Consider the following 72,089-nt stretch of genomic DNA (forward strand, 5'->3'; position numbering starts at 1 on the left):
ATAATAACTATTAAATTATAGGTATTGGAATTTCCTTTCAAATTTGGCTATTAGTGAACATAACGAGTACGAATTTATCCAAAGTTACAAATTATCTGAAATAACGAATGCCGTAAATGAATGGAACATAACGATCTAATAATAATAAATAATACTAAAACCTTTTTATTATTAATATTTATTATTAATTTGTTCCATTCCATTTGTTTAAATGCGGCATTCGTTATTTCGGATAATTCGTAACTTCAGATAAATTTGTATTTGTTATGTTTACAAACAGCCAAATTTGAAAGGAAATTCCAATACCTATAATTTAATAGTTAGTTACTATTAGTTAGTTATTATTTTGAATTTTACTGATTTTCTTTCTTGTTTTCAGATTTTCGAATTTTTGGACTTTCAAAAATTCAGAAATTCTGAATTTGAAAATTTGGAAATTCTGAATTTGAAAATTCGGAAATTCTGAATTCGAAAATTCGAAATTCGGAAATTTGAAAATTCGAAAATTCAAAAATGTGAAAATTCAGAAATCCGAAAATTTGAAAATTCGGAATTCGGAAATTTGAAAACCCGAATTTTCAAATGCTTCACATATTTTCAATATCAATTATATCCTGAAGTGATTTATATTCATTGAAGGAATAAGAGTTGAATTAAGAATGATCTATTCCTTTTTTTAAGAGCTTTAATTGCACGGAGTTCTTTCTTTAGATATTGATAGGTTCAGCGCTGTGCACTCTCCTATTTAGAATACAGTATGTGTATTGCATGTTATACTGCCACCTGGTGGATGGTGAGCAGATTTCACATAGACAGAAGCGAAGGTACAAGACAATCAATTCTCAAACTTTGACATTTCAGTAGCTAAGAAGAAAATAAAATTAAATAAATCAGCAGAGATGCATATAGTATTAAACTGTAAAAACCTTTTAATACTAAGTGTCTGAATGCAATTTTGCAGGAGGAATACTATATACAAATCACTCATTTCTAAATATGTTACCAGTTTACAATGAAGTGTATAAAAGTGCATTTATTTAGATGGCATCTGTTCGCAGCGGATGATCTCAAACATGGACATTCATATCATTTAGTTAATTCTGAATACATTTAGGCAAAAGATTTTTGCTTTAAAGTAGAACCCCAACGAAAACTTTATTCTTACGTTTTGAGTAGAGTAGGAGGATGGTTAGGGGCCCTGTCAGGTTTTTATTGCTATTTATGATTACCATAGGAGAGATCTCCCCTTCGATCCTCAGTGGTCAGTGATTTGAGAGCACACATGCATACTACCCCAGCCAACCTGGCATAGGCAACACAGAAAACCGGCACTAAAAAGGTACACATGCATGGTATCAATGCCATTTGAAATTGTCCCAAAGCCGCTACCGTGCATGCTCAGTAGTGACACCATTTTCTTGGAGACCACCATCTAATTGTAGACCAGCAAAGCCCACTCACTAGACAGGCAAAAAGCCAATCATCTCTGGAAAATCACAGGTGGAAAGCTCCATTTCAGGCTTCAAACTGCGAGCCAACCTATCATTTGCTTCGCTCTCCAGGTCTGGAAATAAAATTGTCCGCAGAGAAAGATTTTATGGCTTATTCCTGGCTGGAGTACTGAGCAGCACTCATCTTCTGATGACAGAGAGATGCAATTTAGTTCAAATTTCACACCCCCCCCTCCCCCCCAAAAAAAAAACAATATGCATCATCAGATGATAAAGGACGCAATTTAAAAAAAAAATGGCTGACGGATGTCTTTTGTTACATTGTTTCGGAAGTAAGCTGTAAAAAAAAAATCAGACAAATTCAACCACCAGACAAATAAAATCTACATCCTCAGACCTCCAAATCATACATAGGAAGGCAAAAGATCTTCTAAAGAATAATTCAATTTGCTCTAAAAGGTTAAAAAAAAATCCTTCCTGATCCCCAAAGCCAGACAGAAACTTCCTGACTGTATTAATATTCTACATCCTTATAAAAATTAGTAGCCAGATATGTTGTGTATTTAGAAACTGATCCGGCTCTAAAGAGTTGGTTAGATTTAGCTCTTTTGAAAACCTTTTACACATATTCACAGCTCTTACTGTAAAGAAGCCTTTTCCTATGTGGAGGGTAAACCTCTCCCCCTCTGGGCGTAAAGTGTGCCCCCTTGTATCTTTTATGATTACCTTAAAGGGAACATTAGGGGGTTTCTTTATAAATAAATAAATAAATACACAGCTATCTATCCAATGAATCTGCATGTATGTTGTAAAGTGCTTCAGAGATTTTCAGGTGTGCAGCGACACCCCCTCATGTGTCCCCACTCACCGGATCAAGAACGACCCCCAGCTTTTCAGTCTAGGGGTCACTTCAGACTTAATAATGGTATCCAGAGATGGCGGATTCAATGTCAGGTCATCAAATCAAAAAGACTTCTTAAAGATGATTCTCAGCCGTAAACAGGTACCCAAAATGAAAAAGATGGACTGATAGTGAAGTACAACAAATAAAAAGTTTTATTGCGCATGGGAATGCATACTTACAAAAGGTAAGTTAAAAACAGGCATAAAATGAAGCTGGAAGTACAACAAATGCCGTCCCTGGCATTCGTTCCACAAGACCGGAAGTGACGTCAGTCATGCCGGAAATTGCGTCAACGCGTTTTGTCCTCCCACAGGGCGGCATCAAAGTGGTCCTTTTTATTTTTATTTGCTGTACTTCACTATCAGTACTATCAGTACTTCACTATCAGTCCATCTTTTTCATTTTGGGTACCTGTTTACGGCTGAGAATCATCATTAAGAAGTCTTTTTGATTTGATGACGCGACAATGAATCCGCCATCTCTGGATACCATTATTAAGTCTGAAGTGACCCCTAGACTGAAAAGCTGGGGGTCGTCTTGATCCGGTCAGTGGGGACACATGAGGGGGTGTCGCTGTACACCTGAAAATCTCTGAAGCACTTTGCACTTTCTTCACAGTGGATTTGAGCACTTTAGTAACTTTTCATGGACTTTATGTTTGCTATTTTTCCTTTTTTCTGTTTATATGATGTTTGTGAGTGATATATGATGTTTGTGAGCACTGTATTTATTTATTTATATTTTTCAAGTGTTTAGCACTTTGTGTTTAGCAGCTACATTTACTATCTTTTTTTATGTTTTTACAACATTAGCGCAAGTGTTTATATTTAGAATATATATATCTTCCTGCATGTACGTTGGTTCTGTGCAAATTGGACAAAAAAAATGAATGTTCTTTAGACTATTTTCTCCTCTGAACAAATGTTCTTTTATTATGGGCTGTAGTAAATAACACATTTAGGACACTAGATGGAGCCGAGGAGCATGAAAAATACAAACATCTTTTGTAAAGACAGACACAATGTAACAATTCTAGAGAATTATCAGAAAAATGTAACCAACAGTGCACATTCATCGGAAAGGCTCATTCTGAATAGCACTGGATTGACACATTATCCTACATTTACAGTAAGCTTCTTTTTTTTTTTAAATTAATTAATTTATTTTTTTTGCTCTGCTCACAGTAAAAAAAGCACATATTATATGTTATATATTACTGAAATCAATCCCAGAGTTTAAATGACACGATTTTTACCCAGAAAACCTTCACAAGTGCTGCAATTGCTATGGAGAAATGTAATGGAACATGCCTGGTTGGCAGCAGCATTTTTTGCATTGGATTTAAAAAGTCCAATTTCAAAAACAAAATTTATTCTAACCACAGTATTTAACTATGTAATTTCATATATTGGCATTTGAACCAGAACAAATATCCTCATTCCTCTCCCTTAACCTTTTCATTCAAAATCGAACTAATAGACTAATTAGAAAACACAAAAACATAAAACAATAATCAAACAGTCACCCACTGGTCTCCAAGCATTCTTGCTTTGCAAGTTCACCCCCCCAGCCAAAGTCTTTTATAAAAAGACTTGCCACATCACAATATGGACTAAACAAAATTTGTTGATTTTTTAAGCAAAATTTGTTCCCATAATACATTATATATGACTAAACTGAGATTTTACATTGAGGCAAATGTTCCTGCAAAAATGTTTTGCTTCGTGGAAGAATCTTCCTATACGATAAGGAAGACCAAGATGTTTACATGGAGGGGAGATTTCTCCAAAGAGCTTTACCTTTTCCAACTTAAATTTGTTTAAAGTGGTAGTAACCCCTAGTTATACCAGTTACAGGGATAGGTACTGTGAATATATCCAAAACCTGCACCGTTTAGGAGATATTTAGAGTGCATGTAGCCAATGACCTCACGGGCGCATTCACTGTGAAGGTTCAGCTTACAGTGCTGGACCTTCAGAGCCCGCGCCGGAAATGGCGGCTCCCGCGCGCACGAGCGTGAGTGACGTGATTACGGCCACTAACAGCCTTAAGAAACACCGGGGGGAAGATGTCGGCCATCACATTGGTGAGCGGGTGCCGCTGGAAGGGCTTCGTTCTAAGGTAAATATTTCATAATGTGCTTGTGTGCAATGCATACTAGCACATTATTATACCGTTGTGTTACAGGCTTTTTTAATTATTATTCTTCAGTGGTTTACAACCGCTTTAAAGCAAGGAAATTTGTCCATATGTTAACCACTTGCCTACCAGGCACTTTCCCCCCTTCCTGCCCAAGCCAATTTTCAGCTTTCAGTGCTGACGCACTTTGAATGACAATTGCGCGGTCTTTCTACACTGTACCCATACCCAACCAGCTTGAAATGATTTATAACAACATAAAAAATCTTCAGTAAAACAAGGCAAAGAAATTCCAAATAGACTTAAGCTTATCAGAGTCCCCCCTTACAACAGGGTCCCATCAGAACTCTCTTACATTGCAGTCCCCGCTTACATCAGAGTTCTCCTTTACATCAGAATTCCCATCAAAGTCCCCATTTACATCGAAGTGCCACCTAAAACCTTGAAGCGGGCCAAATTTGGTCAGCGGGTCAGGAGGTGCAGTTAGCTATTTGGTCACTAGGTGCTTCTGTACCAGAATAGTGTCTGGCTACAGCATATAGAGTCATCAGGTGCTAGGCCCCTTTTAGTTAGAGTTGTGATGTCATGGGGTGAGTCAGCAGCCACATATAAGCCAGGTAGGCAGGAGCACAGGCATACTTGGGGCATGGGAGCTAAACACTCCACACCTATATGGATGAAACCAGAGCATGTAGTCCCTGGGCATGGCAGGAGCCCGGGAAGAGTAAACTTGCACTCAGGAAGAACCGGCTGTAGTCTTTCTGTCCCTTATGTAGGTGGGAGCTAGGGTGGATTTGCAAAAGGCCTTAAGGCCAGGCCAAGAGTTCCCTGTGTGAGGCTGTTTCCCTGCAGGGCCCCTGGGAGATGTGTAGCTAGTGAGGAGGTGACTACAGAGAGCACAGTCCTATGAGTATTAATGAATGGAGGAGAGACTGTTAAAGGGAGATGACTGCTGAGGTGCTGCATATGCTTTCACATGTGACTACTGTTGATCGTCCACTAAATGTGATTGACTGTGTAATGTCAATTGACTCCGGAATGAAGGTTCTTCTGATGTGACTATTATGCCATTTCCTGAATTCAACCAGTAAAGTGCAGCAAAACTACTTCTTTTACGCTTTCCCCCAGAAGAAGACCTCTACTGTTAATGGTCGAAACGCATCAAGTTTTCCAGTATGACTATATATTCCTATATCATGACATATTTTTTATGTATACCCATGGCTGTATTATGATGTATTTGCATTAGCCTCATTCACAGAGCTCATGTTTTAACATAAATTAATGTCTTTATATGTTACTATTATTTCTAATAAATTTATATTTTTTCAATTCATTTTTGAATTTCTTGATGCAATACAAAACCCCACGGGGAAACCTTTCCAATTTATGTGCAGCAAAACTACTTTTATGTGTGGACATTCCTTCCTTTGGGAATATGAAGGTCAACAGTTGGGAATGTCATGTGGAGGCCTCTGGCATGGAGTGGGGCACAAGATGGCGGAGGGTTCGGCCTCAGCAGGAGTGATAATGTTCTAACAGGACAGGAGTGGGAGTAGGGACTTGTGCTGTTGGAGCCCAATACAGCCAACCATGAAGCCCCTCTTACACATAGGCTGCTGTTTGGAGACCCCTGGTCTAGACAAAGTGTCTAGCCAGGTTATCAGTGACTGGAAATAGACAGAGAGGGATTCAGTCTAGCAGGGCTGATGATATAAAGAAGTAACCAGGAGACTAAAACTTTCTTTTGTGTTTTTCTGGATGTATTCACTGCAATGGAAGGCTTCCTGTCATATTTTTGCTACAAGGTTTTGCCTTAATTATTCAAAATATACTCTATACAGCCAAATGTTTGTGGACACCTGACAAGCCAGCTCTTCTCATCCAACATTACTACCTGACCTTAGCCCTACTGAACATCTTTGGTATGAATCAGAACACTGTTTACAAACCAGGTCTTCTCATCCAAAATCGGTACCCAACCTCACTTTTGGCTGAACACTAATTCCCACAGACATGCTCCAAAATATTTTGGAAAGCTATAGAAGCAATTATTGTTGTAAATGGGGCACCAACTCCATATCATTTACCAAGATTTAGGAATGGGTTGTCTAACAGGTTCATATAGTTGCGAGGTTCAGGTTTCCTCAACTTTTGGGCATAAAGTATTTCTTCATACACACACATTATTGATAACAATGTTATTTCCTTCTAGACATCCTATATTGGGGGGTGTATCCTGCACTCTCATTTCAGTTTGTACCTTGGAGAGAAAAAAAGTCAGTACTCTTAAGTCTTTACTTATATGTTGTAGGCTTGTTCATGTGGCCTTTCAGATTGATGATCAATGTCGATGTTTGTTGCGCTAAGCTGTTTTGGTTGATTACATTTCATTGGTTCTATGGATATATCTGTCTGATACCTCATCGTCCTCTCACCTCACATCTCATTCTTCATCTTCCTTCAGTCAAAGATTATGTAGATGAGGAGCGCAGTGTAGAGGACACAGACCACACCATGTGACAAGAGGTGACCCCAGCTTGACCACACCGCAGTCGAATGTTCTGATAAATGGAGATACAAAGTTAAAAAAAAAATGGGGATATAATGTGCCAGTTATACAGAAGACCGATATGTAAAACACAGTCATATTATTTAGTAGGGCAGTTAGAAGTACAGTTATAATATTAACAGTTTGGAGATTCTGGTTATCTTGATAAGGTTGTTAAAGCTAGACTTCAAGGAAACAGCTACATACATAGAGGAAATACATATATGAGATCAAGTTCTCAAAGTTCTATGTTACTTAATCCAGTCCTGATATTTACACAGCTCTGCCCTACCTTGCAGACCTTATTTATTATTTCTGAAAGTGGACCTTTAACCTCTTCCACTACTTCCCTCCATTCCACCCCTCCTTCCATCCTCTGTTGGTATCACGCTGTTTTTTTTTGGGGGGGGGTTACCTTTTTTTAAGCAAAAATGTCCGTACCTGCCTCCCCATACACATCATTTGCCTTAGGAGAATAAAGTGCACACTGACCACTGTGTCTCCCGGGATATGCATGTCATATATCCCAGGAGGCATAGCCTTCCATTCAGAAATGGAGGCGGGGCGGGCCTATCCGCGCAGCATTGGGAGGCTCGTCGCTGAACCCAGAAGAGCCAGCGGGCCTCTCTATGATGTCAGAAAGAACATGGTGGTGAAGGACAGAGCTGTGGCTGAGCATGAGAGGATCTCAGCGTGACATCGTTGAAACCGCTGGGTGAGTGAGTTTCGGAAATGTGCAGATACCATCTTAAGGTAAGCGGAGGTGAAAAAGAAAAAATGGGACGGGGCGGGGGTAGATCCGCTGGAAGTTTCACTTTCATGTACAGGTCTCCTCTCAACCCTGTGACTGGACAGCGAATTGAGAAGCAGCACACTGTTGAGCTCATCTCTTTGCCAGTATGCTCTCTCCTCCTAATGGCATGCTCTTGCTTATGCACTGCAGCTTACCTAATTGTCTCCTAGTGACCCTCCTCTCTGTGAGCTTTGATGTTCAGACTGTAGGATACACTGCAAAAAGCTGATATGACAGTAATAAAGTCTGGGCATCCCAAAACAGTAAGAAAACGTAGTGACACCCTTATTTTGCTAAAGTTAACAGGGGTACTACAAACTGTCAGATTTAAGCATTGAAAAGGAGGACCCTACGATGCCAACATCCAATATTTGTATAGAAGGATTAAATGAATTTCTGAAAAAAAAGGTGGACTTTGTAGGCATGTCATGAGGCAGAGGTTTGTAAAAAAATATATTATCTTTATTTCAGAATGGTTAAAAACCATATAACAAACAACAACACCCTATCTGTCCCTGCCATATCACCGATATCTGGCTGCAAGGTCCATCAGCACCTACCCAATATGTCCTGAGGAAGCTATCAAATTGTGAAATGCGTTGATAAGAAAGCATGGAGGAGTCCATGGACCTAACTCTTTGATACATACACGCGCTGTCTCCTGTGCAGTTGTTATGGACACTATTACATATAAGGTTCCATACCTCCATGTCTATTCTATTGGGTATCTGTTGACCTTGTCAAGCTATATGGTTTTGTTGTTTGTTTTATGTTTTTTTTAACCATTTGTAATAAAGATTATATATTTTTTACAAATCGCCGGCTCATGACATGCCTACAAAGTCCGCCTTTTTTTGATGGAATTTTTTCAGAAATTCATTCAATCCTTCTATTCAGATTTAAACATTGTTACATACATAGTTACATAGTAGGTGAGGTTGAAAAAAGACACAAGACCATCAAGTCCAACCTATGTGTGTGATTATATGTCAGTATTACATTGTATATCCCTGTATGTTGTTGTATGTATGTTGTTCAGGTGCTTATCTAATAGTTTCTTGAAACTATCGATGTCCCCCCCGTTGAGACCACCACCTGTGGAAGGGAACTCCACATCCTTGCCACTCTTACAGTAAAGAACCCTCTACGTAGTTTAAGGTTAATCCTCTTTTCTTCTAATTTTAATGAGTGGCCACGTGTCTTGTTAAACTTCCTTTCCGCAAAAAAGTTTTATCCGTATTGTGTGGTCACCAGTACAGCATTTGTAAATTGAAATCATATGCCCTCTCAAGCGCCTCTTCCCCAGAGAGAATAAGTTCAGTGGTTGATTGTATCTTAGGGTTTAGACAAAGAACTGATACATTTTATAGACCACCCCCTACTCTCAAAGCTTGAGCAGCTTAGTTGAGTAAACCTTACTCAACTCAAGAGGGTCTGTCAACTTCCAAAGACTTCCATTAAGCCAAATAAATGACCAAAAACAAATCTATCATATACATTACTTAACAGACCACTGATAACCAGAGACCTTCCAGTGAGGCCTATCATACATTGCATTACAGTATGTTTATACAGGCCTCGGTTAAAAAAAAAAACTATTAAGCAGGTATTTCTGAAATAGCTGAAGTGAAATAAACACTTTTGGGCCTGGAATCTGCAAAGCCTTAAAGACTTCCAATTAGGTGTTCTAAAGCGGTCATGGCAAGGCTAACTTCCATTAGCAGAGCTGGCTTTTGGCAGTCATAAATACTTTAGCAGGCAGTTAAGGAAAACGACATTCTTGTCTGGGTATTTCTTATTGCAGAATCAAAATTTAAGTGTAAAGGCTCTTTGTATATCTCTAAAAATAATAAACACTGTATACTTACCTGCTCCAAACCTCCTATTCTGGTGTCCCCCCGCCGGCGCTCTAGGCAGTTGACCATATTGTCCAACAGACGGGGTCTAAAGTGGTATGTCAATGCATAAAGAGGCGTTTGAAACAGAAAAGTATAGTCATGGCTGTGTGTCTAGTTACATTCATGTGTAATATGGCTGCACACATCTTTCTATAGGTATTTGTACTGAGATTGTTGCTGTGGATCTGTTATAGACATGTGCAGTTCATTTCATTCTGAATCAAAATTCGGACAAACTTTCTGTTATTCAGGGATATGGATGTATCCAAATTTCCAAATTACAATAGTAAATAATTTAAATGAAACCGAAATAAAGAAACAAAAATTTTGGATGAAATTCGGATAGTTTTCAAAACGAATTCAAATAGTTTTCGGATAGTTTTCAAACTGGATTCGAATATGAATTTCATAAGAGCATAAAATAGAATAGAAAATAATAGAACAGAATAGAAAATAAAAGAATAGAATAGAATAGAGCAAAACAAAACCAAATCCAAAATAAAAGAATGGAAAAAAATAGAATAGAAAATAAAGGGATAGAATAAAAAATAAAGGAATAGAATAGAAAAGAAAAGAATAGAATAGAGTAGAAAAGAATAGAATTAAAAAATGAAATAATAGAAGAGAATAGAATAGAAAAACAATAAAATAGAATAAAATAGAAAGAATATAATCTTCTTTGGAAATTCAAATTTCAAATAGAATTAATTCAAATGTATATAGAACAGAAAAGAATAGATTAGAATAGAATAGAAAATAAAATAATAGAATAGAATGGAACATGAAATAATAGAAAAGAATAGACTAGAAAAAAACAATAGAATAGAACAGAATAAAATAGAAGGAATGTAACCTTCTTCCAAAATTCGGCTTTTAAATAGAATATATTTTGAATTTGAATAGAATAGAAAAGAATAAATTAGATTAATAAAGTAAAAGAATAAAAAAATAGAATTGAAAATCAAATAATAGAAGAGAATAGAATAGAAAAACAATAGAATAGAACAGAATAAAATAGAAAAAATTTAACCTTCTTCCAAAATTCTACTTAAATAGAATGGAATTTGAATAGAATAGAAAAGAATAAATTAGATTAATAAAATAAAAGAATAGAAAAGAATAGAATTGAAAATGAAATAGAAAAGAATAGACTAGAAAAAACTACTGAACAGAAGAGAAGAAAATAGAAAGTATATAACCTTCTTCAGAAATTCAAATTTTGAATAGAATAAATTCGATTTCGAATGGAATTCCAATTAGTTCAAATTTTTTGAATTTGGTCGAAATGAGTTTGAAAAAACGAAATGAATTCCAAAAACGAATTAAATACATTGAACAAATTTAACCAAATTAATTTATGTGAATAACCAATCAATTTGAACCCGAATAAATGAAACAAATTGCGAAAAAGAATTAAATGAACTAAATGAATTCATGTAAATAACGAATTGAAACTAAACGAAACAAATGTTTCCGTTCTGCACATGTCTAATTTAAAAACTTGTTTGACTAGTTTATCCCTTCAGGTGCGGCAGACAAGCTGACCTCCAGCCACGGGGATCTGACGAGTAAATAGGGATGAGGGAGGAACATTGCACTGGTACTTATAGAGTTATTAAACAGGACCCAGCAGGGGCAGAACACACGTCTGTTACCTGAACATGCGTAGAACATCTGAATGGTGGATCTCTCACTATTTTGGTTTTTCGCCATACAGTTGATGTTCCAGGAATCCCACAGTGACACAGAAGGCACAGTGACCCGGAATGTCCACCCTGAGTTGGTGACATTATATACATTTGACTCTTCACTCGTGGTCAGATAGACGGAGGGGTCAGTCCCATTCTCCACCCTGCAGGGGATCTCGGTGCTGCCATTCTGGGGGCACGTAACATCCAGGACTGGAGCTGACACTGGCACTGAGAGATACAGAGATGGAAGGAATATTATTATTATTTTTATTATACAGGATTTATATAGTGCCAACAGTTTGCACAGCACGTTACAATGTAGAGGGGGGACAGTACAATTACAATGCAGTTCAATACAGAAGGAATAGGAATATTAATTTAATTATCATGGTGTTGGTGTCCATTGTCACCAGGTGAGTATAAAGTCCATACAAGTTTATAAATTACTCTAAAGTTCCAAACAAGATTAACCACTTGCCGACCAGCCGCCGCCATTATACTGCGGCAGGTCGGCACGTTCACGCGAATCGCCATCATTGTACGTTGGCTCCTTTAAGAGCCATAGTAGGTGCACGCACACCGCCGGGAGACAAAATTCCAGTTGCCCGTGGGCCGCGATGTCCAATAGCCACGCGCCATCGCGGGCACGAGAGCCAGAACGGGGATGTGTGTGTGTGTAAACAAGGTTCTGTTCTCTGGTAGTTGTAATTGAATGCAGTCACTGTTCGGCTGACAATCTTTGTACCTATGTGATATAAATAAAGGTTTAGTGATAGTAAAAAAAAGCAAAAAAAAAAAAGTTACACCCAAACGAAAAAAAAAAATGTTGAGCCTGCCTTACCCCCACATGCACTCATAAACATACCTGGTCGGGGCACCTTGGTATGAAAACATCACTTGCGATACACATGTTACATATTACCACGCACACCAGAGTGAGAACAATAGTTCTAGGCCTGTTATTTACAGTTCTCCAAACTGATGACCTGTAGGGGCTTTTAAAGTGTCACCTATGGAAAATATAGGGTATCAAAGTTTGCTGTTATTTTGCAGGCATGGACAAATTTAAAACTTGACATATTGGGTATTTATTAACCCCTTGGTGCTGGCTGCCGCTGGCCCTTTAAGGGGTTTGCTATGCTGGGAGGCCGGCGAGGCTTATGGACATGTGACCATCATGAATGGCTGTGACGGCGGTCACATAAATGGAAAACTCCTGATTGTAAGGAGCGATTGGGAGTTTTCCTGTGAGCCACTGGGCGAGCACAGGGCGCGTGCTCTCAGCACAGCACTGTTGGCGCTACTGCATGAAAATATGCGACCATTAGTTGCCAAGGCCTGGTCACCGAGAAGCTGCATACTTGCGCGCTCGGCGCCAAGAGGTTAACTTGGCACAACCTCATCTATTAAATTTTCCCCAAAAAACTAGGTAATACAGTATATTGCCTTTTTTGTGCCCTAAAATAAACTTAATATAATGTGATATGAAAAATGAGAACTGCAGAATTATTTTCTCCAGGGTTTCTACTTTCAGAAATTATATAGTGTTTGGGGGGGTTTAACTAATCTTCAGGCCTAAAATTATTTTTGAAATGTGCAAAAATGGCCATGGCAGCTAAAATGTTCGGCACTTTCACACAGGCAGTACCCAAGCGTCGGCGCTTTACGGCGCTATTTTTAGCAGGGCTTTACTGTCATTTTTGCGGCGGCAAAGGGTATACCCCGCTCCTACAGCGCCTCAACGATGCTGCTTGCAGGACTTTTTTTGCCGCCCTGCCAGCGCACCGCTCCAGTGTGAGAGCACTCGGGCTTTCACACTGGAGTGAGAGGAGAGGCTCTTTACAGGCACTTTGCAGGCGCTATTTTTTAGCGCTATAGCGCCTGTAAGGTGCCGCAGTGTGAAAGCAGCCTTAAGCCCAAACCCACAATTCACTGCAATATGCTACGCATCATCCTATTTTCATGGTGCTATAAGTAATATGTCTTTATATCTTGAATCTATGCCTTTTTCCAAAAGTCCATTTTTTTCCAATGTGTGTTAAAAATGAAGGTGTTATTTTGTGGTTGTGGCTACACATGAGGGTGTGATTTTGTTGGCATGCTTGAAAGTGGCTGTGTAAGCCTAGTTAAATCTGGTAACCCTAATTTTATATAACTATAACATTAATTTATATTTCAGGTCACATTAGGTTGTGCTGTCACAGTCAGGCGTCAGACCCGGAGGCAAGTAGCTATCGCAGTAGAGAGGCTCCCACTGACCAGCTGGATAAGTGCAGCAGCAGGCAGGGGCGTACCTAGAGCATTTGGCACCCGGGGCAGATCCTATATCTGGGACCCCCCCAACTTTAAAATGTAAAAACACCCCACTGTGCCCTCTGCATCCCCCAATATCTCTCTATCACTACTTTGTACCCCCTCTCCACAACTGGACCCCTTTACATTACACAGTCTCCCCCTGCAGCTCTGGACCCCTGCACATTACACAACCCCCTGCACCTCTGGACCCCTTTACATTACACAACCCCCTGCACCTCTGGACCCCTTTACATCACACAGCACCCTGCACCTCTGGACCCCTTTACATTACACAGCACCCTGCACCTCTGGACCCTTTTACATCACACAGCACCCTGCACCTCTGGACCCCTTTATATCACACAGCACCCTGCACCTCTGGACCCCTTTACATTACACAACCCACCCCCTACCCCGCAGCTCTGGACCCCTGCACATTACATAACCCCCCCCAGCTTTGGACCCCCTGCATGTTACACAGCCATCCTCCCAGCTTTGGACCTCCGGCATGTTACACAGCTCTGCCTCTTCCTACCTTACTCACGCAGATGGGGAGACACAGCAGCGCTGAACAGAGGGTGGGAACTGCTGGAGTTAAATTTTCATATTAACAATGCTAATGAGTGGTTGCTAGGACCACCTAACAACCAATCACCTGCTAGCATTTACCGTCTTCTATTCAGAGCTGGCCCACTGTCTCTCTGTCCCTCCCCTGCTGTACAGGGGAGAGAGAGACAGTGTTTTCTATATCTCCTGCTCCTGCGTCAATCCGGCAGCATGTCACCCGGGTAGCGGTACAGTCCGCACCCAGCCCGGGCACCACTGCATACTGTCACAGTTTGCCACTCCCTGCGCTCACATCCATCGCCACTGCACTGCCTGAGCCCCCCCGCTGTCACTGCTTCACTTACGGGGGGTGCCAGCCGGGCACCCCTCCAGTGTGTGGCACCTGGGGCAGACCACCCCCCCCATAGACATGGGCTCACCCAAGAAGCAGTGTCTAAGCACTAGCTGGTGTTTGCCAGAGCTCCTGATGGTAGAGATGGGTTTGTGTGTGTGTTAACAGGGCCGGTGCTACCACTAGGCAAACTTGGCAGCCGCCTAGGGTGTACTGCTGCCTAGGGAGCTCAGCCACTGGTGTTCCTACTCTCTTTTCTCTGCAGCAAGCAACTAAGTCTCAGCATCAGCAGGCAGCCGCCGCTGCATTCGCATAGTGTGTCAGAGAGGACTGTGTCTGTGTCCCGACTCCCGAATGAATGGAAGCAAGCAAACATTCATTGATGGGCACTGGTAGGCTGCATTTGATGGGCACTGGTAGGCTGCATTTGATGGGCGCTGGTGAGGCTGCATTGATGGGTGCTGGTAGGCTGCATTGATGGGCGCTGGTAGGCTGGATTTGATGGGCGTTGGTGAGGCTGCATTGATGGGCGCTGGTAGGCTGCATTGATGGGCGCTGGTAGGCTGGATTTGATGGGCGTTGGTGAGGCTGCATTGATGGTCGCTGGTAGGCTGGATTTGATGGTCGCTGGTGAGGCTGCATTTGATGGGTGCTGGTGGGTTGCATTTGATGGGCACCCTATTAAAAAGGTAAAGGTATATATGGGCAGGGCAAAGGGAGTGGAGCCAAGGGGGGCATCAAAATGAGGTTTCGCCTAGGGCAGTGATGGCGAACCTTGGCACTCCAGATGTTTTTGAACTACATTTCCCATGATGCTCTTGCACTCTGTAGTGTAGTTGAGCATCATGGGAAATGTAGTTCCAAAACATCTGGAGTGCCAAGGTTCACCATCACTGGCCTAGGGTGTAAAAAATCCTTGCACCAGCCCTGTGTGTTAATACCAGGTTGTGGTCCTTAGGATCGCCCCGGGATGGTCTGATGGATCTGAGAAGCTCAGCAACTCAGATGGCTCAGAAAGAAGATACATCGCCAGACACAGCAGAGGTCACAGGTTCAGACCCGGGTCCTGTCATGCAAGATGAGTATTATTTTATGTGAATCTATACATCATGGCATAAGGCGCCTTTGTTCTAAACTACACCATAACCTGTATATTAAATCAGCTACATAAAAGGAGTTAAATGATGCTCACCTAATACTTGTAAAATGGTTGTCTTTATAAAGGTCCCTTCAGGAAATGACAATTCACAAGTGTAGCTCCCTTCATCAGATAATTGGGTGTTCTGGATGGTCAGTGATATATTGGTAAGCTTCATTCTCGGGCTGCAGTCATTATGTACATTAGGTCCTCTTTTGTTTGCGAAATATGAGATGTAACACTGAGAACTATTAATGTTGTGGACCTTCCATACAACGGCCACTAACTGGTCTCCAGGATCCTCTCCACATTTCAGAACTGTAGAACTCCCTCTTCTCCCCACCACATCAGCACCACCTGAAAAAAAAGTACATATCATTTCTTCCAATGTAGATATTGGGATTACATTTAAGTACTTCCATCAAGGTCTATAGATCAGTATCAACCGATGCCATACTCAAAGTCACAACAATGGTGGACTCCATATAAAATTCATTATCTGGCAGAACTCTCTCAATTTTTAAAGTCCAACAATTGGTTCAGTGCACCCTCCACACAGTGCACCTCCCTCTATATACACCCCAGGGTATATATATATTTTTTTTACTATTTACTTTTTTTCTGAACTATTCAGGTCGGTTTAAATGACACATTGCCTATTCTCCTGGTGGTCCACCTATCCAAGTTCAGCCATGAACTTTTCCTAAGATTTGGGTTTTTTTTTTCAGTTACAGCGGAACTTCACTCAAAAAGTGAAGTCTTGTTTGTTCTCTCCGCCCTCCCAGCCTGTAACTGAGTAACAGTTGTTTTTTTATTTTCGGGTGGGGGGGGGGCAGCGAGTACTTTTTTTATCCCTTGTCCCACCACCTTCCTTCCCACAGCCTCCTGGGACACAACACATGTCCCAGGAGGCTGCAGGACCATTTGCAAAGTGCTGCAGGAACCACAGCTAGCTCTCATGTCCAAGGTAGCAGTGCCGACAATCCACAGTGGTAGGAAGCCAAAGCTTTTTTTGGCTATACTTCTCCTATGGATTACACAAGTTCAGTTTGTTCTGCACTCCTTTGACCCATTTCAGCCAACAGTGGGCTAAAGCCTACTGTTGGCTGATGTCACAGAACCAGTCGAGGCTGTGAAAGGATCCCGGACCGACAGCTGGATAAGCCTCTCAGCGAACCGGTGGGAGACTGAGCCAGCCACATCAGCCCCCTCCACAGCCCAGCGCTCCAGTGAGGGGCAGAGCAGAGAGTTCTCTGTTCACTAAAGTCCAAGAGAGGAGCTATCAGCAGTGTTTGATCGCTCAGTTTTCCATCTTCGAGTCAGCAGGGGACAGATGCAGCATCAGATCGTTGCTGCATCCACTTAGGTGAGCATAATACTGTATATATATATATATATATATATATATATATATATATATATATATATATATATATATTTATGTTAGAAGGCCAGTGTGCTGGCCTGAATTTATGGGAGGAGCCCGGAGGGTATTTAAGCTGACCACTTCCCCTTCCTCTTTGTCAGTTTCAGTGAACGATACCCTCCCTCCCATTCCCCTTTTTACAGCACTTCTCAGCAAATTCTCCTCCACAATCATCCATTACTTATCTTGGGTATGGCCCCTTTTCTTGCCATATCTACCAGACGACCAAAAGCCACACCTCAGGTCTATTTATGTTGTGAGTCTTGTCGCGTGTTTATGTGATCCACATTTGTCTCGGTCTTAGGGCCACGACTATATATATATATATATTTTTTTTTTTTTTTTTTTTTTTTTTTTTTTTTTTTTACCTTTTCAACTACATTTTTGCGGAGAAAAATCTTTCATGAATTTTAATCAGGGTAGATAAAAATCAATGATTTAAAAAAGATAATTAAAAAAATCTGATTTTTTTTAATTTATATTGACATTTTTTTTTTTATTTTTATCAAATTTATATTAATAAGATGCTTTTTGAGTAAAAATCTATCTGAACATTTTCTATTTAAGATACATTAAAAAGGAAGTAAACCCTGATGGTTTTTACTTCCTCTTTGTTTCCCTGCAAAGGTAAAGCATAATGGGCTACTATGCATCACATAGTAGCCCATTATGTGTCACTTACCTGAAACCGAAGCCTGCGATGTCACCGCTGTCCCCACCAGCAGCGAGCGTCCACCTTCACCCCTCTTCCTTCCGGGGCCGCAAATTTCGGCTCTGTGACTGGCCGGAGTCGCGTGACGCCACTCCCGCGCATGTGCGCGGGAGTTGTCAGTGACAGCATGACCCCTTTAGAAATGGCATGATCTGCCCTTTCTAAAGAGCGCATGTGCCGTAGACCTTGGCGCACGGCTTTATTGTAAATATCTCCTAAACCGTGGAGGTTTAGGAGATATTTCCAGCACCTACAGGTAAGTATTAATATAGACATGCCTGTAGGTAAAAGTGGTTGTACAGGGTGTACAAACACTTTAATCATTTAATTTATTCAGCATGCAATTTAGTTTATTCAGCATGCAATGGAGCTTAGTTATATAGCATGACGCTTTATATTCTGCAATATTTAAATTTTTGGTAAACTCATTCAATGAATCCAAGCTCTGCAAGCTCAGATAACATGCACTGCATTGATGCATTCACACAATTTCACAGTAACCATGAGATAAAACAAAGTTCAGGAATATTCCTTTACCCCATTGCTTTGCAAATCTATGTACACTTCAAACTGTATGATCGAATCGGTTCTGATATCGCTGTTTTACTAACCTGACAGCTTATTATTCTAAATAGGAAACCTTCATTTTGTTTGCAAATATTAAAGACTCTAACTACCAGCAAGAATAAGTCCTTACATTTAAAGAGCACCTGTCATTTCAGATCCATCATGGCAGTGCCTGTTAGCAGGCATCTATTCACCTGCTGCCGCCACGTCCCTCACCTTGTTGTGTCACCGCCACATCACCAGCCGTCCCATTGAAGTGAATGAGACTGTCGGTGAGTCAACAGCGAGTCAGAGGAGGAGCCGCTGAGGGACAGAGATGGCAGTTGCTCTTTAAAAATTATGATTTCAATCAAGCCTTTTTACTAGTGAATTAAATCAAATCCACCCTGATTTTAGTGCATGAGAACACAATAAAATATCTACTTTTTTTGTAAAATATTAAAGATGATGTTACACCGAGTAAATAGATACCAAACATGTCATGCTTTAAAATTGCGCATGCCTCTGGAATGGCAAAAAACTACAGTACATTAGAGAGCACTGGTGGGGCAGAGCAGAGAGCTCCCTGTTCACTGAAGACCGAGAGCTGAGCAATCAGCAGTGCTTGATCGTTCAGTTCTCTGTCTCAGAGCTGACAGGGGAAAGATGCAGCATCGGATCGATGCTGCATCCACTTAAGTGAGCATAATATATATATATATATATATATATATATATATATATATATATATATATATATATATAATTTTTTTTTTTTTTTTTTTACTTAAACCCATACTTTTCTTTTAAAAATTAAGCTGAAATTCCCCTTTAACCGCTTCCCGCCCGCCGTACGCCAAATGACGTCCTCGGCTTTGAGCCTCTGTATTCAAAAAAACGGCGCCGCTTCGGCTGGGAAGCAGTGATCTCTTTTTTTTTTTTTTTTTTGATTTCAGGCTTCTAAGCCTGGAGGTGAGATGTGGAGTCTTATTGACCCCACATCTCACTGTAAAGAGCACCTGTCATGCTTATTCCTTATTGTATGCTTATACAAGGGATCTTTACATTCCTTGTAATAGAAACAAAAAATTTTGGGGGGAAAAAAAGTGTCAAGCTAAAATAAAAAAGTAATATTAACAATAAAAAAAAAATGTTTAAAGTGCCCCTGTCCCTGTGAGCTCGCAGGCAGAAGCGAACTCATACATAAGTCCCGCCCACATATGAAAACAGTGTTCAAACCACACATGTGAGCTATCGCCGTGAACATTAGAGCAATAATTTTGGCCCTAGACCTCCTCTGTAACTCAAAACATGTAACCAGTAAAAAATTTTAAAGCGTCGCCTAAGGGGATTTTTAAATAGCGAAGTTTGGCGCCATTCCACGAGCGTGTGCAATTTTGAAGCATGACATGTTGGGTATCTATTTACTTGGTGTAACTTCATCTTTTACATTATGCAAACACATTGGGCTAACTTTCTTGTTTTGTTTTTTTTTAAGCCCAAAACAGTTTTTTTTCCAAAAAAACGCATTTGAAAAATTGCTGCGCAAATACAGTGCTAGATAAAAAGTTGCAAGGACTGCCATTGTATTCTCTAGGGTCTTTGCTAAAAAAACATATATAATGTTTGGGGGTTGTATGTCATTTTCTAGCAAAAAAAAAATGATTTTTACATGTAGGAGAGAAATGTCAGAATTGGCCTGGTAGGGAAGTGGTTAAGGAACCTTGCAGCCTGGGTACAGACTTGTAACCGCAACTACTCAGCCTAATTCAGGCTACATCTCGCAAACATTATTCCTGCTCTGCCTCTTGCACAGCCAACGGGTACAGCCCTGAGTGGCTACCTTCTGGCACTCTTAAGCCTCATACACAAGGTACGATTGTTGGCAGGAGATTGTCTGTTGACAGACTGTTGTCCTAAAATCTTACCATTAGTACACGCCTTTTGACAATTGTCCAATTTCCCGCGAACAAATGTTGGATAACAGGCTAGTAAATTTTTGGCGGACAGCGGTTTTATTTTCGTATGGTCAGTACACAAATCCGTCACACAGAAGATTGAAAGTACAAACACGCATGCTCGGAATCAATGCTCACCAAACACCAAATTAGCAGAAGGGGCCCAAAGGGTGGCGCTCAAGAGCTGAAATTCCTCGTAGCACGTCACTACGTTCTTGCTTGTGGCACGAAATTTGTGTACCGTTAGTATGCAAGACAAGATCCTGGCACATGCCCTTGTGATAAAAATGAGACGCTCGGTTGGGCAACAATCGTACTGTGTGTATGAGGCTTTAGAGCAGGGATATTAGCGGACCTCCAGCTGTTGCAGAACTACAAGTCCCATGAGGCATAGCAAGACTCTGACAGCCACAAGCATGACACCCAGAGGCAGAGGCATGATGGGACTTGTAGTTTAGCAACAGCTGGAGGTCCGCTAATTACATATCCCTGATTTACAGCTGCAACTGCTACTGAATAAAGTTGTGCCCTTTTACCACCAAGAGGTGCAACTTTTCTCAGTAGCAGCAGCCCCAAGAAAGTAGCCAGAAGACAGCCATTGTGAATAGCATGTGGCAGCTATGAAGGAGTAACTGCAATAAAGTTTTTTTTTTACAAAAAGCAGACACCTGCAGATAATGGGAAATACAACATTACACATAGCAGTAGGGGTTGATCTACTAAAACTGGAGAGTGCAAAATCTGGTGCAGCTCTGCATCTAAACCAATCAGCTTTCAGGTTTTTTTTTTTTCAGGTTTTTTTGTCAAAGCTTGTTTGGACAAGCTGAAGTTAGAAGCTGATTGGCTACCATGCACAGCTGCACCAGATTCTGAATGCTCCACTTTTAGTAAATCAACCCCTATGTGTTTTTCTTGTATCTCCAAAAAATAATATAGTAAACGTTACGCAAGAACCCTAAAATAACAATCCTTGTAACATACAGCACAGGCATTTTCAACATTGTTTATCATTCTTGTCATGTACCTGTGTTGCTGTTTGGTCTGCATTTCTTTATTCACCTTAGTTTAAAAAAGTCTAACATTTTGCCCCCATAGGTGCCGAAAAAAGCTGAGTTGAAGTTGCCCATTTAGCTCTCCATATGAACCTGATCAGTTCCACAAATATACCCATATTTATGAGCATCTAAAAGAGGTGCAAACTGCAGGATGAAACCACAAACATCATCTTCCAAATCCTACCTCCTCACTTCACCCATCCCCTCCTCTTCCCCAATATAAAGCTCTCACCTGAGGATGCTGCACCCAGGTATAGAAGCATCAGGACAGCCAGAAAATACATTGTCTGCAGGTGAGATGTTCTGATGAGCAAGATGAGAAATAAACGGTCACAGCCAATGTCTCTATTTTTAAAGTGATACTTCCTGCGCTATGTGTTACTGCTTTCCTGCATGCCTTGTTGTTACTAATATTATTGTAATGTGGTGAATTATTGGTCACTAACATAGACCAGGTCTATCTGTGTGCTTTGCGTTCCCCAGTACTTGGGGGAAAAAAAAAAGAGACTCTATACATTAAATTAACCACTGGCCTACTGGGCCAATTCTGACATTTCTCGCCTACATGTAAAAATCAGCATTTCTTTTGCTAGGAAATGACTTAGCACCTCCAAATATTATATGTTTTTTTAAGCAGAGGCCCTAGAGATGAAAATGGTGGGTGTTGCAACCTTTTATGTCACACAGTATTTGCACAGTGGTTTTTTAAATGCACATTTTTTGGGGCTAAAACTTTCATAAATTTTAGTGCACACAAACACAATATAATACCCACTTTTTTGGTAAAATATAAAAAATTATGTTACGTTGAGTAAATAGATAACAAACATGTCAAGCTTTAAAATTGTGCACGCCCCTGGAATGGTGACAGACGACAGTACATTCAAGAAACAAAATAAGGTAGTACTAAGTATTACCAAAAGGGCAGACTTTTTAGGCTAAGAAACAATGGAGAAGAGACATACTATAAACAATCACATTTATTAAAGTTAACAATTACATAGAATAATCAAATTTGGATAAAAAATGTAACATATATGCATCTATGCTTTTGTGCAGTGAGCCCTTGTACGTCTACGCGTTTCGCCGCTAGGCTTTTTCAGGACATGGCCAAGGTTCAAAGGCGGAACAGATAAGAGAATATGTTTCTCTATCTTAGTTTGGGATTGTCGTATATAGCCATGATAGGATGAACGATGCATTTAAAAACTATGAATAGATCCAATACCGCTGAGTCTATAAGCAGGGGCATATTAAATTTTAATATTCCTAGTTTAAAAGAGGAAAAAAAGAGGGCCAGAAGGCGTCCAACATATAGGTCCTTAATTAGGTTTCAGCAGTGCTGACGGCTATGTAAAGCCTGACAGCATATTGCTGTATATCCAGGATTTTGGTCAAAGAGTATGCCCCTGGGAGACAGCAATCTACTGCACACAGTGGATTCGTGTGCAGTGGATTGCTGTCTCCCAGGGGCATGCTCTTTGGCGTATATTGTCGTGCCCTGGTCAGCAAGCAAGCATAGGCAAACCTATGTGAGATCAAGTACTGATGTTGGATGAGTGCTCACATTCAGCTTTCCAATTCATCCCCAAGGATTTCAGTAGGGTTTAGGCCCATTTTACATCCTTCTACCTCCGATCTGTCACATTTAAGTCCAAAATAATGGAAAAGGAAGCAGACTTCTGTTTTTTTTCTGGATCTAGACACACTCAAAGATAACCAAAAGTAACTTGAAACAAATACACAGTTCAGGGAAGTCAACTTAACCAGTTGTGGACACTGGACATACTACATACCAAAAATAACTCAATTGAATTACACAGGTATTGTAATTACACAGCGAGTATGTAGCACGTCCTGTCCCTCGCTCGTGCTTTAGTTTCCTCTGGCTCTGTGAACACAGCAGCTATTACAATCTCTGCTGACAAAAATAGACCTGGCAAAAATGGACTCTATGGAAAGGACACATATAAGTGCGAATAGAATATAGCCTTGTGTAGTACCACTACTAGCAGGAAAAAAGGAGACATGGCTTCATTGAACCCTTGTTGCTGCTGTAGTAGGTTTTGAGTAAATGGCCTCCAGCCAGTGACACATGTTGGTCCTCAAGACAGGACTGGAAGATAAACACTTTCTTGATTTCTTAAGGATAAATAAATGCTGACCTAAAGATTTTATTGATAACATTGGTATTAAATCACCTATAAGGATTAGGATTATGATAGAACCTCCACTGGATGCTTGGAGGCCACCTAAGAAGATCTCACACTTTTTATCGTTGTTGGTCCCTAGGGGTTGAAAAGTGGCCACACTATCCCCTTCTGAGAAATTGTGACAACGGAACACTGCAAAATTCGGTGTGCCTGCTCTTTAGTCTTCTTATTGCTTCTTATTATTATTTTGAGAATTCAGATTAAAAAAATCCTAACAAAATAGTACTGAATCCTTTGGAAATTCCATTAGATAAAACAAATGAAAAATCAGAAAAAGAGAATAAAAAAGCTGCTATTCTCAGTCAAATGCTATGTAATGCTACCATTTGACATCAGGTATTTCTACATTCCATATTAGATTCCGCTCCACACTGTGCTGTACATTGTACACTGAATACTCACACTGTGCGTACATCATATACTGAATCCCACTCCACACTGTGCTGTACATCATATACTGAATCCCACTCCACACTGTGCTGTACATTGTATACTGAATCCAACCACACACTGTGCTGTACATTGTATACTGAATCCAACCACACACTGTGCTGTACATTGTATACTGAATCCCACTACACACTGTGCTGTACATTGTATACTGAATCCAACCACACACTGTGCTGTACATTGTATACTGAATCCCACTACACACTGTGCTGTACATTGTATACTGAATCCCACTCCATACTGTGCTATACATTGTATACTGAATCCCACTCCGCATTGTGCTGTACATTGTTTTCTGAATCCCACTCCACACTGTGCTGTACATTGTATACTGAATACTCATACTGTGCTGTACATCATATACTGAATCCCACTAAGCACTGTGCTGTACATTCTATACTGAATCCCACTACACACTGTGCTGTACATTCTATACTGAATCCCACTCCACACTGTGCTGTACATTGTATACTGAATACTCATACTGTGCTGTACATCATATACTGAATCCCACTCCACACTGTGCTGTACATTGTATACTGAATGCTCACACTGTGCTGTACATTGTATACTGAATGCTCATACTGTGCTGTACATCATATACTGAATCCCACTCCACGCTGTGCTGTACATTGTACACTGAATACTCACACTGTGCTGTACATTGTATACTGAATCCCACTACACACTGTGCTGTACATTCTATACTGAATCCCACTACACACTGTGCTGTACATTATATACTGAATCCCACTCCACACTGTGCTGTACATCATATACTGAGTACTCCACACTGTGCTTTAGTTCAGTATCCAGATAATCCTTACTCCTCCTCTCCAGACTCCACTCCTTCTGATCCCAGCTTTCAGTAGATCAATAGGCTCATAACATGCTAAGAAAAACACTTCCAATAGTGTCATAAAATCTGAACTCTGTGTTTTATTCCATAGAAACATTGGGTCGCCAGACGAATTCTTGTAATCTAGTATATCACAAAAGGCCTAAAACTCATGAATACTGCATATAGAGTGAACCGTCCCACTTAAAAATCCGCCTGCATCTTACCACCACGCTCGGCTGCAAATCTGGCATCACTTCCGGTCACGGCACTTCCGCTTACCTCACTTCCTGTTTACGCCCATCCATATTCCGACAAGTTTCGTTTTTACCAACTTCTTCCGAGAGATTGAGCAAGTGACGTAAGCGGGATATTCCCCCGATTTTGTACAACATTTTTTTAAGGGCTAATGGCCCAGGCCAGTGAGGACATAGCCATTTTTGGTGGGAAGTGGATGTAGCACCCTCCCAGGTAGGTGCTAGGATAGTTAGAAAGCTGTTAGATTGTGCTTTTGATAGACAAATTTAGTAGCCACACTGTAGGCAACGTGGCTGCAATTATTTGGTAGGCCAAAGCATTCTGCTCAGTGTACCCAGTGAAACTGTAATCTGCTAGTTAGGTCTGCTCAGTGTGTTCAGCTGCTGCCAATCTGGTCTATAGCTTCCTCTGTATCCAGGAGGCTTGAGAAGTTTCTGGATAGTGGGTGGGAAGCTATGCAGATAGCAGCATAAATATTGATACAGCCCCGGCCTATCCCAGAGAGGCAGGCTCTGAAGGCTGGCTGGGAGTCTGTATTTATTCAGTGAGAACGCTAAGCTCTGGGTCTTGTCCTAGAGTAGAGGAGTCCAGCCTGAGGGAGGCACATTGCCCTCTCAGGCACAGGCTGCCATGTGGAAGCCTCAGGTGGGCGACTTGAGGGAGGAAAGCAGAGACCTAGGTGCTTAGAAGAAGCTGGCAGAGACCTAGGTGCTTAGAAGAAGCTGGCTGAAGAGAGCTGTCTACCACAGATCTGTCTGGTATCACTGGAGGACATCGCTTGGAAGATTGGAAGGAGGCATCCATCTGTCCTTGGGCCTTGTGAGTACAGACATTGGAAGGATCTTGTTGACCTTGTGCTCTAGCTACCCCTCCGGTGCCTAGTATAGTAATCTGTGGGTCTGTTAAAGGGGACAGGGGCTAATTTCCTGAAGAGCTCTGTCCAGATATTGTCCACTAAAGAGAAGGGACTTTGCTCAACTGGTTCTACTGCTACTTAAAGCAGAAGGGAAGATTGAGTCCTCACTTGTACATAGTTCCCATCTTGGCGTATCCCACCACTTCCCTCATCCTCCATCCAAGTTCTCCAAAAATAAAAACAGCAAAAACAACATCCCCTAGACTGGTTTTGGCAGAGTGAATGAGCCTGTTGTATGCCTGGCTGCGAGGCTGAAGTTGGGAAGACCTGGATAAGTAATTTCTGTGTCTCCTATGGAAATAACGCTACATACAGTAGGTAAAATAAGTATTGAACACGTCAGTATTTTTCTAGGTAAACATATTTCTAAAGGTGCTATTGACATGAAATTTTCACCACATGTCGGTAACAACTCATGCAATCCATACATGCAAAGAAACCAAAGCAAATAAGTTCAGAAATAAAGTTATGTGTAATAAAATGGAATGATACATGAAAAAGTATTGAACACATGAAGAAAGTGAGGTGCAAATGGAAAGCCAAAACAGCAGCTGAAATCTATCAGCAATTAGAAAGCAATTTTGCCCCCTGTCAGTGCAAATTAATATCAGCTGGTTCACTCTCAACTGATGGACTATAAAAAGGTGTCTCATTACCAAGGTGTCACGCAAGAAACATCTTATGATGGATAAAAAAAAAGAGCTGTTTCTTGCAACCTTATTGGTGCAAAACATATGGATGGCATTGGTTACAGAGGTATTTTTAAACTTCTGAATGTTCCAGTAAGCACTGTTGGGGCCATAATCCACACCATGCAAGACTCTGGTCAGATAAGACCAAAATTTAACTCTTTGGATGCCATAATACGCGCCATGTTTGGAGGTCAAATGGCACTGCACATCACCCCTAAAAAAGTTAGGAGGTTAGGAGGTGGGAACATCATGGTGTGGGGCTGTTTTCCAGCATACGGTACTGGCAAACTTCATATCATTGAAGAAAGGATGAATGGAAAAATGTATCAATACATTCTTGATAAAAATCTGTTGCAATCTACCAGGATGATGAAGATGAAACGAGGGCGGACATTTCAGGAAGACAACGATCCCAAACACAAAGCCAAGGAAACTCTCAATTAATTTCAAAGAAAGAAAATAAATCTGCTAGAATGGCCCAGCCAATCACCTAACTTGAATACAATAGAAAATCTATGGAAAGATCAGAGTTCATAGAAGAGGCCCACGGAACCTTCAAGATTTAAAGACTGTCTGTGTGGAAGAATGGGCCAAAATCACACCTGAGCAACACATGTGAATACTTTCTCCATACAGAAGGTGTCTTGAAGCTGTCATTATCAACAAAGGATTTTGTACGAAGTATTAATTGAATTTCAGTTACTTTTTCCCTGTGTCATTCCATTTTATTACACATAACCTAATTTATGAACATATTTGTTTTGGTGTCTTTGTATGTATGGATTGCATAGGTTGTTACCGACATGTGGTGAAAATTTCATGTCAATAGCACCTTTAGAAATACATTTACCTAGAAAAATGGTGACGTGTTCAATACTTATTTTACCCGCTGCATACTGAAGCCTGCTCCACACTGTGCTGGAACTTTGTGTATAGCATACTTTTGGAAGTATTAAAATGACACTCTGGTTTAAAAGAAAAAAGTTAAATTCAAGTATCTATTCATAACTCAGGAAAGTCCCTTCTATTGCTCTCAGCCTCCTCCAAATCTCAAAATTATTTTTATCTTTGCTGCTGTGATCTAACTTCCTGTTATATCAGGGATCTAAAACTTTTCAAACAAAGGGCCAGTTTATTGACCTTCAGACTTTACATACCTTCCAACATTTTGAGATGGGAATGAGGGACACCTACTAACAAACGTATGTAGGCAGAGGACACGCCCTTTGCCACACACCCTTAAAGCAGAATTAACCAAAAAAAAAGGTTAATTAAATCCACAAGAACTTTTTTTTACTAATACTATTCCTTTATATTGTCTTTTAAAATGTACAAATGCAGCAATTTAGAAATTGGATGAAAGGTTTAGTAGTGGTAAACAATTTTTGAAAGATAAAAAGTGCATTTTATATACAACTATATAGTTTAGACCAAAATGAGGAGGGAGGAGGAACAGAGGGACATTGCTACAAATCTGGGACAGTCCCTCAAAATCAGGGACAGTTGGGAGCTATGGACTTTAGGAGGTCCGTATTGTGGCCAGCAGGGGCAGGAAATGTCACGGGCTCAGCATGAGTGAGAATAAATATGGTCTTAGGGTTGGTGGTCAATAGGAGTAGAAGTAGTGTCCCTATTAGTAGAACAGTATCCCATCATTGGTATCGGTGGAAGAATGAGTGCCCCATTGTTGGTGTTAGTGGGAGGAATAGTGCCTTATATCAGTGGGAGGAATAGTGCCTCAGGGGCCAGATAAAGACTAGCAAAGGGCCACAGCTTGCCCTCGAACCACAGTTTGAAGACCGCTGTGGTAGAGAGTGGCTATGTTCGTTCTCCATTGTCCCACTGTATGTAGGAATGTAGCCACCCTATTCTGCTCACTCCCGAGATGGACTATAAACTATGAGATGTGTAGTATATATAGAGCAGTTTACATGACCACAACTACTGCTCATTCTGAACAAACAGAAGTGGGGGGGCGGAGTTGAGGTTTGGGAGCTCACGGAGGATGTTACAAGGAGGCAGAAAAACACAGAAGAGATTTAATAAAAAATAGATGCAGAAAAGAAAAAGAGCAGCGCCATCTAAGTGCAGCAATAATAGTCCTTTTTATTCCAAGGATAAATGATAAAACTCACAAGATTACAAAGATGTCAGCACATGTGGTAATATTACTGGGTTCTTCCATTTCCTAGGGAGGAAGGGCTGCGGTAAGGTATGAGCCTGAGGTTGCCACTGGTTCCAACTGCGCTGGTGGCTCCCTACGCTTCCTGGGACTCGGGTACACTCAGACAGAGCTGCTGACGTCACTTCCGGATTGAGGGTGGAGTGGAGGTGCACATGTTCGGAGCATGCGTGCTCCTTCGTCGGGCATTAGATTTGGCCATCTTAGAAGTGGGCGGGCGTGTCAAAGCGGTGCCACAGTAACGGACCCACAATACACCTATGCTAACCTAAAACGCATATGTACCAACATTTTGAGATGAGAATGAGGAACACCTACTAACAAACGTATGTAGGCATAGGACACGCCCTCTGCCACACCCCCTTAAAGGGAAATTAACCAAAAAAAAGGTTAACTAAATCCACAAGGACTTTTTTTACCACTACTATTCCTTTATATTGGCTCTTAAAATGTACAAATGCAGCAGTTTAGAAATTGGATGAAAGGTTTAGTACTAGGAAACACTTTTTGAAAGATAAAAAGTACATTTTATATACAACTATGAGGATGAGGCCAAAATGAGGGACAAATGAGGAGGGAAGAGGGACAGAGGGACATTGCTCCAAATTGGGGACAGTCCCTCGAAATCAGGGACAGTTGGGAGCTATGTAAAATGCGCTGGGAAAAAGCATTTAAAAACTGGTACAGAAAATTCACAATCTGATCCTGGCATCTATAATACTAGAAAGACTGAATAGTAGCTCAATAGAATAAAAAGGCACAAAATCGGATAGCACATGTCACAGCATTGCACTAATACAGTAGTAATAGTAAAGTGGACGATGTAAGAGAATAATGTACATATGGAAGAAGATCATGATAATGAGTGAGAAATAATAAAAAAAAAAATAAAATGAAATTAAAAATAGGGATATAAATAAAAATAAATAAAAATAAAGATAAAAATAGAAAATTAGAGAAAGAGATAATGAAAAGATGAAAATGAATATAACTCAATAATGTCCACAAAAGACATGGGCGGTTGATAAGTTACTTACTATCGCAGGGTGTCAGGAAATGAAAAATAGATTACAGAGCAATTGGGGTCGATTTACTAAAACTGGAGAGCACACACTCTTGTGCAGGTATGCATGGTAGCCAATCAGCTTTTAACTTCAGCTTGTTCAGTTAAACTTTGAAAGAAAAAAAAATGGAAACTGATTAGTTTTTATTCAAAGCTGCACCAGATTTTGCACTCTCCTGTTTTAGTAAATCATCCCCCTTAATTATGGATGTTTATATATTTTATTTTGAAGAATAAGGATATCATTTAGTGTCAAAAAATATGTGCAAAATTCTATTATTTAGTTTTGAACTTAATTCATAAATAAAGAAATGATATGCAAAATAACACAATGTATTCCTTTACCGGAGAGCTCTAAAGAGTGCAGTGTTGCTGCCATCTTGGGGCCAAAAATGAAGGTTACAGGTTGATAGATTCTGACGAAGTTGTGATGCCTCTAGCAGATCAGATTACTGCAGTGTATACAAAATCCACAGAGCTTTATTGTTTAGCAAAAAAGATCAAAAATGTTTGTCTGATCTATCAATCAGCTTCCTCTAGGTCAGGGAGTCTCCAAACTTTTCACTACAGACAAACCACAATTGCTCTTTATAGGACTTTGAAGGTAACTTCTAACCAAAAAATAATATATAATAACATTTATTTTCTCAATTTAAAAGGTTTTAACCACATATATTACATCACATGTATAAAATATTCTACAAAATTGGGTTACAACTAGGGTTGTTCCCAGGCCCGGATTTACTCCCTTTGCCACCACAAGGCCGGGTCCTTCAATGCTGCCCCCCCCCCCCCCACACCACCATTCTCATCCTTTATCGATGACTGCTGCAATAGAGCAATTAAAAACATATCTCCACACACGAGAACAGTGAAAATAACTGGCTTTAATTGTACAGACTAAAAATACTTCAGGCGCGCGGGGTAAGGATTTCTCGCGGGCAATTTTTCAGGGCAATGGCTGGTGTTAGTGCTTCAATCATCCCCGGCACCATGGTTGGTATGGTGTCAGGATGATTGAAACACATTATTTCTATCATTACATTGTAATGTAAAATGAAATAGTTCAACTCACCATAATGCAGAATCATTGGGAGCCCTGAGCGTGTCACTTGCCACCATCGCATGTCACTTGCCACTATGCCTGCCACCAAATGGAGATGTCACTTGCCACGCTGCCTGCCACCAGATGGAGATGTCACTTGCCACGCTGCCTGCCACCAGATGGGGATGTCACTTGCCATGCTGCCACCAGATGGGGATGTCACTTGCCACGCTGCCACCAGATGGAGATGTCACTTGCCATGCTGCCACCAGATGGAGATGTCACTTGCCACACTGCCTGCCACCAGATAGGGATGTCACTTGCCAGGCTGCCACCAGATGGAGATGTCACTTACCACGCTGCCACCAGATGGAGATGTCACTTGCCACGCTGCCACCAGATGGAGATGTCACTTGCCACGCTGCCTGCCACCAGATGGAGATGTCACTTGCCACACTGCCTGGCTGCCACCAGATTGAGATGTCACTTGCCATGCTGCCACCAAATGGAGATGTCACTTGCCACGCTGCCTGGCTACCACCAGATGGAGATGTCACTTGCCACACTGCCTGGCTACCACCAGATGGAGATGTCACTTGCCACGCTGCCACCAAATGGAGATGTCACTTGCCACGCTGCCTGGCTGCCACCAGATGTTGATGTCACTTGCCACGCTGCCTGGCTGCCACCAGATGGAGAAGGGCGGAACAGCGGTGCGGGCAATGGGAGATGTCATCTCTCTCCCCCGCCGCCGCACCACTGACATTACTTCTCAATCTTTTCAAAAATGGCGCCGGGCGGTGCAACCACGCTACTGCGCATGCGCCGCCCGGCCGAGCGTGTACGAGCCTTCCCAAGCCCGGCCGCTTCAGAACGACGCATGCGCAGTAGTGGGCGGCTCGCGGCCATCTTTTCCAAGGGCACCGGTGCCCTTAATCAACTTTAACGGGCTGCCCGAAAGGGGGGGTGGCTGCAAAGTCCCTGCAGCACTGCCGCCCCGAGGCCTGGCCTCGGTGGCCTTGTGGCAAATCCGGCCCTGGTTGTTCCGATACTAGTATCAGTTTCGGCGGCGATCCCGAGCATTTGCCCGAGTACTTGTATTCGGGCAAATGCTCCAATGCTTGACCCGATGCCTGGACAGTCAGGAATGATCGGTGCGGCGCTGGGGAGTCATTTTAATCATCGATCTCCCTGTATAAATGTCAACACTCCCTCCTGAGGCTTTCAGCTGCTTTGTGGAAATTTATACAGGGTGATCGGTGATTGTAACTCCCCGCACCGATCACCCCTGACTGTCCCCCATATTGTCCTCCAGTCCCCCTCCATGCTCCGATCCCCCTCTGTCCTCCATCTGTCAGGATGGAGAGCGGAGGAAGGAGCCGGTAAATCTATAATTTCCCAGCATTTCCCGGCTCCTTCCTTTACCGAATGCACGGAGTCAGTGAACACTGACTGTCCATTCATAACTGTCACTGAGCATCGTAACCTGTGTTTACGATGCTTCAGTTTATGAATGGAGAGGAAATTCTGTCTCCTGTCTATTTATCTTCAGTGCTACTGTACAAGTACTCGGGCAAATTGCCGCCGATACTGATACTAGTATCGCTATCGGGACAACCGTAGTTGTAACCCAATTTTGTACAATATTTTATACATGTGATGTAATATATGTGGTTAAAACCTTTTAAATTGAAAAAATAAATGCTTTTATATATTATTTGTTGAATAGAAGTTGCCTTCAAAGTCCTATAAATTGTGGTTTGTCTGTAGTGAAAAGTTTGGAGACTCCCTGACCTAGAGGAAGCTGATTGATAGATCAGACAAACATTTTTGATTTTTTTTTTGCTAAATGATAAAGCTCTGTGGATTTTGTATACACTTCAGTAATCTGGTCGGCTAGAGGCATCACAACGTCTTCAGAATCTGGCTACCTGTATCGTTCATTTTTGACCCCAAGATGGCAGCAACACTGCACTCTTCAGAGCTCTCCGGTAAAGGAATACATTGTGTTATTTTGTATATCATTTCTTTATTTATGAATTAAGTTCATAACTAAATAATAGAATTTTGCACATATTTTTTTTTTTTTTTACACTAAATGATATCCTTATTCTTCAAAATAAAATCTATAAACATCCATACTTAATGGGGTTGATTTACTAAAACAGGAGAGTGCAAAATCTGGTGCAGCTCTGAATTTTTTCCATTCCATTCCTTTTTTTTTCTGCCAAAGTTTAACTGAACAAGCTGAAGTTAAAAAGCTGATTGGCTACCATGCATATCTGCACAAGATTGTGCACTCTCCAGTTTTAATAAATCGACCCCAATTGCTCTGTAATCTATTTTTCATCTCCTGACACCCTGCGATAGTAAGTAACTTATCAACCCCCCCATGTCTTTTGGGGACATTATTGAGTTATATTCATTTTCATCTTTTCATTATCCCTTTCTCTATTTTTCTATTTTTATCTTTATTTTTATTTATATCCCTATTTTTATTTTTAATTTAATTTAATTTAAATTTTTTAATTGAATTAATTCCCACTCATTATCTTCTTCCATGTGTACATTATTCTCTTACATTGTCCACTTTACTATTACTACTGTATTAATGCAATTCTGTGACATGTGCTATCCAATTTTGTGCCATTTTATTCTATTGAGCTACCATTCAGTCTTTCTAGTATGCTTTATATTTTATTATAGATGCCAGGATAAGATTGTGTATTTTCTTTACCAGTTTTTAAATGCTTTTTCCAGCGCATTTTATATCGCTCCCAACTGTCCCTGATTTCGAGGGACTGTCCCCAATTTGGAGCAATGTCCCTCTGTCCCTCTTTCCTCCTCATTTTGGCCTCATCCTCATAGTTGTATATAAAATGTACTTTTTATCCTTCAAAAAGTGTTTCCTAGTACTAAACCTTTCATCCAATTTCTTCTTTGTACATTTTAAGAGCCAATATAAAGGAATAGTAGTGGTAAAAAAAAGTCCTTGTGGATTTAATTAACATTTTTTTTGGTTCATTTCCCTTTAAGGGGGTGTGGCAGAGGGCGTGTCCTATGCCTACATACATTTCTTAGTAGGTGTTTCTCATTCTCATCTCAAAATGTTGGTACGTATGCGTTTAAGTTTAGCATAGGTGTATTGTGGTCCGTTACCGTGGCACCGCTTTGACATGCCCGGCCACTTCTAAGATGGCCAAATCTAATGCCTGACAAAGGAGCATACATGCTCCGAACGTGCGCACCTTCAACTCCACCCTCAATCCGAAAGTGACGTCAGCAGCTCTGTCTGAGTGTACCCGAGTCCCAGGAAGCGTAGGGAGCCACCAGCGCAGTCGGAACCAGTGGCAACCTCAGGCTCATACCTTACCGCAGCCCGTCCTCCCTAGGAAGTGGAAGAACCCAGTAATATTACCACATATGCTGACATCTTTGTGATCTTGTGAGTTTTATCATTTATCCTTGGAATAAAATGTACTATTATTGCTGCACTTAGATGGCGCTGCTCTTTTTCTTTTCTGCATCTATTTTTTATTAAATCTCTTCTGTGTTTTTCTGCCTCCTTGTAACATCCTCCGTGAGCTCCCAAACCTCAACCACCCCCCCCCCCCCACTTCTGTTTGTTTGGAATGAGCAGTGCACAGTAGTTGTGGTCATGTAAACTGCTCTATATATACTACACATCTCATAGTTTATAGTCCATCTCGGGAGTGAGCAGAATAGGGTGGCTACATTCCTACATACAGTGGGACAATGGAGAACGAACATAGCCACTCTCTAACACAGCGGTCTCCAAACTGTGGCTCAAGGGCAAGCTGTGGCCCTTTGCTAGCCTTTATCTGGCCCCTGAGGCACTATTCCTCCCACTGATGTAAGGCACTATTCCTCCCACTAACACCAACAATGGGGCACTAATTTTTTCCACCGATACCAATGATAGGATACTGTTCCTCCTACTAATAGGGACACTACTTCTACTCCTATTGACCACCAACCCTGAGACCATATTTATTCTCACTCATGCCGAGCCCGTGACATTTCCTGCCCCTGCTGGCCACAATACGGACCTCCTAAAGTCCATAGCTCCCAACTGTCCCGGATTTCGAGGGACTGTCCCTGATTTGGAGGAATGTCCCTCTTCCCCTCTCATTCGTCCCTCATTTTGGTCTAAACTATATAGTTGTATATAAAATGCACTTTTTACCTTTCAAAAAGTGTTTCCCACTGCTAAACCTTTCATCCAATTTCTAAATTGCTGCATTTGTACATTTTAAAAGAGAATATAAAGGAATAGTATTAGTACAAAAAAGTCCTTGTGGATTTGATTAACCTTTTTTTTGGTTAATTTTCCTTTAAGGGTGTGTGGCAAAGGGTGTGTCCTCTGCCTACATACGTTTGTTAATAGGTGTCCCTCATTCCCATCTCAAAATGTTGGAAGGTATGTAAAGTCTGAAGGTCAATAAACTGGCCCTTTGTTTGAAAAGTTTGTAGATCCCTGATATAACAGGAAGTTAGATCACAGCAGCAAAGATAAAAATAATTTTGATATTTGGAGGAGGCTGAGAGCAATAGAAGGGACTTTCCTGAGTTATGAATAGATACTTGAATTTAGCTTTTTTCTTTTACACCAGAGTGTCATTTTAATTACTGGTTGGTCCACTCAGCTTAGGGTCTCCAATGCGTTTCGAAATATTTATAACAATTATCTTCTTTAGGGATAAGATACCACACTGGTGTATAAATGCTATTTTACTATTACAATTTATACATAATAGTTGAACCATCATAATACAAAAAGAAAACTTACATAATTTGTCACACCAGTCCCATAGGGAAAAAGGAAAGTCTGGATCCATGTAAGTAGACTCCCAGTCATCAGAGACATTAGAATTTATTATCATTGTATATGCCTTAACAGCCTGCAATAGGATGGTTTTCTCTGCATGCATTTATGGGGGTCCCGATGACTTGGGAGTCTACAAACATGGATCTGGACTTTCCATTTTCCCTATAGGACTGGTGCAACAAATTATGTAAGTTTTTTTTTTGTATGATGGTTGAACTATTATGTATACATCGTGATATGTGGATAATAAAATATCATTTATATTCCAGAGTGGTATCTTATCCCTGAAGATAATTGTAATCAATATTTCAAAACGTGTTGGAGTCCCTAAGCTAGGTGGGCCAACCAGTAGTCCAATAACTGCAAGTCAAATCATCAGCTGTGGGGGATACCATTTGGATCACACTTCTTGCTGTTGTAACTAGGGTTTGTCCCGATACCATTTTTTGAAGACCGAGTACAAGTACCGATGCCTTTTTCAAGTACTCGCCAATACCAATTACAGATACTTTTTTTTAATGTCATGTGACAGTGGCACTAATATGCAGCACTGATGATGTGTGGACTGTATCAGTTGTTTTTATTTATTTTTTTTACAATTGAAATTTTTACAATTTATTTATTTATTCGACATGGACATTCGAAGGGGCAAAGGGAGGACAAAACCGCAGAGGTCCAGGGTCTGAAGGAAAAAGACAATGGAAATAAAATATTAAATCTTTACGTTTCACTCATTGATTCTTTGTCATAATGGCCAATAGTCTAACATGTTAGTATCAGTATTCATATGTATAATCATATTTATTGGTTATTTATACTGAGCAAAAGAGGTACAGTGGGGACAGAAAGTATTCAGACTCTTTCACTCTTTATTATATTGCAGCCATTTGCTAAAATCATTTAAGTTCATTTTTTTTCCTCATTAATGTACACACAGCACCCCATATTGACAGAAAAACACAGAATTGTTGACATTTTTGCAGATTTATTCAAAAAGAAAAACTGAAATATCACATGGTCCTAAGTATTCAGACCCTTTGCTGTGACACTCATATATTTAACTCAGGTGCTGTCCATTTCTTCTGATCATCCTTGAGATGGTTCTACACCTTCATTTGAGTCCAGCTGTGTTTGATTATACTGATTGGATTTGATTGGGAAAGCCACACACCTGTCTATATAAGACCTTACAGATCACAGTGCATGTCAGAGCAAATGAGAATCATGAGGTCAAAGTAACTGCCTGAAGAGCTCAGAGACAGAATTGTGACAAGGCAGAGATCTGGCCAAGGTTACGAAAAAATTTCTGCTGCACTTAAGGTTCCTAAGAGCACAGTGGCCTCCATAATCCTTAAATGGAAGATGTTTGGGATGACCAGAACCCTTCCTAGAGCTGGTTGTCCGGCCAAACTAAGCTATCGGGGGAGAAGAGCCTTGGTGCGAGAGGTAAAGAAGAACCCAAAGATCACCGTGGCTGAGCTCCAGAGATGCAGTCGGGAGATAGGAGAAAGTTGTAGAAAGTCAACCATCACTGTAGCCCTCCACCAGTCGGGGCTTTATGGCAGAGTGGCCCGACGGAAGCCTCTCCTCAGTGCAAGACACATGAAAGCCCGCATGGAGTTTGCTAAAAAACACCTGAAGGACTCCAAGATGGTGAGAAATAAGATTCTCTGGTCTGACGAGACCAAGATAGAACTTTTTGGCCTTAATTCTAAGCGGTATGTGTGGAGAAAACCAGGCACTGCTTATCACCTGTCCAATACAGTCCCAACAGTGAAGCATGGTGGTGGCAGCATCATGCTTTGGGGGTGTTTTTCAGCTGCAGGGACAGGACGACTGGTTGCAATCGAGGGAAAGATGAATGCGGCCAAGTACAGGGATATCTTGGACGAAAATCTTCTCCAGAGTGCTCAGGACCTCAGACTGGGCCGAAGGTTTACCTTCCAACAAGACAATGACCCTAAGCACACAGCTAAAAAAACGAAGGAGTGGCTTCACAACAACTCGATGACTGTTCTTGAATGGCCCAGCCAGAGCCCTGACTTAAACCCAATTGGGCATCTCTATAGAGACCTAAAAATGGCTGTCCACCAATGTTTACCATCCAACCTGACAGAACTGGAGAGGATCTGCAAGGAGGAATGGCAGAGGATCCCCAAATCCAGGTGTGAAAAACTTGTTGCATCTTTCCCAAAAAGACTCATGGCTGTATTAGATCAAAAGATTGCTTCTACTAAATACTGAGCAAAGGGTCTGAATACTTAGGACCATGTGATATTTCAGTTTTTCTTTTTTAATAAATCTGCAAAAATGTCAACAATATCTGTGTTTTTCTGTCAATATGGGGTGCTGTGTGTACATTAATGAGGAAAAAAAATGAACTTAAATGATTTTAGCAAATGGCTGCAATATAACAAAGAGTGAAAAATTTAGGGGAGTCTGAATACTTTCCGTCCCCACTGTACATTGTGGAAAAGATGGTTAGTAGTCTGAGCAAATATAAAAAACTATACACAATTTTTTTTTTTTTTTTTACGGGTCCACTTTCAGGAAAGAAAGACCAGCCTAGGATAAATAGGCACGGCAGCATGCAAAAGGTAAAAGAGGACATAGGGATTTCTGATTATCGGTATTGGCACCCAACAGACATATATATCTGTGCATACTTATTATACCCGAAGAAGAGAAGGGTTGATTTCATACTAGGGTTTACAGGGAACAATGCCTCAATATAGTATAAATATGGCAAAATGCTTTCTCCACCAGCCTCTCCCTCTATATCCATGCCGCCATAGCCACCTCATCCTAGCTGGTCTTTCCTGTATTGAAATGCGGGGAATCCCTGTACATTGCTCCTCTACAGTCATGCTAGTTATGTCGGAGGAGTCCGGGGCATAACTGCCTTCCGGAACGCCGAGGTGGCCGCAGAAGGGGCGCTTTTAGCGGCCTGATGGCCCCCCCCAAATGGGAATCAGCCTATGACCAAATGCTACACACCTGCAATCAAGTAAGTACTTATTGACAAGGGTATAATAAGAGGTGCACTCTATCAGAGTTCCTCAGTTGATCCCTGATGTGAGCACATTGACATACTTTTCCAGACTCTCGGGTAAGAATAGATCCCAACAGACTGCTTTGCTGCATGATTGCTAATTTGTCCATCTAGTTATTTAATATAAACTCTTCCCTACTCAGATATGGCACTTATATGCTCCTGATCTGAACAGACAGACACTGTGCATCTAACTGTGGATGTCACAGTGCCTTCATAATTTCTACAAAATAACCAGATATTTGTTATTACTTGCTAATGTCTTCACCTTCACATCACAAGTATTTATTTTGTCTTTATTGGTTCCAACAGCCAGTGCTTTACACGTGCTGCTAGACTACATGATTTTAATTCCTTATCACCATCACTTTATCATTGCACTCACTCATGACACCTTTAATACACAATATTTTTACACATTTCACTATATTGATTTTTATAGCTTTTTTTTTTTTTTGCGTTTTTTTGCACATTTCTTTTTTCACTCACACGTGTTTTTATCAAGTTTGTCCTATTAATCCAATTTTATGGATATGCAATTAAGGAATACAAGCTACATCTTTTTTTGATCCACTATAGAAGGGGCAATAAAAATATGAGCATCCCCTCCTTTTTTTCATAACTTTTGCACACTAGCTGGGCTAGTGTGCAATATTTATTCATTTTGGCTTGAACCTATCTACTATATAACTACCACATCATTGTTATTATTGTCAATAACTTTTCTTTTGTATTCTGTAATTTTATAAAAATTGTGTGTAACAATAAAATCCAATTTGCCAATTTTAAGTCATTATATATTTTTTTTCATTAATTTGTTTGGCACCGTAAAAATCCCCTCAATTTTTCCCTCTTCGTTTCATTACTACTTAGGGATGATGTGCCTTTTAATTGGGTGTTGTACCATGAACCAGACCTATGTTTTTTCTTTTCATATATTTTGAGATCTTTCCTAGTTTAAAATAACTACAAATGTCGTTTTCTACCTTTTTATTATTTTTTACTATATATTAATCTCTTTAACCCACATCAAAATAGCAATATAATAATTGTACAGTAGACTAATTGTTATAATTATAATAATTTTCATGTGTTTTTGGTCTATGAGTTTCCCCTATGGGGGGCTGACCCATCTGTGACCACTTGTAAGCCTCACGGCCGGGGTTGCCCCCTTGGGGTGGAGGTGAGCACAATTCTCAAGCGGGGTCCGGGATCATCACTGGGGGAACCCTCTGTCTCCCTTTTGTGTTTTTAAACAAAGAGAAGTCTCTGGATAAGCGAGCCGTCTTGGTGGAAGGGGTAAATACAGTGTGATTACCAAACTCAGTATATGATAATGTATAAAGGAACGCGACTACGTATCATTTTCTGTAATGCTGATATCGGTCCTTTTTGATGTATTTATAGAAATGTAAGAACCCCCTGAAGAAGACCATAACCTTTAAGGTCGAAATGCATTGGGGCATTTCCAAACATCGGATAGTATAATTACAAATTAATACTGTGAGGCAATACCCTCTGATGTATATTGTTTACCAATTACATTACATGGTATCATCCACTGTTTGATTCTCCTCTGAGTCTAAATTGTCTCGCATTGTGTACACCAGAGTTCATATTTTAACTTTTGTACTACAGTGATGTCCAATTGTCTTGTGATAAATAAATTTAATAATTTTTATGAACTCCTTTGACTCATATTTCCTGCTAAAAAAAACCCATTGGGAAGTCTCCATTTTTTCAAATACTTGTATCGGGGTGTGCAGCCTGTTCAGACTCCTATACATGTGTCATTCTATGCTATAACTATGTAACTATATTAATATACCTTTTTTATGGTTAGAAGTTGCCTTCAAAATCCTATAAAGAGCAATTGTGTTTTTTCAGATATAATTAATAAGGACGGTGGCAAGCACATCTAGAGTCACACACAATAATTGTAACTTTTCACTATTTTGCAAATATTTGCAGAACAAAACATTTGTTCACTAAATTACAAAATTTATAAATAAATGAATATGTTTTACTTTGAGTATTTTATGTAATCGGCATATGGTTATGAACAACACAAAAAAAGGAATTCCCCAAAAAATGTATCTCACCCAAGACCTCCTTATATCAGAGTTCCCATCACAGTCCCGCCTTACATCAGAGTCCCCATCAAAGCCCCCTTATTTCAGACTTCCCTTTACATCAGAGTCCTCACTTACATGACAGTCCCCATCAGAGCTCCCCTTTTAACAGTTTCCTTTATATTAGGGTCTCTATCAGAGTCCCCTTTATATTGGAATTCCCATTACATCAGAGTCCCCATGAGAATTCCTCTTATATCAGAGTTGCTTTTACATCAGCATCCCCTTTTTCATAAGAGGTTTGCATAAAATCTTGCAAACGGGCTGGATTTGACCCAAGGCCAACAGTTTGGATTGCCCTGCTCTAGATCATAGTGAATGAGGAGAATGGATATATTAGGGAAGATTAAACTTGCTAAATTGATGAGATGAAGGGCCTAAAGGGAGAGTATGTGGATACAGTATATCAGAGGCGTATCTAGTGAAAATGGCGCCTATGGCAAGCACTGAAACTGCGCCCCTGTCAAAACATTTAAAACCCATCTTTCAGATAACCTTAACAAAAAAAAAAACAGCTAACAAAACTACAAGTCAAGCTCTGGAATTACCCCTTACACCAGAGTCAATAGCGTTACATCTTATATCACAGTTCCCTCTTAGAGTTCCCAGAGAGCCCCCCCTTACATCAAAATCTACAGAGTTCCAATTCACACTGGGAAATCTGATCTAAAGAAAGCTGTGGACTCTGGTGTCATCTTTATATACACTGTAAGGGGGGGGGGGACTCTGACACAAAGGGGATCTCTGCAGACTGGGATGTAGGGGGGCCTCTGATGTGAGGGGGTCTCTGGTTATCACAGAATCCAGAGATCCCACTTACATCAGTGTTCCCCTTTACCCCAGAGTCTGCAGAATTTCCCCTTAAAGCAGTGTGCCAGACAATACGTATTTCTAGACAGGGGTCAGGTCAGCCATGGCAGCCCTGTAACAGCACAGAGCCTTTTACTTTATATGACAAGCCCCCCCACCCCAGTATGTGTGAGCATTTCCCCACCTCCATAGGAGTACAAACTCCAGCATAGTAGGCTGTGCTCTTATTTCTCTGCTGCTCCCCAGTGCCCCACACACACAGTGTGACTGAGAATGATGACTGCACTAATATACAAGAGGACACCTCAAAAAATAATTCAGCTGTCATCAAGTGATATTTATCATCCCTTGTGATACCTTGGGTAGTGACATATCCTTTTTATGGAGAAATCTGGGGTTTATTAGACCCCTGATCCCTCCTCTGCTCTCCAAGGCATATTGGCTGCTTTCTTAGCTAGTACCAGCCAGGTAAATGCAGAACCGATACTGGAAGTGATGAAATCTTCATAACTTATGGCCTCAGTTTTCACAGAGGAGAAGGAGAAACTGATGTTCCTCCTTCTTCTTTGTGCGCTGCCAACCCGACCAGATGGAATGGGAGAGCCTAGGAGAACAGGGGAGGGCTGTGGCTGAATGCAGCAGGGATCATTTTTGCTGTGCAAAACGCTTCATGGGAACAGCATATATTATCCACCCTCGGCTGATGTGCAAAATAAGGGGAAGTGGTTGGGGACAGTAAAAAGACACACATGACGTTTTTACCCCTCTCCCAAACACAAGTGTGAGGGGCACATTCACACAGGGCACAGGGACCCATGTCTCATGCAGAGACTTTTACCAGCACAGTGTTGTGTACATCCTCATGCTGAAGTTCCATTTCTATTAGGACATGCACCCTCAAGACATATTGGGACACAGTGCCTTTGTCCATGTAGCCATGTGTCCCAAAATAAATGAATGGGACACTGGCATCAGGATGCACACAAAACTGTGCCAGTAAAAGTCTGTGCATGGGAGATGGATGTCTGTGCCTTGTGTGAATGAGACCTAAATGAATGCCAAGGATGCATTTCACTGTCCCATCATCATTACTATGATAATTACACACACAGTACAGGTGATGTGGCTTAAAACACCTGCACTGTGTGACTATCATGATAATAATAATTGAAATAAATAGCAGCCAAATGTGATCAACATGATCAATGAAGATGATCACATTTAGCTGTATATAATTCAGTCATGGGCAACAAGCCAGGGCATGGCATGGGTGAAGGGGGCTTGTGTGTGTGCTGTCTTCACTGTGACTGGACCTTTTGAGAGAAAAATAATCCTCGGAAGTCTTCATGGTTCCCACTTTAGTTCCCTCACTCAGTAGAAATAGTGTGCTGCTGTGCTGTTACTTTCTGTGTGTTCACACAGACACTGCACTGAGGAGGAGGAGGAGGAGGAGGAGGAGGAGGAGGAGGAGGAGGAGGACAGCCACTGCTGTTGACTTCCCTTCAGTCCGAGCCCGCTGTCTTCTCAAACTTATTTACTAGACTCTGGAGGAGTCAGGCAGTGAAGTGGTATTTTAATATCTCTCCGCCCAGCTGGAACTTTATTGCCATTAACTGCATACAAGGGGGAGGAGTTGATATTCCAGCAAGCCGAATTAGAAAAAATAATCCCTCTATTCTACAGCCTCCTGGGCCCCTGTGATCGATCTGATGGGGCCCAAAAAAATATGATTTAGACTACACAGGAGCCATGGCCTGAAGGGAGAGATGAGTGCATGAAAATATTGCCTGCAGCTTCATCAAGAGGATCAGTCTCTGCATAAGCCACTGGCAGTGCAGCCGTCCCTCCTGCTGGGCATGTGGCTGGGCTCTGCTTTTGCACTGATAGGACCCCGAGCAAGAAGGTCTGCCAGAGACATCTCCTGACTGAGTCCACTCCACAGTCCAGGTGTCCTGTCCAGAAATACAGTGGCCCCGATGCCACTTCTATAGTCCTGGCTATAGCATCCCTGACAGCAGGCGGCGGAGTGATATTCAGCTGTCAGGGAGGCTGTAGCCGGAACTATAGAGGTAGCATCGGGAAATCCGGCCATCTGCCTGCTTAATCCGCGACCAAGGACTGCACTCACAGGAGTAACACAGCCAAATGAGAAATAGTCCCACTCGCAGCACTGCCATTGTCCTTTAGCAAAGGTGCTGAAAAGGAGATCCTGCTTATGCTCGGGAGCCTGGAGGGAAGAAGAGACCCTCAGACCCTGGTAAGTGCCTTGCTGCCCAGCCACTCACCAGCTCCCCTTTCATATGGCGCCCATGGCACTTGCCATGGCTGCCATACCCAAGATACGCCACTGCAGTATATAGATGGAAGACTCATAGGGGTTGATTTCCTAAAACTGGAGCACACAAACTCTGAACAAGCTGAAGTTAGAAGCTGATTGGCTACCATGCACAGCTGCATCAGATTTTGCACTCACCAGTTTTAGTAAATCAACCCCATAGGTTGCATATATAGGTTGGGAATATACACTATATTACCAAAAGTATTGGGACGCCTGTCTTTATGCACATGAACTTTAATGGCATCCCAGTCTTAGTCCGTAGGGTTCAATATTGAGTTGGCTCACCCTTTACAGCTTCAACTCTTCTGGGAAGGCTGTCCACAAGGTTTAGGAGTGTGTCTATGGGAATGTTTGACCATTCTTCCAGAAGTGCATATAAAACACCTTTTTGATGAATTAAAGCAGAGACTGCAAGCCAGGCCTTCTCCTCCAACATCAGTGCCTGACCTCACAAATGCGCTTCTGGAAGAATGGTCAAACACTCCCATAGACACACTCCTAAACCTTGTGGACAGCCTTCCCAGAGGAGTTGAAGCTGTTATAACTGCAAACGGTGGGCCAACTCCATGTTGAACTCTATGGACTAAGATTAGAACAGGGGGGAGGGGCTGGAATGAGTGTTCAGCTGGGGGCGTCAGGGCCTCTTACCTGGCAGCTCAGCAGGTCTTTGCACGCCACGGCCTCCTTGGGGGTCATGGTCCTGGGGTAACGTTGCTGCCACCGCCCCAGCCTCGCAGCCTGAGCCAGTCACGTGTCCCAACTCCTTTGCACTTTGCCTCCAAGACTCCAGGTCTCCGGGGGTTTTCGTTTCCTCTGCACTTGAGCGCGGCCGTGCCCCCGGCCCGCCTGTTACAGTGACGGCTCCCAGGCTCCCCGCGGTACACATGCAAATGTGCCCTGGCTCACTAGTGTGCCACGCCACACAGTTTGAGAAACGCTGTGCTATATATAATATATATAATCAGAAAATGGTTCGGGTTATATTATATATATAGCACTTTTATTAGTTCTCATAGTTTACTAATTTAACCAACCTAAGGACTTGTTTTAATAAAATCAGGACTGTTAGTAGCTATATAGAGCACAGTGTAATTTTTATTTTTTATTTCTGCATTCTGTAACTGCCCTGACCAGTGAAATCTCAGCAATTACAGGGCTGTTACAGAAATAAGAAAATAAAAATTTGCTGTCCAATGGATTCCTTTCAGCAGACACTTATTTCTATGGGGGAATCTGATTGCATTAGTTGGACTGTTTCACTGTTTTCCTGTTTGTTTTAAATTCTCCTGCATTTCGCCTTTTAGTAAATAACCCTGAATCCTTTATTGTTTACTTGCTTATTACTGAATAGTACTGTTATATTTCTGGCTTCAGAAAATAGAGACATGTGTTATTTTTTCTACAATCTTTAGTGTCATCTTTTCTGGTAATATTGTTTCCAGCATCAACAAAAAGGATGACTGAAAAACATCTTAAAGGGACAGCCTTTGTAAATTATTACAAATACATCAGTGGTTCCCAAACTGTGGCCGGGGAGCCAGATGCGGACCATTGTTTGCTTTTATCTGGCCCTTGGGGCAATATTTCATCTTCTGACACCAACAATTAGGGATGAGCCGAACACACCCCCCCCCCCCCCCCCGGTTCGGTTTGCAGCAGAACATGCAAACAGGAAAAAAATTTGTTCGAACACGCTAACACTGTTAAAGTCTATGGGACACGAAAATGAATAAATAAAAGTGCTCATTTTAAAGGCTTATATGCAAGCTAAGTGTTTGGGGACCCGGGTCCTACCCCAGGGGACATGTATCAATGCAAAAAAAAGTTTTAAAAATGGCCGTGACTTTAATAATGCTTAAAGTGAAACAATAAAGGTGAAATATTCCTTTAAATTTCGTACCTGGGGGGTGTCTATAGTATGCCTGTAAAGTGGCGCGTGTTTCCCGTGTTTAGAACAGTCCAAGAGCAAAATTACATTTCTAAAGGAAAAAAAGTCCTTTAAAACTACTCGCGGCTATAATGAATTGTCGGGTCCGGCAATCCAGATAAAAGAAGTTATTGAAAAAAATGGCATGGGATCCCCCCCAGTCCATTACCAGTCCCTAAGGGGAACCCCGAACCAAAATTTTTTTTAAAAATGCATGGGGGTCCCCCCAAATTCCATACCAGGCCCTTAAGGTCTGGTATGGATATTAAGGGGAACCCCGCGCCAATTTTTTTTTTTTAAATTGCGTGGGGGTCTTTTTCTTTTGCTCCACCGGCGGACCAAAAAAGAAAATTAAAAAAAAACGCGACCAACCCTCCTCCATGGGAGGCTCCCGCCATATGACGCGTCTTTGCTTTGACAGTTATTTTATAACTGCCCCGCCCTCAGTTATAAAAAAACTGACAAAGCGAAGACATGTCATATGGCGGGAGCCTCCCATGGAGGAGGGTCGGTCACGTTTTTTTTTTTTTTTTCTTTTTCGGTCCGTCAGTGGAGCAAGAGAAGAAGAAGAAGACTTTGTGGGACATTTTTATGTTTTAATAAAGGACTTGTCCCAAGCTGTGTCTTGTCATTTTTACCATTTTGACACTTTTTTTGTGAAATGGTAGGGGTACATTTGTACCTCGTTACCATTTCACACAGGGGGGTAGGCCGGGATCTGGGAGTCCCCTTGTTAAAGGGGGCTTCCAGATTCCAATAAGCCCCCTGCCCAGAGACCCCCACAACCACCGGGCAAGGGTTTTGGAGATGAGGCCCTTGTCCCCATCAACCTGAAGGGTCTGGTATGGATTTTGAGGGGGACCCCACGCCATTTTTTAAAAAAAAATTGACGCGGGGTTCCCCTTAATATCCATACCAGACCTGAAGGGCCTGGTATGAAATTTGGGGGGACCCCCACGCAAATTTTTCTTAAAATTTTGGTTTGGGGTTCCCCTTAATATTCATACCAGACCCAAAGGGACTGGTAATGGACTGGGGGGATCCCGTGCCATTTTTTTCAATGACTTCTTTTATCTGTATTGCCGGACCCGACAATCTCATCATAGCCACGATTAGTTTTAAATTGCTTTTTTTCCTTCAGAAATGTAATTTTGCTCTCAGACTGTTCTAAACACAGGAAACGTGCCACTTTACAGGCATACTAAAGACACCTCCCAGGTAGGAAATTTAAAGGAATGTTTCACTTTTATTGTTTCACTTTAAGCATTATTAAAATCACTGCTCCCAAAAAAACTGCGTTTTTAAAACTTTTTTTGCATTGATACATGTCCCCTGGGGCAGGATCCGGGTCCCCAAACACTTTTTATGACAATACCATGCATATAAGCCTTTAAAATTAGCACTTTTTATTTCTCCCATAGACTTTTAAAGGGTGTTACGCGACTTTTAAATTTGCTGCAAACACCCCAAATTGTTCGCTATTCGGCCAACAGGCGAACACCCGATGTTCAAGTTGAACTTACGTTCGACTTCGAACATCTGGCTCATCCCTACCAACAATGGGGCATAGTTCCCCCCCACTGACACCAACAAAGGGGCACAATTCCTCCTAATGACACCAACAATGGGGAACAGTTACTCCCAATGACACCAACGATGGGTCACTATTACATAGTTATGTAGCACCCTCTACCATAAGTAGGTGCTAGAGTAAGGATTTTTAGTAGGTTCTGTCAGTACAGATAAATTTAAGCAGGCCTATGCTGCAAGCTAGGCCTGTTTGTTTTTGGTCTGGGGGGCAGGGAGTGGTTAGTGCAGCAGTGGGTGTGACCACCTGTACTTTAGTTCTGAGGCGCCTCCCCTGCTTCCAGTGAGAATGTTCTGGAAGAGGGGCAGGGCCTAGAACTGGAGTGGCAGGCAGCTCATGTGAAGAGCCCTGACCAATCCCCAACTGGAATTGGCAGGGGGCGGGCCTCCTATATAAGCTGAGGTAACAGACCACTGGGAGGAGTTTATGGCCGAGTGAAGTGGAGCATGGAGTACTAGACAGCAGCAGGAGGCCGCCCCCATCTGGGGGGGCGCGTCGATTTCAGGAGGAGGCCCGGGAGAACTGTGAGGGAACTTCACCCTTACACGGTCATGGGTGAAGTCCTTATCTTTACACGGTCACTGATGAGGAGTTCCTGGAGCAGAGGGGCAGGAGAAGATGTCGGAATGTACGTACGTAAGTTCTCCATCATGGACTTGGGGCAGAGAAAGGTCGGTGAGTGTACCACAGTGGAGTGCCGGATGTGGAGTCATGCCAGGGAGTCTGTGAGGGAACTTCATCCTTACACGGTCATGGATAAAGTCCTCATCTTTACACAGTCATTGATGAGGAGTCCTGGATCAGAAGAGAAACTGTGGTGATCAGTGTCAAATCGATACGGCCCGAGGATGCAGGATTTGCAATCTGGGCTAGCTGGGAACAGTAGTCCACTGTTCAGCACATGCTATTAAACTACTAGGCCTCGGGGGAGAGATACTGCAGGCCTCTGGCCTAGTAGCAGCAACCATTAGAGACTATTCAGAGTGGGTTCTTTTGCATATAGAAGAGGATGTGACAAGAATCATAATGTTCTACAGTATAAGATTGTGCAGGAGGGAAGGATTCCTAGGAGCAATAGTCTGTAGGAGTTACGCAGAGGATGAGCAATAATCTGCATGGTGATGCAGGGAAGAGACTGTAGATGTTATACAAGTGCATCATTTCTTCAAGGCTCAATCAAAGTTCTAATTTATAAATATGATGGCAAAGTAATTCGTTCTATGGGCATCCCATATACCCTTTTCCCCCAACCAAGTTATACCCCCCAATAAACAAAAACAAAGCAAACGACTTTTCATTGTCTCAGAGGTGATATTTGGAGATCTGGCAGCAGGGTGATATGGTGGATGTTAGTAACTAGTGGCAACACACTGCTACAGTTACATAGTTAGTCAGGATGAAAAAAGACACAAATCCATCTAGTTCAACCATAAAAAATAATTTTTTTTAAAAAAAATCAAAAGAATAATATAAGAAAAAAATCCTGCCTGATCCAAGAGAGGCAATCGGATTTTCCCTGGATCAACGTTACCTATAAATGTCAGTACCCAGTTATATTATGTACATTTAGGAAAGAATCCAGGCCTTTCTTAAAGCAATCTACTGAGCTGGCCAAAACTATTCCACTCACTGACACCAAAGATGGGGCATTGTTTATTCCTTCTGATGCCGGGACATTCTTCTACTTCCAGTGGCCACAGTCCAGCCTCCCTAAAGTCTGAAGGACAGTAAACTGGCCCTTCGTTTAGAAAGTTTGGAGACCCCTGGCCTACATAATGAGAATCGAATATGTAACTTGTGAATATGTAACCTGTGTGTATCTGGCTCTGATACTAGCCACTGACCTCACCGCATGTCCCTGGATCCAGCATCACCTACAGATGCTAGGACAGACTGCACCTGTCTATATAATTACCATCATTTTCCTTTCCTGGCCTATCTTCATGTCAATCCTGTTCTGTGGTGTCTTTTGTGCTTGAAGGACAGAATGCGGGGGGTGTTCTGGTTGCTCTTTTGTGTAGGTTAGCTAATGGTGGTCCTATGGGGTCAGAGGAATGTGTTGACATAAAGATAGGGCAGGAAAGAAATTACGGAAATAATTTTATAAACTCCATAATATAATATTCAACTGTTGTTTTTAAGACATATCGAACCACCAGGGGGCTTATTCAGATCAAATATTAAACTTTACGAAATTGGACCTTGAACACTTGGATGGCCATGTTAGCTATATTTCTGAGAACTTACACTGGGAAGTCCCCATGAAGAAGGAAGCGATTTTATGGCCATGTACTGGAATCTTCTTGTTATCTTCTAGACTCCAAAACTGTTGATGAGAAACTCAAGAACTTGGCTTGTTACACCCAGGCTTATGGGGAAACCCATCATTCTGTTGTCCATAACAGTTACTAAGAGACAGCTGTTCATTTCTTCCAGCTAATCTAAAGTAGTATTACACATGAACTGTATGTTTTTTTATAAACTGTGATTTCGAAAGGAGTTACCATCCTACCAGGGCAAATATATAGGTACAGTAATTTGTTTATTGAGCCTTTGAACTGGTTGTGGAATGATTAAACACGCTGTAGGTGGCACCAATCTGATGCCTTCAACACTTGGACAACAACAGACCTAGGAACCTTCACCTAGATGTGTTGTCCTAGTAATTAGAAAGGAAAAGATTTTACCGACTAATGCTTGGAATCCTCCCATCATTCTTCAATTATATCATTCTTTTCAAAGAATCTGAAACTATTCATTAGACACCAAGTCATTGTTTTCCATGGGTAGCTGGGACAACCCATTCTCATTTTCTATAAAAGCCTGCAAGTTAGAGTTGATTCCTGGTAATCAGGTGATTTAAAGTTGCACTCCAGAGAATCGGCTAAAGATACAGAAGAAATACATACATGAGAACTGTTTTACCTGGATCTGTATTTCTGTCTATCCAGTTCTGAGATTTACGCAGCTCTGCCACACAACACAGCCCAATCTGGCAGGGCAGAAGACCTGAGTTATTTTATTTTTTTGCTGTGGTTAAAGTGTATATGTAAACCCTTCCATATACCCAGTGAAGGGACTAACCCCAGACGATACACAGGGATGCAACGAATCCTTCTACATAAGTTGTAGATGTATATCTGCTCCTCTCTAAATCTGTTGCTAAAGTGCTAAATTTATACGTTTGCCTGAGAGTTCTGAAAAAAAGGGATGGATTGCTCAGTGAGAGCTGATTGCAGGGAAGAACCCCCCCTTCACACAGCTCACAGGAAGAGAGTTGAGGCTGTCAATCAGCTGGAGGTTCCTCCCCTATCACCATTTTTCTCTTGGTGTCAGGAAAACTTGTGTAGCTCCCTTAGGTAGGTGCAGCGGTGTATTAGGTTTTGTGCTGCCCTAGACCTGACTAAACTCGTGCACCCCCTAATTTAAATATACCCCGCCCCTTCCTGTCAAGGCCACACCCCTTTCTGTTTAAGACCTACCCGGTCATCTGTAAACCACACCCCTTCCTCTTTAGGGTCTACCTCTCCCTCTCTGTACATTAAAAGTGGGTACAAAGTGCCTACTTGAGGGCAGGGACCGATGTGAATGTGTCATGAGCGATTAGCCAGGCCTTAAGACTCCTTTCACACCGAGACGTTTTTCAGGTGCTTTTGGGCTAAAAATAGCGCCTGAAAATCTCCTCCCCTGCAGTCTCAGTGTGAAAGCCCGAGCGCTTTCATACTGGAGCGGTGCGCTGTCAGCACGTTAAAAAAACTCCTGCAAACAACCAGGGCCGGATTTCCCACAAGGCCACCGAGGCCAGGCCTTCTGACTTCTCGCCACCCCCCCCCCTGCACTAACATAGCAACATGGCTGGCAGGGGCGGGTGGAAATCTCCCCCCAGGCCGCCTAACTTACGGCCGCGACGCTGTCTGTTACTTTTACTTTATTTTTCCCAGGCTGTGACGTGGGACTGTGTTATACAGTACTAGCAGCCAACTGGCTGGCTGGCTGCTGCTGCACTGCACTCTGGGAGTTGTAGTCTGGCCTCACTGAAGTTCCTGGCGGTGGGAGGAATTCAGCAGCGCAGCAGACTACAACTCCCACCTCCCAGGAGCCTCAGAGGCAGCCAGCACGTCACACGTGACCTGAGCAGTTGTGGGCTGGGACCGGGAGCTGGCTTGAGGAGTGGCAGAGAAGAGAAGTGACTGAGATTTATCACCCCCTCCGAAGAGGCCGTGCAAGGAAAGTAAGTTCCTAGCTGTAACACAGACCCAGACCCTGACACACCCCCAGCTGTCCCCCCCCCCCCACATTCCATGGGCACTGATCAGGCTGTACTGATGATGATCACTGTCTGCACTGGTGAGGCGGCACTGATCAGGCAGCACTGATGATGGGCTCTGGTGAGGCGGCACTGATCAGGCATCACTGATGAGCACTGTCTGCATGGGTGAGGAGGCACTGATCAGGCTGCACTGATGGGCAATGGTGAGGTGGCACTGTTCAGGCTGTACTGATGATGGGCACTGGTGAGGCGGCACTGATCAGGCTGCACTGATGGGCATTGTCTGCACTGGTGAGGCAGCACTGATCAGGCTGCCCTGATGGGCACTCTGCATGGGTGAGGCGGCACTGATGGGCACTGTCTGCACGGGTCAGGCGGCACTGAACAGGTTGTACTGATGGGCACTGTCTGCACAGGTGAGGCTGCATGGATGGGCACTAATCAGGCTACTTAGATGGGCACTGATCAGGCTGCATAGATGGGCACTGTCTGAATTGATCAGGCTGCACTGAAGGGCACTGATCAGGCTGCACTGATTCCTGGGCACTGCCTGCACTGATGGGCACTCTCAGCACTGGTGAGGCTGCACTGATCAGGCAGCACTGATAGGCACTGTCTGCACTGGTGAGGCTGCATGAATGGGCACTGATCAGGCTGCACTTATGAGCACTGTCTGCACTAGTGAGGCTGCACTGATGGGCACTAATCAGGCTGCACTGGTGAGGCGGCACTGTTCAGGCTGTACTGATGATGGGCACTGGTGAGGCGGCACTGATCTGGCTGCACTGATGGGCACTGTCTGCACTGGTGAGGCGGCACTGATCTGGCTGCACTGATGGGCACTGTGCATGGGTGAGGCAGCACTGATGGGCACTGTCTGCACGGGTCAGGCGGCACTGAACAGGCTGCACTGATGGGCACTGTCTGCACTGGTGAGGCTGCATAGATATGCACTGATCAGGCTGCATAGATGGGCACTGTCTAAACTAATCAGGCTGCACTGATGGGCACTGATCAGGCTGCACTGACGCCTGGGCACTGTCTGCACTGATACGCACTCTCAGCACTGGTGAGGCTGCACTGATCAGGCTGCACTGATGGGCACTGTCTGCACTGGTGAGGCTGCACTGATGGGCACTGATCAGGCTGCACTGGTGAGGCTGAATTGATGGGCACTGATGATGGTGAGCTGATTCGGTAGTTTAACCACTTCAGCCGCAGAAGGATTTATCCACTTTCTGACTAGGCCATTTTTTGCGATTCGGCACTGCATTGCTTTAACTGACAATTGCGCAGCCGTGTGATTTTGTACCCAAACAAAATTGACGTCTTTTTTCCCACAAATGGAGCTTTCTTTTGGTGGTATTTGGTCACGGTTTTTATTTTTTTGCGCTGCGCAAACAAAAAAGAATGACATTTTGAAAAAAAACAACCAATATTTTAACTTTTTGCAATAATAAATATCCCGCAAAAAAATATATTTCTTCATCAGTCTAGTCCAATATGTATTTTTTTTACATATTTTTGGTTAAAAAAAAAAAAAAAAAGTTATAGCGTCTGCGTCTACAAAATAGGGAATAGATTTATGACATTTTTATTATTTTTATTTTTTTTCTAGTAATGGCAGTGATCAGCGATTTTTAGCGGGACTGCGACATTGCGGCGGACAGATTGGACACTTTTTTGGGACCATTGACATTTGTACAGTGATCAGAGCTAAAAATACCCACTGATTACTGTATAAATGTCACTGGCAGGAAACGGGTTAATACTAGGGGGTGATTAAGGGGTTAAATGTTCCATAGGGAGGTGTTTCTAACTGTGGGGGCAGTGTAGTGACTGGGAGTAGAAAGAGATTGATGTTCCTGATCACTAGGAACAGCAGATCTCTCTGTAACTCCCCTGTCAGAATGGGAATGTCTGTTTACATTGACAGATCCCGTTCTGTCGCTCTCAGGAGTGATCGCAGGTCGCCAGCGGATATCGCGGCCGCTGGCCATGCGCATCGGCTCCAGCGTCATGCCGTGGGCGCCGGGGAGCTAACCTGCTGCCGTATAATGACGGCAGCTGATCAGCAAGGTGTTAATAGGCCACTTGACTGGACTTGCCCCCCAGGCCTAAGGCTGCCAGCCCTCCCCTGATGGCAGGTGCGGCAGGTCAGTGCCTTCTCTAATATCACTGCACTGCCCCCTCCCCACACTGCCTGTCTTATTCACACCAAACGGCGGCCACTCTAGACAAAGGGCGGGACTTTTTAAGTTAAGAAGTGGGTGATTGGTTGCTAGGCAGTGGGGGCGGTACCAGCAATAAATCACTCACTTTTAACGTGAAAAGTCCCACCCATTGTCCAGAGCGGCCAGGCTCCATGTCTTGTGTGAATAAGGTAGGGTTCTTTGGGGAGGGGGGGAGTGCTGTGCTGTAAAGGAGTTAGATATTGAGAGAGGACTGGGAGCTCAGTCTGTGATTGTGGGGTTCAGTCTGTGATTTGGGGGGTCAGTCTGTGATGGGGGTCTGTGATGGGGGGGTCAGTCTATGATCGGGGGGTCTGCTATGGGTCAGGTCCGTCTGTAATGGGGGTCTGTGATGGGGGGGTCAGTCTGTAAACTGGGGTCTGTGATTTGGGGGGTCAGTCTGTGATGGGTCACTCTGTAATGGGGGTCTGTGATGGGGGTTTGTGATGAGGCAGGGGGGATGTGACGTAAGGGGAGGGGATAAGGCTGGGTCGGTACAAGGGGTGGGCAGAAGGGGCGGGTGCCCTGGGCGGAGCAATTTATTGTAGGAAGGGGGCGCAGCGCTGGCAGGCACTGTGATGTTAAACTCTCTGGGCAAGTGACTATCACTGGCTGCTCCTACCACACTGCAGAGCTGCACCTGCTTGCAAAACTGTGCAGAGGCGTACTAAGCGGGGGGCGGGCCGCCCCGAGTACCACACACTGGGGGGTGTCAGGCTATCCCCCCCTCTGCGATTGAAGCTTGGGTTTAGGCAGCGGTGCAGTGACAGGGAGAGGCGATCTACACTGAAGGGGGGCTATACTGAAGGGGGCGTCTGCACTGAAGGGGGTCTGTGTAACATGCAGGGGGTCCAGAGCTGCAGGGTGATGTGTAATGTGAAGGGGTCCAGAGATGCAGAGTGATGTGTATTGTAAAGGGGCCTAGAGATGCAGGGTGATGTGTAATGTAAAGGGGCCCAGAGGTGCAGGGTGCTGTGTAATGTAAAGGGGTGCAGGGTGCTGTGTAATGTAAAGGGGTGCAGGGCGCTGTGTAATGTAAAGGGGTCCAGAGGTGCAGGGTGCTGTGTAATGTAAAGGGGCCCAGAGGGGCAGGGGGCTGTGTAATGTAAAGGGGCCCAGAGGCGCAGGGGGCTGTGTAATGTAAAGTGCTGCAGGGGGCTGTGTAATGTAAAGGGGTGCAGGGTGCTGTGTAATGTAAAGGGGTGCAGGGTGCTGTGTAATGTAAAGGGTGCAGGGGGCTGTGTAATGTAAAGGGGTCCAGAGGTGCAGGGTGCTGTGTAATGTAAAGGGGCCCAGAGGCGCAGGGGGCTGTGTAATGTAAAGGGGCCCAGAGGCGCAGGGGGATGTGTAATGTAAAGTGGTGCAGGGGGCTGTGTAATGTAAAGGGGTCAGTGCGGGGGATCGCTGGACTCCAGGTTAGCAGGACTGGGAGGGATGGGGAGGGGATCCAATGTAAGTATACCTTACAAATTTTCTTTAAAGTAAACTAAAATTTGAACCATTTGCTGACCCGCCGCAATAAATATACTGCGACGGGGCTGCAGCTAGAGTATTGTATTGCTGTATTGTTTTTAGTGTTTTCTGGTTTTGAAAGGACACTGACTCTTTCATTTTATGTGGGGGGGGGGCGCAGTTTGCCATCTTCACCCTGGGCACCAGATGGCCTTGTCCCAGCACTGGGCTAAGGACACTGATGTAAAAGGGGTCGTGATGTAAAAAGGGGTATGTGATGTAAAGGGGGGACTGAGGACACTGATGTAAAAGTGGGTCTGTGATGTGATGTGAAGGGGGGGGGACTGAAGACACTGATGTAAAAGGGGTCTGTGATTTCTGCACTAGCAAAACACAGGTCTCTGCTATTTTGCCGCCCCCCACAAAGTGCCGCCCTAGGCCTGGGCCTTGTCGACCTAGGCCAAGAGACAGCACTGGGTAGGTGCTAGAGTTAGAGTTTTGGCCAGTGCAGGTAAATTAAGGCGGGCCTAGCTGAAAGCTAGGCCTGTTTGTTTTGATCTGGGAGCTGGGGAGTGGTTTTGTGTAGGCTGGGGATTTACAGGCAGTGTCACTTCTTGGTTACCTCCCTCTGGCTCTCAGAAGATTCTGGAAGCAGAGGAGGGGAAGAGAGGTGGAGCCGTCTGGGGTGTGGCAAGGAGTCCTGACCAATCCCCAAAAAGGATTGGCAGGGGGCAGGCCTCCTTAAATACCTTGGGTCAGCCCAGCTGGGGAGGGAGTTGTCGGGTAGAAGAACTGAGTGATGAAGTGTTAGGCTGTGGGGGCCTTTGAGGGAGCCCCCTATCTGGGGGGGTGACCTTGGGCAGGGACTCTGAGAATGCTGGGAAAGAACCCCTCCATACAACCCAAATGAGGGGTGTCCTGAACAGGAGCAGGAAAAGACAGCGGGGAACACTGCTGGGCAAATCATCAGGAGGGATCCATCTTTGGTTCGGCGAGTGATAGGCACAGACGGGAGATCTGGGAGAGACATGGCAGGGGTGGATGTAGAACCAGAGGGAGAGACTGTGATGTTGCTGGCATTGAAGCCGGGCTGCTGCAGCCGGGAGGGCTGGCAGAGTTCACACAGGACTGACTGGGAGCAGTAGTCCACCAAAGTACAGCTAGCACAAAAGACTCTTGTTCTTTAATGCTATTGGTTGGTACACCAAAGGCATACCTCCCAACATTTTGAGATGGGAATGAGGGACACCTACTAGCAAATGTATGTAGGCATAGGACACGCCCCCTGCCACGCCCCCTTAAAGGAGAATTAACAAAAAAAAGGTTAATTAAATCTAAAAGTGCTTTTTTTTACCACTACTATTTCTTTATATTGGCTTTTAAAACTTACAAATGCAGCAATTTAGAAATTGGATGAAAGGTTTAGCACCGGGAAACACTTTTTGAAAGATAAAAAGTGCATTTTATATATAACTATATAGATCAGACCAAAATGAGGGACAAATGAGGAGGAAAGAGAGACAGAGGGACATTGCTTCAAATCAGAGACAGTCCCTCGAAATCAGGGACAGTTGGGAGCTATGCCAAAGGGGTCTGCAGTCCCCTGCCAGCAAATTGCTGATCCTTAACTGTTAGGCCTTATTCAGAGTGGGGCCTAACCATGTGCTAGCTGTGCCAGGAACTGAGTATCACACAGTAGATAAAGTAATGCCCCGTACACACGATCGGAAATGCCGCCAGCAAAACTCCGATGTGAACTTTTGGTCGGAAAATGCCGTGTATATGCTCCATCGGACTTTTGCTGGCGGAATTCCCACCAGCAAAAGATTGAGAGCAGGTTCTCTATTTTTTGGTCGGAAAAAGTTCCTATCCGAAAATGCGTTCGTCTGTATGCAATTCGGACGCGCAAAAAAACACACATGCTTGGAAACATTTTGACGCATGCTCAGAAGCATTGGACTTCATTTTCTCGGCTCGTCGTAGTGTTGTACGTCACCTCGTTCTTGACGGTCGAAAGTTCAGAGAACTTTTGTGTGACCGTGTGTATGCAAGGCAAGCTTGAGCGGAATTCCGTCGGAAAAACCATCCAAGATTTTTCCGACGGAAATTCTGCTCGCGTGTATGCGGCATAACAGGTCATTAAAGAAGCGTTGTGCTGGAGGAGTCTGAAGCTTTAAAGTCTCTGGATAGAGATTCCGACCAATTATTTATTTATTTTTGCTATTGATCTGGGCATCCCTCCGTTCAGTGGCGCCGGCATTGCAACTGTGGGCGCCGGGCTGTGGCTTCACAGCCTGGCACCCACTGCGCATGCACGAGCGGCGCCGCGCACCGTGATTGGCCGCTCAGTCAAATGGGACCTGTAATGGGTCCCAGATGATTGACAGGAGGGAGGGAGCAGAGCTGAGCCCTTCCTGTGCCAAGGGGGAAGTGATGTCAACAGCCCAGGCACTGGAAGAGGCAGACTACGAGGGACCCCCTAGCAACAGGCATTTAGAGGTAAGTAAAAAAAAAAAAAAAATATCCAAATGTTTTTTTTTATTTTTTTTAGGCACAATCATGACTTTTTTATTTTTTTAGGGTGGAACACCACTTTAAGTCACATTTTCCATGACAATACCTGTACTGTGTTTGTCTTTCCAAGAATATTTCCGCTACTGTATTGCTTTTGTTTATTCTTTAAGGCGTGTTATGGAAAATCCCATTCTTCAAGTCCTCTGACCAAATTGGACTATGAGCAATCATTGCAAGTCTATCTGGTGATGGAAATTCCCAGATTATTTTGGGAATGTGAAGGACTTTGTCACAATGACTTAACTAAAGGATTTGTCAGCCTCGCTCCTTGTACTAGCCGATAAAATAATAAGACTGGGTGACAGTTCGAATGGCTACAGTAGCCTTTTTTTTTTTTTGCATGATGAAATAAATAACATAACATTAACCCATTAGTGACAGAGGATAAATCTTAATGCCTCAACAGAATTTTGCAACTTTGACATGTGTTAGTAAAACTGTACATACCATCAGTTCTTAATATATCCAGGTGGATTATACTGCTTTTTTTCAGATCAAATCAAACATTCATAAGGTAAATGGTAATGGATATCTCTTGATGTTTTTTTTTTTTTTTTCGATCTTTTTTTTTTAACAACTTCAATAGCGGGCACTTTCACCCCCTTCCTGCCCAGGCCAATTTTTCAGCTTTTAGCGCTGTCGCACTTTGAATGACAATTGCGCGGTCATGCTACACTGCACCCAAATGACAATTTTAATCATTTTCTGCACACAAATAGAGATTTCTTTTGGTGGTATTTAATCACTGTTGGGTTTTTTATTTTTTACAAAACAAAAGAAAAAAGACCGAAAATTTCAAAAAAATAAAGTTATTTTTAGTTTCTTTCAGTAAATTTTGTAAATAAGTAATTTTTCTCCTTCACTGATGGGCACTGATGAGGCGGCACTTATAGGCACTGATTAGGTGGCACTGATAAGGAGGCACTAATATGCCGCACTGATGGGTACGGATAGGCGGCACTGATGGGCATTGATGGTCAGCACTGATGAGCAGGCACTGAAAGGCAGCACTGACTGGCATCACTAATGGGCACTGATTGGTGTCACTGATGGGTACTGATTGGTGTCACTCATGGGCACTGATTGGTGTCACTCATGGGCACTGGGGGGCTTTACTGTAATCAGGGCACTGATGATCAGTGCCCTGATTACCTGTCCGGGTGTCCCATGTTAGGAGATGCCGCTGATCGTCTCTCCTCGCCATACACTCCATCAGTGTGAGGCGATGAGAGACAATTACTGGCACTTCCGCATTTACATGTGACCGACTGTGATTGGATACAGCAGATCACATGGTTAAAGAGCTGCGTCATCAGCTATTTACAGAGATTGGGGTCACGCCGTGTCCTAGCAACACGGCGCGGCCGCAATCGTCACGTTGCGTGTCCCTGGGGGCATGCGAGAATAGCCATTCTGCGGCGATGTCATATGATGTCCACCCAGAACGAGAGCCCCACTGCTTCTCTGTCATTTGACAGTGGGCGGGCGGCAAGTGCTTAAACAGATGTATGGTTGTTTTTGTTCGTTTTTTTTTTTTTTATTCATACTTACCTAGCTGGATGCAGCATTGGTCCCCCGGAGCCGCTAACATTAAAAAACCGAGCAATCTAACACGGCTGATCGCTCTCAGGGCTCATTGAGCAGAGAGCTGAAGCCTGTCAGTCACCTGCTCTCTGCTCTGCCCCCCTGGGCTGTGGAGAGGGCGGGAGCGGCCAGCTAAGGCTCTCATGGCTCTGTGACGTCATCTGACAGCGGACTTCAGCCTGCTGTCTGCTAAAAGTGTGTCACAGGAGTGCAGAATGAACTGCACTGCCATCCACAGGAGAAGTACAGCCAAACGAAACTTGCCTGTACTTCTCCTTTAACCACTTCAGCTCCGGAAGGTTTACCCCTCTCCCCTCTTCATGACCAGGCCATTTTTTTGTGATACGGCACTGCATTACTTTAACTGACTATTGCACGTACCCAACGCTGTTCCCAAATAAAATAGAGCTTTCTTTTGGTCATTTTTGGCATCCCAATAAGCATATATTGATTGGTTTGCACACAAGTTATATTGTCTACAAACTATGGGATATTTTTATTTACTGTATTTATCGGCGTATAACACGCACCCTAACTGTAAGAGGGACGTTTCAGGAAAAAAACTTTCCACAGCCCCTGCACAGTACACAGACCCTCTGCACAGTACACAGACCATCTGCACAGTACACAGACCCTCTGCACAGTACACAGACCCCCTGCACAGTACACAGACCCCATGCACAGTACACAGACCCCGTGCACAGTACACAGACCCCCTGCACAGTACACAGACCATCTGCACAGTACACAGACCCTCTGCACAGTACACAGACCCTCTGCACAGTACACAGACCCCCTGCACAGTACACAGACCCCCTGCACAGTACACAGACCCCCTGCACAGTACACAGACCCTCTGCACAGTACACAGACCATCTGCACAGTACACAGACCCTCTGCACAGTACACAGACCCCCTGCACAGTACACAGACCCCCTGCACAGTACACAGACCCCCTGCACAGTACACAGACCCCATGCACAGTACACAGACCCCGTGCACAGTACACAGACCCCCTGCACAGTACACAGACCCTCTGCACAGTACACAGACCCCCTGCACAGTACACAGACCCCCTGCACAGTACACAGACCCCCTGCACAGTACACAGACCCCCTGCACAGTACACAGACCCCCTGCACAGTACACAGACCCTCTGCACAGTACACAGACCCCCTGCACAGTACACAGACCCTCTGCACAGTACACAGACCATCTGCACAGTACACAGACCCTCTGCACAGTACACAGACCCTCTGCACAGTACGCATACCCCTGCACAGTACACAGACCCCATGCACAGTACACAGACCCCGTGCACAGTACACAGACCCTCTGCACAGTACACAGACCCCCTGCACAGTACACAGACCCTCTGCACAGTACACAGACCCCCTGCACAGTACACAGACCCTCTGCACAGTACACAGACCATCTGCACAGTACACAGACCCTCTGCACAGTACACAGACCCTCTGCACAGTACGCATACCCCTGCACAGTACACAGACCCCATGCACACTACACAGACCCTCTGCACAGTACACAGACCCCTGCACAGTACACAGACCCTCTGCACAGTACACAGACCCCCTGCACAGTACACAGACCCCCTGTACAGTACATAGACCTCCTGCACAGTACACAGATACCCTGTACAGTACACAGACCTCCTGTACAGTACACAGACCCTCTGCACAGTACGCATACCCCTGCACAGTACACAGACCTCCTGCACCATACATAGACCCCCTGCACAGTACACAGACCCCCTGCACAGTACACAGACCTCCTGCACAGTACACAGACCCCCTGCACAGTACACAGACCCCCTGCACAGTACACAGACCTCCTGCACAGTACACAGACCCCCTGCACAGTACACAGACCCCTGCACAGTACACAGACCCTCTGCACAGTACGCAAACCCTGCACAGTACACAGACCCGCACAGACACAGACACGCAGGGGGTCTGTGTACTGTGCAGGGGTCTGCGTACTGTGCAGGCACAGTACGCAGACCCCTGCATAGTACACAGACCCCCTGCACAGTGCACAGACCCCTTGCACAGTACGTAGACCCCTGTACAGTACACAGACCCCTTCACAGTTCGCAGACCCCCTGCACAGTACATAGACCCCCTGCACAGTACACAAACCCCACTGCACATTACGCAAACCCCTGCACAGTACACAGCCCCCTTTCATTATAATGCCCCCTGGACTCCCGGGAGACCCCCAGTCTCCTGGGATAGCATTGCCAGCATACGCTAATGTTGAGAAAACATCACTGTCATCCCCTTCTCGTAAACCGCTCCTCCTGTGTCACTCTCATTGTAAATCGAAGCCTCTAAATACCTCCATTAACGCCGTTCTTTTGTGGACCCAGTCATGTGACTGCTCTTCTCTGCTGTTTTGTTGATGTCCACATGACCGCTCTCCTCCTCCAATCGAAAGCTACACTCGAGGAGCAGGCGGAGAGGGAGGAGGAGAGTGGCCAGAAAGCGACGTTAATTGAGGTATTTAGAGGCTTCAATTTACATTGAGAGTGACACAGGAGGAGCAGTGTATGAGAAAGGGCTGTCAGTAATGTTTTCTTAACTGCGAAGTATGCTGGCAGCGCTGTCCCAGGGCCAGGAGAGGCAGGGCAGCCAGCCTGACACCCCCCTCAATGGGTGGCACCCAAGGCGGACCACCTGTCCCCCCCCCCCCCGTTGATTAAAAAAAAAAAAAAAAGTATTGGCGTATAACACACAGGCACTGTTTACGCTCTCTTTTCAGGGGGAAAACGTGCGTGTTATACGCCAATAGATACGGTAATTATTTTTTTGTTTTCCTAGTACTGGAAATGATCAGCGACTTATAGTGGAACTGCGATATTGCGGCAGACAAATCAGACACTAACTGACACTTTTTGCGGACCAGTGACACTAATACAGTGATCAGTACTAAAAAATATGCACTGTCACTGTACTAATTACACTGTCAAGGAATGGGTTAACATCAGGGGCGATCAAAGGGTTAAATATGTGCCTGAGTTGTGCTTTCTAACTGTGGGAGAGGTGCTTTGACTAGAGGAAGGCAAAGATCTATGTTCCTGCTTAGCAAAAGCACAGAATCGGTGCCTTCCCCTCTGAAAGAACAATCTGCCTTGTTTACAGATTATTGTTCTGCCTCTGTACTGTGTATTTGGGGGTCACCGGCGGCACGCACGTGTACTCCGGACCCGGAAGTGTGAAATCACATACTAAGTGCATGAACTTGCACAGAGTGGCTGCCCTGGCACAGTAAATGTATGTGGGGCAGTCCACAAGTGGTTAAAAATAACTGTATATTTCTTGCCTTCTCTTGGCGATTGCAATGATACCACATATGTGTATATAATTTGCTGGTAGTACCCATAGTAGGACCCAGAGACAATAGTGCACATTTTTAATCCTACCTAAAATACAGTGACCCTGACATTTGACTTTTATTGTGACCTTTGACCCTAACCTTGACCCCAATGCTAACCCTCACACTGACTTAGATCAAACCCTGGCCCAGTCCTTTCTTTATTTTTTATTTATGTATTTATTTTTATATACACATTTTATTTGTTTACTATTTCCTCCTCTAGAATTATATAATGCATCCTGTATGTATACAATGTATTATATAATGTATCCTGTATGTACACAATGTATAATATATCGTATTCTGTATGTATACAATGTATTAAATAATGCATCCCATATGTATACAATGTATTATATAATGTATCCTGTATGCATACAAATTATTATATAATGTATCCTGTATATATACAATGTATGATATAATGCAGAGATATGCAATTAGCGGTCCTCCAGCTGCTGCAGAACTACAAGTCCCATGAGGCATAGCAAGACTCTGACAGCCACAAGCATGACACCCAGAGGCAGAGGCATGATGGGACTTGTAGTTTTGCAACAGCTGGAGGTCCAATAATTGCATATCCCTAATATAATGGATCCTGTATATATACAACATATTATATAATGCATCCCGTATGTATACAATGTATTATATAATGTATCCTGTATGTATACAATGTATTATATAATGTATCAGGTATATATACAAAGTATTATATAATGTATCCTGTATATGTATACAAAGTATTATATAATGTATCCTGTATATGTATACAAAGTATTATAAAATGTATCCTGTATATATATACAAAGTATTATATAATGTATCCTGTATATATATATATATATACAAAGTATTATATAATGTATGCTGTATGCATGCAATGGGGTTGATTTACTAAAACTGGAGAGTGCAAAATCTGGTGCAGCTGTGCATGGCAGCCAATCAGCTTTTAACCTCGGCTTGTTCAATTACTCTTTGACAATAAAACCTGGAAGCTGATGGGTTTCTAAGCAGAGTTACACCAGTCTTTGCACACTCCAGTTTTAGTAAATCAACCCCAATGTATTACATAATGTATCTTTTATGTATACAATGTATTATATAATGTATACTGTATGAATACAATGTATTATATAATGTATTCTGTGTGTCTACAATGTATGATATCATGTATCCTGTATGTATATAATGTATTATATAATGGATCCGGTATGCATACAATGTATTATATAATGTATTCTGTGTGTCTACAATGTATGATATCATGTATCCTGTATGTATATAATGTATTATATAATGGATCCGGTATGCATACAATGTATTATATAATGTATTCTGTGTGTCTACAATGTATGATATCATGTATCCTGTATGTATGCAATGTGTTATATAATGTATCCTGTATGTATACAATGTATTATATAATGGATCCGGTATGTACACAATGTATTATATAATGTGTCTTGTATGTATATAATGTATTATATAAAGTATCCTGTATGTATACAATGTATTATATAATATCTCCTGTATGAATACGATGTATTATATAATGGATCCTCTATGTATACAATGTATTATTTAATGGATCCTGTATGTATACAATGTATTATTTAATGGATCCTGTATGTATACAATGTAGCCCTCAAATTTTCCTCTCGCCTAATGGAAAATGAGGGCTTGTGAGCTAGGCTGCCTGGGAGCAGGGGGACGAACACCTCGGGTATGCGAGTTAATCGGGAGCTGTTCTCCCAGTGATCGCCCCGAGGGTAAGAGAGCTTGGAGTTAGAGAAGAGCCACAGGATCACAGAGCAGGATAGCACACTGTTACAGATACCATTACAGTTGTCTCCGCTCTGCTCGACGCAGCCCTGCCTCCTCCTGACCTGTGCCTGTGATAGACAGAACGCCGGTCCAATGCTGGGATGCATTCTGTGTATCACAGGTATGGCGTCAGGAGGAGGCAGGGCTATGTTGAGCGGAGACAATTGCAATGTTAGCTGTAACAGCATGCTATCCTGCTCTGTGATCCCACAGCTCTCCGCTTCCTCCAGTCATGCATTCCTCTGCCCAGGCGAGGCTGCAATAGTGGGCACAGTGAGGCTGCAATGGGCACAGTGTGGCTGCATTAGTGGGCACAGTGAGGCTGCAATAGTGGGCACAGTGAGGCTGCAATGGGCACAGTGAGGCTGCAATAGTGGGCACGGTGATGCTGCAATAGTGGGCACAGTGAGGCTGCAATGGGCACAGTGTGGCTGCAATAGTGGGCACATGAGGCTGCAATGGGAACAGTGAGGCTGCAATTGTGGGCACAGTGAGGCTGAAATGGGCACAGTGAGGCTGCAATAGTGGGCACAGTGAGGCTTTAATGGGCACAGTGAGGCTGCAATAGTTGGCACAGTGAGGCTTTAATGGGCACAGTGTGGCTGCAATAGTGGGCACAGTGAGGCTGCAATGGGCACAGTGTGGCTGCAATCGTGGGCACAGTGAGGCTGCAATGGTGGGCATAGTGAGGCTGCAATGGTGGACACAGTGTGGCTGCAATGGTGGGCACAGGTGAGGCAGCAATGGTGGGCACAGTGAGGCTGCAATGGTGGGCACAGGAGAGACTGCATTGATGGGCACAGGTGAGGCTTCACTGATAAAGTTGTTGTTAATCTTTACTTTTGTAACTTAATTCTGCATAAAACTTTTAAGTGTCATTTCATGAGATAATTTATGAGGGCGTGTTTAGGGGCGGAATTAGGGGCGAGGCAGGGTAGGGGTTGGGTGGGTTACTGGTGGTGAGTAGCCCTTGAGGCCTGGCTAGTAGCTCAGGACTTGAAATTTTGAGCCCTGATACAATGTATAATAAAATGGATCCTGTATGCATACAATGTATTATATAATGTATCCTGTATTTATACAATGTATGATATAATGGATCCTGTATGTATGCAATGTATTATATAATGGATCCTGTATTTATACAATGTATGATATAATGTATCCTGTATGTATACAATGCATTATATAATGGATCCTGTATGTATACAATGTATAATATAATGGATCCTGTATGTATACAATGTATGATATAATGGATCCTGTATGTATACAATATATGATATAATGGATCCTGTATGTATACAATGTATTATATAATGGATCCTGTATGAATACAATGTATTATATACAGTAATGAAACCACTCCTGATTACATCAGTGTAACAAAACATGTTTGGCGGGACTTGTTGGCGTCACTTCCGCTTTTGCATTTCTAGCAGGTGGAACGCAGATGAGTATAGGAAGTAGCCTGAGCGTTTTTGGCTTGTATAATGTGAGCATCTTAACATTGTGAATGTGTGCTTTTATGAAGTAAATAAAACTGAATTACGCCATTGGATGCTGCTTTGGCTCTTTTTATCTCCCCATACATGCACTTATAACGGAGGAGCACAGCGGAAAATCCTTTCAAACAGAGTGGGGTCACCAGAAGCATCAAAAGAGACAGACCCACTTATAGTGTATAAGGGGTCATCATACTCAGGTGAGTGCGGTGAAAAAGGAGGGAAGCAAGGAGTTTTTGCACAAAAGAACACTGAAGACTGTAAAGTTTGAGCACTAGTCACTTTATTTTGCACATAGGGGATTCATTAGTGGGACTTTTTATATATTGGGACTTTTGTCATTTGGTTCTGCACTAAGGAATTCAATGTGGTTTTAAAGTATGATACATGTTTATGGCAATTCAGATTTCAGTATGAAGGTATACTGTATACAATTGCAATAAAAAGTATGTGAACCCTTTTGGAATGATATGGATTTCTGCACAAATTGGTCATAAAATGTGATCTGATCTTCACCTAAGTCACAACAATAGACAATCACAGTCTGCTTAAACTAACAACACACAAAGAATTAAATGTTATCATGTTTTTATTGAACACACCATGTAAACATTCACAGTGAAGGTGGAAAAAGTATGTGAACCCTTGGATTTAATAACTGGTTGAACCTCCTTTAGCAGCAATAACTTCCAACAAACGTTTCCTGTAGTTGCAGATCAGACGTGCACAACGGTCAGGAGTAATTTTTGACCATTCCTCTTTACAGAACTGTTTCAGTTCAGCAATATTCTTGGGATGAGGTTGGGATGAGGTTTTGATGTTGGTGGGATGTGCCTCTTTTTCTCCACACATAGTTTGTGTGTTTCTTCCAAACAACTCAACTTTGGTTTCATCTGTCCACAGAATATTTTGCCAGTACTGCTGTGGAACATCCAGGTGCTCTTGTGCAAACTGTAAACGTGCAGCAATGTTTTTTTTTGGACAGCAGTGGCTTCCTCTGTGGTATCCTCCCATGAAATCCATTCTTGTTTAGTGTTTTACGTATCGTAGATTCGCTAACAGGGATGTTAGCATATGCCAGAGACTTTTGTAAGTCTTTAGCTGACACTCTAGGATTCTTCTTCACCTAATTGAGCAGTCTGCGCTGTGCTCTTGTAGTCATCTTTACAGGACGCCCAATCCTAGGGAGAGTAGCAGCAGTGCTGAACTTTCTACATTCATAGACAATTTGTCTTACCATGGACTGATGAACAGAAAGGGTTTTGGAGATACTTTTATAATCCTTTCTAGCTTTATGCGAGTCAACAATTCTTAATCGTAGGTCTTCTGAGAGCTCTTTTGTGCGAGGCATCATTCACATCAGGCAATGCTTCTTGTGCAAAGCAAACCCAGAACTGGTGTGTGTTTTTTATAGGGCAGCGGTAACCAACACCTCCAATCTCATCTCATTGATTGGACTCCAGTTGGCTGACACCTCACTCCAATTAGCTCTTGGAGATCTCATTAGTCTAGGGGTTCACATACTTTTTCCACCTGCACTGTGAATGTTTACATGGTGTGTTCAATAAAAACATGGTAACATTTAATTCTTTGTGTGTTATTAGTTTAAGCAGACTGTGGTTGTCTATTGTTGTGACTTAGATGAAGATCAGATCACATTTTATGACCAATTTGTGCAGAAATCCATATCATTCCAAAAGGGTTCACATACTTTTTATTGCAACTGTATATGATGATAATTCGTGAATCTTTAGTCTATACAGAGACACAAGTTTATGGTACTCATGTGTGAGGTTTACATATGAGGCACTTAATATTTATGGCACTTATTAATGGCATTTTATATCTCACAATGAGTTTGCATATTTTTTTGCATCTATTTTTGACTGGTAAGCGCCTGAATATTTATCATGCTCCAGGCAATCCATTGTGGGGGGCTGGAAAGGTGATAAATAGTCTGAAGCACTGGGGAGTTGGGTTTCTTTCCCCACAGGAGAGTTCCAGAGCCTGAGGGGCTGCTGCCTTCAGGCAGTCCATGGACTATGCATAGGGTTGCCACCTTTTCTACAAGCCACACCCAAACACTTTAGCGGCACACAGCTATTTTTTTTAAGGGGGAATGCTGTGGACTCTGGTGTAAAAGGGGACTCTGATGTAAGGGGGTTACATCAGAATTCTTACATCAGAATTCTCAGCATTCCCCCTTAAATCATGGTTCCCAAAGCCCCCCTTACATCAAAGTCCACAGAGCAGCCCTTACATCGGAGTCTGTCGAGCAGCCCTTACCTCTGAGCCCCCCTTACCTTAGTGTACTCACTTGCTCAGAGGCAGGAGAGAGAAGGGAGCAGGCCTATACACTTGGCGTTTTTTGGTTCTTGGTTAATTGGGGAGCATAGGGGTGTGCAACTTGGGCAGCAGGGGGAATATGTGCCACAGTGGGTGATTAGGGTGTGCCCAGGCATGCCTAAATTGTGGGGGGGCACAGTCGGGTCTGAACAATGTGTCCGGGTGTTTCAGGCGGTCTGAAACCTGGACACATGATTCAAAACCTGGACTGAATCCTGGACGGGTGGCAACAAGAAAACTGGTCTACAGAAGGACTTTCTCACTCACTGGGCCATGTCTGTAGGAAGCATGAAGGTGGCAGTTGGGTACTTGTGAGTAAAGACCCTAAATTGATCCCTGTGACTGTGTAGGGTTCCAGAGCTTGCACAGGGTACCAGCAGTTATGCATTGGTGCAAAGCAGCCAGATGCCAACAAAGACCTGCCACATGGTCTACAGCTGTGAGGCCTTAGACTGTTTAGAAACCTGCCTTATGGTCCCCAGCTGTGAGGAATTAGATTATCCAACACTCACAAATTCTTAAGGAGAAGACTGCCCTCTGATTGCTAAGTACTAATCATTTTGAAGTAACCAATGCCCCAACTCCTCCTATGTTTGAAGGTCTACAAGCAATAAATTCTAAAAAGGCAACCCCTAGACTGCTTTATTTGAGCCAAAGTGTTTGAGGGGATAAGCAGCCTCTGTACTTTTAGTGAAGAACCAGTTAATACCAGCGGCCCCCGCGAGGTAGCGCTACATAAGTATACAATGTATTATTGTTAAAATACCGTTATTTCTGTATTAATATCGATATTCTGTAAATTATATTGATGAGGAAAGTTCCAAGAAAATCCGTTCAGTTCTCGTGTAAAAACGAAATAATTGATTTAATAATAAAATAGCAAAATATTACAAGAACAATATCTAGGCACCCTTTAAAATTATGGAAACAATATCAAAATGTAAAATGTAAAAATAACATCAATAATGTAATTATATTCTTAAGATTGAATCAGATGTGTGTCTTTGTGTGTGTGTGTGTGAAGCTGTGGTAGCTTCCTTCAATGTCTGCCTGAATCAGTCTGCCCAACTGTGTTTCTGTTTCTAGCTTTTACTCCTAAAATCTGACCCCCACTTTATATTTAAAAGGGCTTGTCCTACAGACTCTTCTAATGAGACATAGCTTCCCTCCCACCTATCACGCAAGGATTGGGGGTTGTTCAGTCTCTATGCATTGACATTCCTGAGGAGTGGGCAAGAACAATGTGTGAAAACATTGAACGTATACAATATAACATCTGTATCAAATACTACATAAAGATACAAAAAACACAGTCACTTCCAGCACTAATAGGTCTTCCAAGGTGTGGAGTAACAGATGTCAGATAAAATGGTGGTGTGAAAGGTATATATGGTATCCAAAACTGGGTGGATACTGCCTTCCTCAGATGGGGTATTCCGAAAGGAACTACAAAAAAAACAGAAATGGATGGCGCGCACACCTAGTGCATTACCAAGGATAATTTAATAACAAGAATTTTTTATAAAAAAAGTGGATACTCACAAAATACAGCTGACAAAAGGCCATAAACACAGTGCATGGACATGCACAGAACAGTTTCGGGGGCGCACCACCTTCCTCAGAGCTAGACTAACGCCCGAAACGTGTTAGCTGTACCCCCTGTTCTGTGCATGTCCATGCACTCTGTGTTTATGGCCTTTTGTCAGTTGAATTTTGTGAGTACCCACTTTTATATAAAAATGTCTTATTAAATTATCTTTGGTAATGCACAAATACTACATAAATCAGTATGTATATTATATTCATTGAAAACCCAATGGTCTTATTAATATCCTATTCAAAAAATATTGTAATATAAAGAACTTATATTCTCATATATACATTAACTTTTTCATCTTAAGAAAGGTGAAACCTTTCTTCTCCCCTATGGGGGAAGGTGAGAGCTAATTAATACCATATGTTAGTTCTCCAAAGAGAAGCACAGATTATTAATAAAATGTATATTTTCACATAAACATAAAAGTCCATATATTTCACTTTATCCATATCTAGAAGATATATATATATATATATATATATATATATATATATATATATATATATACAACTCAATTATTCTATAAAGATCTAATCCATTCATTAATTTGTTAATATTTGATAATTGATACAAATTTTCTTTAATCTAATATTTAATATTTAGCAATTATGTAGTGAATAAAAGTCTGAATGGCTGCACTCCAGCTAAGACTAAGCACTAGAGAAGATGTGAAACTCGTTAGCTGTGCTGTATATTCTGCCATCTGATTTTCTATATGGACTGATATTTTATATCAGTGGTTCTCAACCTCTCTAGTGCCGTGACCCCTTAAAAATAAATAAGATAATAAATAAGATAAAAATTTCCCAAGTTGTGGAGACCCCCAAATTATTTTCATAGCATGGGTTGTCAGCACACAAGGCAAGACAAGTAATTTGCTCCCCTAACCCACAGACATTTAGTGCTCCCTGAGTCCCTTCCACTTGTACAGTATTAAAACCCCTTATGGTACATTTTAGGATGTACCACTCTTTCTCTTTGTTCTCCTTTCTTTCCCTTTTATCTCTCTCTATCCTAATTTCTTGTTTTTTTTCCCCCATCCCTCTTTTTAGCCATCTTTCTTGTTCTTTCTCTTATTCTTTCTCTCCCTTTTTCTTTGTCCCCCCCCCTCTTTTCCTCTCCCTTCCATGTATTCTATATTTTTATTCCTTCTTGTACTCCTTGGTGGGGGGGGTGAGATGAGTGGCAATGTTGGCGGGGAGTTCTGATCAGCCAACTTAGGTTCTCTTGATCAAGGTCATCTGCTGATCTGAGAACTGTAGTGGGGACTTTTAATGGCAACTATAATCACAAGTAGTGTTACTCACTGTGTCTCCGAATTTGTGGTCTCTCGTAGCAGTGACACCTATGCCGAAATCAGGAGATAGGGTCTCCTTCAGCCCCTTCCACTTCACATTTCTCACCAGTCAGCTGACCTCTAGTCTCTGCCCCCAGTCATGCCGTGAACTGAATGGGCGGCTGTGAAGAGGCTGAGTGGGTGGCTGCGAGCTCCAGGGACA

The 72,089-nt window shown here is 42.7% G+C and overlaps 1 protein-coding gene across 1 annotated transcript; it reads right to left on the reverse strand.

The window, feature by feature from the left end:
* Positions 1-6,829: 6,829 nt before the first annotated feature.
* LOC141130122 (immunoglobulin superfamily member 11-like) lies at positions 6,830-21,771 on the reverse strand. The gene is made up of 4 exons (XM_073618076.1): positions 21,688-21,771; positions 15,813-16,115; positions 11,392-11,655; positions 6,830-7,058 (listed from the first exon to the last, which is right to left on the reverse strand). The coding sequence occupies exons 1-4, from the start codon at positions 21,737-21,739 to the stop codon at positions 6,958-6,960; spliced, it is 720 nt and encodes a 239-aa protein (XP_073474177.1). The 5' UTR covers positions 21,740-21,771; the 3' UTR covers positions 6,830-6,957.
* Positions 21,772-72,089: the final 50,318 nt, after the last annotated feature.

This window comes from Aquarana catesbeiana, linkage group LG02 (assembly GCF_042186555.1).
Source record: "Aquarana catesbeiana isolate 2022-GZ linkage group LG02, ASM4218655v1, whole genome shotgun sequence".
Classification (NCBI taxonomy): domain Eukaryota; kingdom Metazoa; phylum Chordata; class Amphibia; order Anura; family Ranidae; genus Aquarana; species Aquarana catesbeiana.

What these genes read in the sequence shown, in the direction of transcription:
- LOC141130122 (XM_073618076.1), bottom strand. Translation starts at nt 21,739, where the DNA reads ATGTATTTTCTGGCTGTCCTGATGCTTCTATACCTGGGTGCAGCATCC. An exon ending in CCTGGGTGCAGCATCCTCAG is followed by an intron (nt 16,116 to 21,687) that starts GTGAGAGCTTTA and finishes CTTTTTTTTCAG; the next exon opens with GTGGTGCTGATGTGGTGGGG. An exon ending in GATGTTCTACGCATGTTCAG is followed by an intron (nt 7,059 to 11,391) that starts GTAACAGACGTG and finishes TCCATTTATCAG; the next exon opens with AACATTCGACTGCGGTGTGG.